The sequence below is a fragment of the Rhipicephalus sanguineus genome, chromosome 3 (assembly GCF_013339695.2).
Source record: "Rhipicephalus sanguineus isolate Rsan-2018 chromosome 3, BIME_Rsan_1.4, whole genome shotgun sequence".
NCBI lineage: Eukaryota > Metazoa > Arthropoda > Arachnida > Ixodida > Ixodidae > Rhipicephalus > Rhipicephalus sanguineus.
This window is the reverse complement of record NC_051178.1, coordinates 39,224,327-39,296,415: the sequence shown is the minus strand read 5'-3', so window position 1 is coordinate 39,296,415 and position 72,089 is coordinate 39,224,327. Positions and strand designations below refer to the sequence as shown.

The following is a 72,089-nucleotide window of genomic DNA, read 5'->3' as shown; positions in this document are numbered from 1 at the left end:
ACTAAAAGCCGAATTCTTCTGTCTCTCATTCCCCATTAGCAGCCATTGGCATGTTCCAGTAGGAAACGTTAGTAGAAGTAGAAGTGTAAGTGTTAGCTAAAAGCCGACTTCTTCTGTCTCTCATTCCCATTAGCAGCCATTGTTTACCTCCAAGGTAGTGCCTGGTGAGATTTCTCCTGTGCGTGATTAAACAATAAAAATTTTGTTCAAAACGCCGTTGATTGATGAAATAAACCAACGAAAGACGCCAGATGTTTTCTGAAAGCAAAACGAAAAGACGCCAGATGTTTCTAAAGCAAAACGAAAAGACGCCAGCTGCTTAACGAAAGATGCCAGATGTTTTCTAAAGCTGATGATGATGATGATATGTGGGTTTTAATGGCGCAAGGGCCATGCGCGGCCAAAGAGCGCCATGAAAAATGATAAAAGTGTAGCAATGGTCGGTGGTTTACAATGGTATGTAAGGGATGTGAGCTATGATGGTGTTACGTGGCTGTATGGGCCTAAAATTCCGCGCCCTAGGGCGGGTAAAACGTATAAGCATTAAAATCATGAGCGTGACGTGACGTGTGTTTGTAGTGAGAATTAATGTCGGGTTGTTGTAATAATAAAACTAAGGGTATATGGCACGAGCACAAATGCCTCGTCAGCGCCCTTGAGACCAAGGGCTGCGAGGCAGGTGCTTAGTTTAAGTGTAACTACCGCAGCAGCAGCCTCTGTTAGGAGGCCGTGCTACGGAATGCCTGGGTAATAACGTGAAAGTCATGCACATCTTTTAAAAACGCGAAAAGTGACTGATGTTTAAAAACAGGTTCCCTACCGATGAACATTGATGGGTGAAATGGTAACTGTTCTCGGTAGGGTAATATAAAATGTTGTTTTCTAAGCGTGTCTAGATCATTACACTGGATTAGAATGTGAAGCACGCTAAGTGCTTCACCACATCGATCACACAATGGTGGGTCGCCGCCAGAGAGAAGGTGTGAGTGTGTACTGTATGTGTGTCCTGTTCTTAGCCTTGTGAGTATTACTTCTGTGTGGCGTGACTTTGACACTGGTGGCCAGTTACCAAGATGAGGCTTGATAACGTGTACTTTGTTATGTGTTTGTCTATCCCATGTGCTCTGCCAATGAGCCCTGAGCTTTCTTTTAAGGAGGGGTTTTAGGTAGGGGTGTGCGAATATTCGATAGTTTCGAATATTCGTCGAATATTACATTCGAAATATTCGTATTCGATTCGAAAATCGTGTATTCGAAAAGTTTCGAATATGCGATAACTTCGAATATTCGAGAAATTTGAATATGCGATTCGATTATCATGCATAATCCACATTTCTGCTGCGTTCGTATCGCTAAAAGCGTTGCCAAGAGGAGCGATAAAGATCGTAAGTACACGGAGGCACGATATCTCCCTGCGACGAGCACCCCAATGCGTATGATTTATTGCTGGTGCATCTCCAACGTGCAGCGCTGTTGGCGATCATGTAACCGTGCATTTGCAATATTATGCGGCCGTAACGTGCCGCACTACCACTCGTTGACTATGCGGGACCACTCCTGAAGAAAGACGGTGACCTACGTGACTGGTGGCGGACTGTAGGCACCTGCAGATACCCCACTCTGGCAAAGCTTTGACCCATGTACCTCCCTATACCAGCCACTTCTGTTCCAAGCGAGCGTGCCTTTTCAGTGGCAGGGGGGGGGGGGGTTGTCTCTGTTTGAAGGGAGCGCCTGCTGCCTGATCATGTGGAGCAACTCATATTTCTTCATGATAACATGTAGTCATTACTTTCATTGTGCCGTGAAATTTGCTTGTGTTGTGATGTGCATTGTGCTAGCCTGGACATTGTGTTCTGGAGATAGCAGTGTATGTTGTGTTGCCAGTCAGGCTGTTAATGTCTTTTTTTTTTTCAAATAGCTACATGTTAAATAAAATATTGTTACTGTGGAGGCATTTTTCCTTTGATATTCGATATTCGATTCGATATTCGAAGGTGGATATTCGTATTCGATTCGTATTCGAAAAATTTGATATTCGCACACCCCTAGTTTTAGGTCAAGGGCAGGAACGGAAATGAGTGCACTGGCGGCAGCATTTTCGTGGGCGGATGCAGCTAGCTGGTCCGCCAACACGTTTCCTTGTATCTCTCGGTGCCCTGGCACCCAGCACACCACGACATGCTGTTTGAGTGTTTGGACCGTACACAGGAGTGAATAGAGTGACACAAGGACAGGGTTTTTATGCTTTTTGAGAGATCTCAGGGCTTTTACTACACTTAGAGAATCAGTGTATATCACAGCACTTTCTAGTTTTAATTCTTTGATGTGTTTGACAGCCGCAAGTATGGCGTAGGCCTCTGCTGTGAAGATGCTTGTATTCGGGTGTAGTATGCCGGCATTGGAAAAGGATGGAGCAATAGCTGCGTAAGACACAGAAGTACTGGACTTTGAGGCGTCTGTAAAGAATTCTGGACAAGTGTATTTGCGCTGTAGTTCGAGGAAGTATGTACGGATATGTGCAATAGGTGCGTGTTTTGTAACTTCCACGAAAGGTATATCGCAGTCTATAAGCTGCCACTGCCATGGCGGGAGACGAGCAGCGGGGGCCATTAGACTGTGTTCAAGAAGTGGAACACTCATTTCCTCTGCCAAGCCTCTCACACGAAGCGAGTAAGGCTCTCGCACCGAAGGACGGTTGTGAAAAAAGGCAGACGTGGACAAATCATTGATTGTGGCGTGTGAGGGGTGTTCCTTGTTTGCGTTCACTTTGAGAAAATATACAAATGATAAGTAGGATCTCTGTAGATGAAGCGACCACTCGTTTGATTCGACGTAGAGGCTTTCTACGGGGCTCGTGCGAAAAGCACCCGTTGAAAGACGAATACCTAAATGGTGGACAGGGTCCAGCATTTTCAAGGCGCTTGGTGTCGCGGACTGGTAGATTATTGCCCCGTAATCTAGGCGCGTGCGTATGAGGCTTTTATAGAGGTTCATCAGGCACTTCTTGTCACTACCCCACGTAGTGCGTGACAACACTTTGATGATATTCATAGTTTTTATACACTTGTTTTTTATGTACTTGATGTGTGATATGAACGTTAACTTCGTGTCGAAAATGAGGCCAAGGAATTTATGCTCCGTCTTTAGAGACAGACGGTGGCCACCCAGTTCAATGTCAGGATCGGGATGAAGGCCTCTCTTTCTAGAGAATAATACGCACGTGCTTTTTTGTGGGTTAAGGCTGAACCCGTTCTCGTCTGCCCACTTGGTTACCTTGTTCAACCCAAGCTGTACCTGCTGCTCACACAATGCAAGGTTGCACGACTTATAACCGATCTGCACGTCATCAACGTATGCGCAATAAAACACATTGCGTGGGATGCATAGATGCAGCGAATTCATTTTTACAATAAAAAGTGTGCAGCTGAGGACACCACCTTGTGGCACCCCAGTTTCTTGAACAAACTGTCGTGAGAGAATGTTTCCCAATCGGACACGGAATGTACGATCCGTAAGGTAACTCTCTATTATGTCCAACATTTTACCTCGTACACCTAAATGGGACAGGTCTCTCAGTATTCCGAACCGCCATGTTGTATCGTAGGCTTTTTCCATGTCCAGGAATACCGAGAGAAAAAATTGCCGATAGACAAATGCTTCACGAATTTGTGCTTCAATCCGTATTAAGTGGTCGGTTGTAGATCGCCCCTCTCGAAATCCGCACTGGTACGGGTCAAGTAACTTGTTTGTTTCGAGGAAATGAATTAGCCTGCAGTTTATCATTTTTTCGAAGAGTTTGCACAGGCAACTCGTTAGCGCGATAGGCCTGTAGCTAGTAACAGCGGTTGGATCCTTGCCCTGTTTCAAAACAGGGATCACTATAGCCTCTTTCCAGGAACTAGGCATCTCGCCGGAAACCATATGACATTGTAAAGAGAGAGCAGTGTTTCTTGTGTTTCAGAAGGTAGCTGTTTCAACATTTCATATAATACCCGGTCAGAACCTGGGGCGAAATTATTACAGCAATCTAGCGTTGTCTGAAGCTCAGCTAAGGAAAAAAGTTGGTTGTAGGCTTCGTATTTTGTGCATTTGCGTTCTAATTTCTGTTTTTCTATTCTCGTGCTGTACCTCTGGAAAGCCTCGGAGTATTGCGACGAGCTGGACACCTGTTCGAAGTGTGCGCCTAGGAAGTTCGCCTGGTCTTCCAAGCTGTCGCCTTGTGTATTTACTAGAGGGAGTGAATATGTTGGTCGTCCTGCTACCCTACTAACCCTGTTCCAGACTTTAGCCTCCTGTGTATATGAGTTGATGCCCGATAAAAACTTAACCCAGCTCTCCCTTCTTGCCTGTCGGCGCGTTCTCCTGCCTTGTGACTTTACGTTCTTAAAATTTGTAAGATTTTCCGCGGTCAGAGAGTCCCGAAGTAACCTCCACGCTTTGTTTTGTCTTTTCCGCGCATCTCGACATTCGGTGTTCCACCATGGGACACGTCGTTTGCCAGACAGTCCACTTGTTTGAGGGATGCATTTGGTGGCAGCATTAATCAGAAAAGCTGTAAAGTACTCTACGGCTGCATCTATGCTTAAATTACACATCTCCGACCAACTTAAAAGTGTAATTTTCTTAAACTGTTCCCAATCGGCCCTTTCAATCTGCCATTTAGGAATCTGTGGATGAAAGTCATTTCCTGTTGGTGCGCTTAGAACTATTGGAAAATGGTCGCTTCCGTAAGGATTACCGATAACTTTCCAATTAAGCAGGGGAAGAAGGGATGGAGATGTAATGCTGAGGTCTATGGACGAGTAGGATTTGTTCGCTAGGCTATAATATGTTGGCTCTTTCCGATTCAATAGACACGCACCGGAAGAGAAAAGGAATTGTTCGATCACACGACCTCGTGCATCGCAGCGAGAATCACCCCACAGACTGCTATGTGCATTAAAGTCCCCAAGGACGAGATATGGTTCTGGGAGTTCATCTATTAAAGATTGAAATTGATGTTTTTGCAGTTGGTATTGTGGGGGTATGTAAAGAGAGCAAATGGTGACGAGTTTGTTCATAAGAACCACTAGAACAGCCACTGCCTCAAGGGACGTTTGGAGAGGTAAGTGTGTACATGCAATTCCTTGATTAACGACAACCGCTACACCACCGGATGACGCCACAGCGTCATCCCGGTCCTTCCGGAAAATAATATAACTGCGTAGAAAGTTGGTGTGTTTGGTTTTTAAGTGTTTCTTGTACACACAGCACTTTTAGTGAATGTTTATGTAAAAGTTCTTGGATATCGTCGAGGTTTCTGAGGAGTCCTCTGACGTTCCATTGCAGAATTTGTGCTTCCATATTGGAAGTTAAGTAGTGCTGTGTGTACGTACGGGAATTAGTTGTTGTTCAGACAGAAAGTTGGAACTTATGTAACAGAGCCGTCGGCGGCCCCTGTTATAGGCTTTTTCGTTTTCTTAGCGCGCTCCAAGGAGCTACGCCGCTCTTTCGGCACCAGGGGTACCGAAGTCGTGTCCATTGCCTCGTGTGAGGCACTGGACGCCCGCGTACGCGAGCTGTTGGCTTGTTTTTCCGACCTCGCCTGGCGAGGCGTGGTCGTGAGACCCGACGACCCTGGAGTAGCCGGGATCTCTGGCTGGGCAGGTGGAGCAGACTTAACTGCTGCCACCACGGGGGCAGCCGCCACGGCCGGTGGCTCACCTTGTGTGAGCCGGGGCTGTGGCGGTGGCCGATGCGACGCTGCCCCCTGACGCGCCGCATCAGCATAAGTTGGACCGTAAAATGGCGAACACCTTCTTCGTGATTCTTTAAATGAAATGTTTTCGCGTACTTTCAGTGAAATGACATCTTTTTCTTTTTTCCAGTTTGGACAAGAACGAGAATACGCGGCGTGGTCGCCGTCGCAGTTAACACAGTGTAGGGCTTCGTGGCAGGTGTCCGAGGCATGGCCTTGGACACCGCATTTTGCGCAGGTGGGTCGACCACGGCAGCTCTGGGAGCCATGGCCAAATCTTTGGCACAGAAAGCATCGGCGAGGGTTTGGGATGTAAGGCCTGATGGTTGTCTTTGTGTATCCAGTTTCTATGTTCTGTGGAAATTCACTAGTGGAAAAGGTCAATATCAAGTGTTTAGTTGGGATTTCCTGATTGTTTCTCCTTATTACAATTCGCTTCACATCGCTTACGTACTGGTCCTTCCAGCCTTCGAGGAGTTCACTTTCTGATAGTTCAAGCAGATCTGAGTCTGATACTACTCCGCGTGCGGAGTTCAAGGATCGGTGTGGTGTAACGCTAATAGGAATGTCGCCAAAAGTTCGGAGGTTCTTTAGTTTAACAAATTGTATTTTGTCACTTAGTTGGAGAAGCAGGTCACCACTGGCCATTTTTGTAACTTTATAGCCAGCACCTAAGGTGGCTGTCAGTGTTCTGGATACAACAAATGGGGACACGGTTCTAGCTGTTTTGTCAGTCTTGTCACAGTGCACTACGTGATAGTGAGGGAATACTTCTTTGGTTCGAGTGAGAAAGGCGAGTTCATCGGTGCGTACGCGCTTTGAAGCGGTACGATCATGTAGCAACGGGAATGCTCTATGCATAGTAAATGAATCTGATTCGGCAGCGATGGCAGCCACCCACCACGGAGCCCAACATGGGGACGCTACAAGATTCATGGAATTGAAAGCATGCAGACGCCAGCCGTACACCGCTACTATAACCAAATGCGCATAGAACAAGGTTGCCTATTTGCACAAGGTTAACCCTCGCCGCCAAGAAAAACAGGAAGTAAATGGAAGAGAGGAGAGGACAGGAAAGATTAAAAGTGAGAGAGACAGACGAAGACGTGGGGGAGAGAGAGACAGGTAAAGGCGACTGCCGATTTCCCCTGGGTGGGTCAGTCCAGGGGTGCCGTCTACGTGAAGCCGGGGCCAAAGGGGTGTGTTGCCTCTGGCGGGGGGCCTTAAAGGTCCAAACACCCGGCGTCGGCTCAACCCCCAGGATCCCCTTTTCCCCGGACACGGCACAGCCACGCACGGCTAGGCGTGGGAGGGGTCGAAGCCCCCCATTAGCTCGGGTCCGTGGTGTCGCTACACACCAAACGCCTGCTTCCACAGACGCCCCTGCGGGGGATGTTTTCTAAAGCAATGGTTTTCTAAACAATGAAAATTCACAGCGTACATGTAAAATTAAAGTGAGCTGCAAGTCGTCATAACTCTCATCGAACCTTTAGTATAAACGCGCCCGATCTCACGTCGGTGATGATGTACTGGGCAGAATTCACGGAAGATTCACGGTTTACCGATGAACCTCCGCAGCTTCGCCCACTCATCATCATTCACTCCGTGGATACGCTGTGATTTTTTTTTTTCGCCGTCGCAGACTAGTTGCTTAGCATGGTCATTAACGGACGCCATATGGAAGCTACTGTACTATTCCGAACTATTTAAATCCCATTCCCCTTTCCTACACAGAGCAGCACGCCGCAGTAGATGTATAAACGCCGGCAAGTCTGTGTTTTTCCAATACAGAGCCTGTCTCTCTACTGTCTTTAATAAATAACTCGCTGCTTACATTTAAGTACTTCTTGTCGCCTTGAAAAGGAGTTTTTTGCCCTAATATATTACCAGTCCAAAGTCGTCTAAGCACATTGTACTGTAACAGAAAACATCAAAAATTACATTCCAGAGCTGCCAGTATAGTGTTTAACTGTTCGCTTCATCAGCACGGTGAATGTATGTACGAGTGCGTGCCGTGTGCTAGCTAATAACAAAGAGCACCCATTCCATTTTTCTTTTTCTTGTATAGTAGTAAGGCTAAAACATGGGCCTCTTGGTCCCCCTTCTCGTTGAAGTCGCATAGGGACACAGTTTGTATCAGTTGTAATTATTTCATCTGTATTTTCAGAATCTGTTAACGAAGAAGGTTCGCACATGGTACATGCTTTTTATTCACCGCAAAGCGTTACCTTTATGAAAGAGGCTATTCCAGAATATTGTGCTTAACACTCTGTGTAGCAAATGCAATCGGATTGACTCGATCGATCTTTCAGTGTGGGCCACTCTGTTCATTGCAGCGATTTTCCTTCACTTCACAATGAAGTGAATTAATGATCAGCGCCCCATATAGAGTTGCTGCAGTTATCTATCTTCACATGGATGAATTCATTAGCAGATGTATTGGCGTATGCGTTAATTTCTGATTATTTCAGGGAATACCCTTTCTAAGCCCGGTCAGCTCTTCCTGGTTGCTCTATAACCACCGATACCACTACAATGATCCAAGAAGTGCAGCGTGCCTTATGAGCGCTTGCGCGTAGCAGATGTGCCGGTTGACTGTTTAGCTAAGGAGAATACGCAGCGTAGAATACGAACGCACGACAAGAGGGCACTGCTCTGTTCAGTGTCAAAAGGCACAGTGCTAAGTATTCGCACTGTAATGAATATACGCATCCAAGCCTCTGTCCGTTACTTAAAGCAGAAAGCTTGCTACGAAAGTTCTGTCGTTTTTCTTACGGAAAGAGTCATTGTCATTGGTTATTTCTTCATACTTTTCAGAGACGGCAATTGTGACGACTCCGGACATGAAGCCTGAAAGCTGCACAACGTCAGCGACAATTGGGGATCATGGTAGTTAAAAATACATCTTGCGAAAACAAACAAGGTCAAATAAATAAAATCGCGCATAGATTGCTGCAGTAAAGATGAATTGACGAATATGAGTTGTTTGGCACAGTAGGTCACTAAATATTCCACCTTTACTGTCAAAGAAGTTATGGTGAATAATACGCCTCATATAATGAAAAAGCGACTTCTTTAAGGCTCGCTGTAAAGTATGAAACCGTGAAGATGCAGATTTTTTCATACAATTCAGAGAACATTGCCACACACGCTCCTTTGTTTCTATGTTTTCTGTTACCGGCCCATAGTACGTGTAGCTGCTGCCTTCCGCAAAGTGCGCCAGAATGTCTGGGAAGATTCCAGATTGTAGTAGATCATTTTGTCAAGATTGCGCACATGACGCGAATAGTCAAGATTATTCCAGAGCTTACGCGACCACCAGTGATCAGGCTAGAACGTTCGATGCGTGATGTATAAAAGACGGCGCATCCCAGCGATGTTCAGTATATCGACGGCCGATGCTGTGTTCGCCGTTATCAGCGTAGAGTGTATTGCTGTAGTTGGACTTCCCTTTTCCCGGTCACAAGTTCGGCCAAATAAAAAGTTTCATCTTGGACACGCCGACTGCTCCCTTCGTCGACGTCACGAGCTTGTGACATCTCGTGGAGGTGCTGCTTCTTTCATGACCCGGACGCCCCCGCAATGCCCTGACCCAAGCCCAAGCCGCGACGAAGAAGACAGCAAAAAAACCCGGATCGTAGAACAAGCCCCAGGCAGAAGGGACTGCTGCCAGACTACGGGCTCCTTCATGAACAAACCAGCAGCCTCAGATCCCAACACCGACCGCAGCGACGATGACCGACCCTGTGCAGCCTGTGCCGATCCTTCTCCGGCAGCCCAAGGAGCCACCAGCCTTCCGCGGATCGCCATTTGAAGACCCGGAAAGCTGGCTCGAAACCTACGACCAAGTCGCCCTTTTCAATGCCTGGACCAGCGAAGACAAGCCACGACATGTGTACTTTGCCTTGGAAGACGCCGCTCGTACCTGGTTCGATAACCAAGAGCGAACCCTCACAATGTGGGACATTCTTCGCACGAGGTTCCACGCGACATTCACGAGCGTCTTCCGCAGAGAGAGCTGAGGCTCTGCTCGAGATCCGCGTGCAGATGCCGAACGAAAGCGTGGCGCTCTTCACGGAAGAGATGACGAGGCTTTTCCGTCATGCAGACCCTGTCATGCCGAAGACAAGAAAGTTCGTTTTCTTATGCGAGGAGTCAAGCAGGATCTCTTCGCCGGACTGATGCGGAACCCCCAGCGACAGTCGAAGAATTCGTCTCAGAAGCAACGACCATCGAGAAGACGCTAGAAATCCGAACGCGCCAGTACGATCGCCGATCAATTCCAGACAGCCCAGGTGTTCATTCCCTTGGCTCCGGCGACCTGCGCGAAACGATCCGTGCGATCGTGCGGAAGGAACTGCGCAAGCTGTCACCATCACCACAGTCTCAAGGGGACTCGATCGAAGACATCGAGCAGAAATCCAGCAGTCCTTGGGCACCCTCGAACCGCAAGCTTATGGCTTGCGGTTCGAGGGTGCCCAGGAACTGCCGGATTTCTGGACTGCTGAAACCGCAGCCGCAAGCCAATGAGCTACGCTGCTGTAGCCCGCAGCGACGCACCCACTCAGCGCCGCACAGCCGCACTACTGTCGCCAGACGCCGCCGCCGCCGCCACCATCGACGCCATACCGTCCTCCTGTTGGCCAGCGCTACGCACCAAAGAACATAGACGTTTGGCGTACCCCCGACAACCGCCTGCTCTGTTACCACTGCGGGGAAGCCAGCCACACCTACCGTAGCTGCCAGTACCGTCAGATGGGCCTACGCGGCTTCGCCTTCAACGCACCGCGTCCACAGCGCGGTGAGCGACCACGTGACATCGCCTACTACTTGGCCACCACTGAATGGACACCTCGACATCCGTCGCGTTCGCCGTCGCCTAGGCGCTACCGGTCCCCTCAGCGAAGACGCTAGTACACTGGCCCAACCCGGGGCCGGTCGCCTAGCCCGTATCCGGTAAACTAAGGGCAGCAACCAATGGAATGTGCGGTTGCTGTACACGAAGATCCTCCGACGACGACCCCGCGACGAAATATACAGAACACGCCGCAAGCCGAACGGAGCCCTGACGTCGAAAGTTCGCGGCCCGAAGAAAAGCTCACGACGCAACGTGGAGGCAGCGGAGCAAACCGACGTAACCGTGATCCGACGCCGCGACCTAACCGGAACTCAAGACGACGCACTAGCGACCTCAACGCACTATTCGACGGCCACAGCACCACCGCTCCCATCGTTACTGGAGCCGACTATTCTTTCGTCAGTGGACCGTTCGCCAGGAAGTGGAAGAAAGTTAGGACTGCTTGTCAAGACCCCGAAATGCGGACCGCTGGAGACCACCTAATAACGCCGGCTGGAGTAAGCACCGCAAGAGTCACTATCAATAACCGGACTTATTCTGCGAGTGTTGTAATCTTAAAACATTGCTCCAGAGATGTGATACTTGCTATGGACGTCCTAAGCCACCACGGCTCCTTCATCGATCTGAGGTCCGAGTCACTAACACTAACTTCAGAAAAAGACCTGCCGCCCCACACGACGCGAGGGAACCACGCATTGAATGTGATAGAAGAGCACGTCACCTGTTCCGCCTCTCTCCAGCGTCATGATTTCCGTCCGCACCGAACAACCCACACACCTTGAAGACGTCATCGAGGGCGATCAGCACCTGCTTCTGGACCGTCATATTGGCGTCGCAAGAGGCATAGCCGAGCTGCGTGATGGCAAAACAACGGTAGTGCTGACAAACTTCAGCCACGAATATAGACACCTCAACATTGGCACGACGGGTCGCCTACATCGACGAACTCGTGGATGCCAGCAATGCTTTCGCCCTCTTCGATGCTACTCAACCTGCTTCGACGGATCGAGGTCTCCAAACAGATTTCTATGTCAACCCGAGCCTCCCGAAGTACAAGCAAGACCAGTTCAAAGGCCTGCTTTTGCACATGACGCGAATAGTCAAGATTATTCCAGAGCTTGCGCGACCACCAGTGATAACGCTAGAAAGTTCGATGCGTGATTTATAAAAGACGGCGCATCCGAGCGATGTTCAGTTTATCGACGGCCGACGCTCTGTTCACCGCGATCAGTGCAGAGTGTATTGCTGCAGTTTGACTTTCCTTTTCCCGGCCACAAGTTCGGCCAAATAAAGAGTTCCATCTTGGACATGCCGACTGCTCCCTTCGGCGACGTCACGACCCCGTGACAATATGAGGTGCCTGCTGAACCCGAGCACCTTGAGCATATATTTTTAACACAGGGGACATGATGTTTGTTCGAAGCTCACTGTTTAATACACTTCGTCTTCCTCCTTCCCCCCTACTGCACCGAACCGTTCTCGTGTGCTTTGTCACATATATATAATGGCAAAGCATAACTCTAAAAACACCAATCATTTGCAGAACCACCGAAGGAACAATGTCCTGCCGTGTCGCAGCTCCCAGAATGCTCTGCTAGCTGTACTGGACGAGCAGAAGCTTGTGAGTGCATTACATGCTGTATATTGCTAAGCATTGCAAATCGGTTCTCGGGAAACCTACAAGCTGGCAGAGAAGCAAAAAATTTAGTGACACTGGGTACATGCTGTGGCACCTCTGTGTTAGCAGCGATGTAGAAAAATCACTTCGCGTCTGCTACTGAACGCTGGCTTGCTTAAAAAAAACTTTACATACATTGCGATGGCACGCTGTCGCAACGCGCGTTATAAAAAATTGACGGCCCCGTTGACGCTCACAATTGTATACCTTCCTCGGGCAGAAATACCGAAAATAACGCGTGCGAGTACTGTGGTTGGTGTTCATTTGTTTTACGGACGCTTTTCTTTTACAGCCGCACTCCCAAGGCCTCCTGCACTCGATATATATATTGTATGTATATTCACTGTTTGCACCTCGATATATATATTCACTCAGTTTATACGACACAACCATCGGAACTCAAGTAAGACGATGGCTGGCACTACCAGATGATGTGCCAATTGGGTTCTTTTATGCCCCAGTAGGAGAAGGAAGTCTGGGTATCCAGCGTCTAAGGACAACAGTGCCGGGCCAACGCCTACATCGTCTACAAAGACTGCAGCAATCCACTTGCCCAGCAGTGGTGAAAGCCGGAGGTATGCGTCTGGTGACGACCTCACTGACGCAGGCTGAAAACATGTGCTCGTTCAAGAACACTCGCATAGCCTCCACAAAAGAGCCTTCGGGTTTCTGGGCAGGTCACCTGCACAACTCATTTGACGGCAGACCCCTGGTGGGATGCAGCAATGCCAAAGGCTCGACATGGTGGCTAAGAGAAGGGACCAGTTTCCTCAGAGGACGTGAATTCATTGAACTAGTCCACTTCCACATCGCTGCGATGACCAACCTCACAAGGTTGAAGAGGGGCAAGAACGTCGACAAAAAGTGCAGAGCAGGCTGTGACTCTGATGAATCACTCGGCCACATATTACAAAAATGTCACAGGACATACGACACTCGTATTTCCAGGCATGATAACATCGTCACACACCTCGATATATATATTGTATACTGCGATTCTTTTTAATAAACTTGAAACAGAAGATGGCACAACGACGGGTCGATGTCACCAGGCGCCTTCAAGTTAAATTTTCAAAATACAGAAAAATCATAAAGCGTCTGAACAAGCAGCAACAGCAGATGCCCCGAACCGTGTCGGATGCCCTCAAGATGCTGTGATCTTTTGTGACATACGACGTATATAGTTTAATAGCCACACATGTGAACTCAAATCCTAAGAGAAAGGGCAGACGTGTTCCTTATGGCTCAAGAAATTCGCGTTACATCTAAATTTCCATGGTCCGAATGCATATCGCTTCTTATCAACGCATATCACTTTGCCCTCTCAGCGATCTTTACGAAGGTGGCTGTCAAGCGTTAAAATGATTCCAGGGATAATGCCTGGCGCAATGCAGGCCATTGCATTGAAACCAAAGTCTTGGAATAGACGAGATCGCGTGCACACGCTCATCTTCGACGAAAGCATGCTTTAAAAAACCTGTCTTATGATGCTGCCCAGGATATTGTACACGGGTTTACCGATGACGGCAGCGAACGAAATTCTTCAATTGGCCTCGAGATCTTGGAGTGGCGCCCTCTCGCGTGTGACGTCAGAGCGGGGACTCTGCTCTCAACCGCGCTGCAGCAGCCGCTGCTGCTGTATGCGGATCGTCTGCTTCAGGTGGAAACTTTGTCGAACGAACAGCCTCGCGATGGTCAACTAACGCCTGCAACGAATATTTTCGAGTGTAATCTTGAACTTCTTTTAGTTGCGGCCCAATCGACAGGGCGAGGAAATCCCCCTGATGGCCGACGAGTGCGCCGATGCCACCGACCGCATTGCTGGTAAGAAAATGAAACTATGTGTGAGTGTTCTCGCTCGTTATCTTGTTTCCGCCGTACTATACCATTTAGTGTGGGTGTTCCTTTCGATATTTCAGTAAACGTGCCGTTCTCCAGCATCTACAAGTATGTAGATAACGGTTGTGAAAGGTCGCGGTGCCCCATCGAAGGCGAGGCGGCGTACGACGCAGGCCACGTTGTTGAATGCGCGGTCGAGGCCGTCAACGGAGATCGCATCACCGTCGCAGCTCTCGTCCTGCAAACAAGTGCACAAGTGTAGCCTTGTTGCACACCCCCCTGCCGATGCCCATGATCGCAGTTTGTGTGGTAATGTTGGTTCAGTGAGAACGATATTACGTCGTAGTTCATATTACCACCACACTGGGCCGTCGCATGGGTATTAGAATATAAAAAATAGTTAATCGCTGATTATACCACGCACAGGGCCACATAGATTAACGTGGCAAAGGCAAGCTGGGCCGAGTTTCACGCCACGCAGCCTAACGAAAAGCTGTAAGAGCTCCGCTTTTAAAAAAGTGTCTGCACTGCCTCAGGTGAAAACTTTTAGAGAATGTGCACACAATAGGTTTCGCTTATGAATTTATGATGAGCAGTCCGCTAGGCGCGCGCTTGGCTGCATAAGTAAAATACGTATGTACACCATCCAAATGCAGCCGTAGTCTCAGATATCCTGCGCCGCTCAGCTGAGCTCACGAGGCGCGCTTTCCTGCGAGGCGATTTGGAGGCCGCGTCGTCGGCTCCTTGTCTAGGGGCCTTCGCGGCAGGTTGTGGGACGGCACCCCACCTGGTGTAAGTCGCCTATGCTCATAGCCTGCGTGCAATAAACGGTTTAAGTATTGGCGAGGCGCTTAAACGCGGTCACAAGCTTACCTAAGAGTGGCGCGTACAGTGGGCAGCAGAAGTCACTGTCCGCGAAGTGCTCGCGAAGTGCACACTGTCGATGAAAGCCTGGGGCGCTTTCCCATTCTGAGCTTGACTATCCACTTTTTCTCAGCTTCGCGTCCTTAGGATAGTTGTGAAAGCTAACGCCTTTTTCACGAACGGACGAAGTACACTGAGGCACACGGCAGTACTTCACCATTTCGCAGCACTCGCCGCGGAGACAAGCGGCCGCAGTTCTAAGAAACGAAGAGCTGTAGTTCTAAATGAACGTTAAAAGCAGACCTACGGTTGTTCGAACAGAGCTCAGCTCTCTGTTATTCTAAGCTTCTGTAAGTTGTTCACAGCTTTTATGAAACAATTGACATCACCGTATGTCCTCAAAATCAAAGCTTTTATAGTCGTACTTAGTGATGCTAAGAAACGAGTTTTCATTTTTGTATAAACTACGTTCTTAACAGGAAGTTTGAAGTGCAGATATTTGACTGAGCTGAGGTACGAGCAGCGTGTGCCTCTTGTTTTACCATATTTGGCCCCATATGAACGTTTTACCGTTTGCAGAAAGCATACATGACAAGTAAGTTATGAGCAAACAAAAATGAGCTACTTTCTTTATTGCCCAACGCAATTAGTACCAAGATGAAAAAATGCTCCTCACACTTCAAAACTTGCAGATCAGAAGAAAACTTTTGTTAACATGCATGGTCATGAATTTATATTTCTTCTTGGATTATTCGCACATATTTTGATGCGCAGTGCCGATGTACACTTTGTCTTGCGACTGAGTTAATTACTGCATAATAGCTTTACTGTAGGCATAAAACCATTGTAATGTCTTTAAACAGCGATATCCTGCAAAGCACATTATCACTTAGTGCTTGACTTAAGTGATATTGTGCAAGAGAATTAACTTGAGACAGTTGGCTGAATATTCAGATACTCAAAAACTAGTGGAGAGAGCAGGACTACCAGTGTTGTCTTCTCATAGTCCTGTTGTACGTGCTGCTCGTTCAGTTTGTCGAGATATAATGCACATTATATTAAGTCGACGCAGATTGTAGAAACGTTGTGGAGGGCAATGCTTGTGAGTATTCAAAGTAACAACTTGAAATTTAACACATAGGAAATAGCTTATAATATATTCAGCTTAGTATTTTGCAGTATCTTGAAGCTGAAATTTATCACATACAATTTTTTAAACAAGTTTGCATAATTTTAACATGAACTCTCAAACATGCAAGAGCTCCGATGTGGCAGTTACATTTGTGTGAAAATTTAAAGTAGCTGCAAGTAATTAATGACATGAAAGGAGCATTCTTAAAGCACACTATTGCACTGCTTGCAGTAAGTAGTCACCGCATAGGACACAAAGGTCTCTGTGACATTGTAAAAGTTTGTCAAATGTGACAGCAACCTAAGGTAGGTGGAGCAAACAACACAAGTCAAAGTGTGCTACTTTTGCTTTTGTGGTTGTTCCCTTTATTAGGGTACATTTATAATGTAGCTTGACACGAATAGTGAAAAACCTTGGACCCATCTTTCTTTTAGTTGCAGCAGACGTGCCATTGGCGACGGTACATCCCACCTCCAAGCCCCCTGAAGATACTTTAGACGTCCAGGCACAATCATCTGAATATGAGATTCAGCAGAGCTTGGGCACATCCGCCTTCAGTAACCACCAAGATGTTAACAATGAAGATAGCCTGCAAGGTTAGTTTGATGGTCCTATTTCTACCTGGCTCATGCTCGATTTTTCGCATAACAGTTTTAACAGTCTTGTGCTTCAGATGTTCCAGCTGCAGCGCTCGCCTTCACAAGAGAAACAGGAATTCAAGTTAACATCTTTGACGCTGAGAGACATCAACCACTCAACATAGCGCATGTTAAAACTCAAAAAGACCTAAGTGTAATCGCTGGTCTTCCATGCTACCAGCTATTTTATATTCGGTGTGATGTGTACACTGACAGCCGCATGCTTATGCAGGCAAAAAGCTTTTGCCTATGCAACGAAGATGCGATGCTAATGACTATGATGAAGTTCCACCACAACGTGCCATTTTCACTAATTGGGGGGTGCTTTTAAATGCGAATGCATTTCTTAGTCGGGCTATGTCAGGCGTCAGTCGGTGTCCGCTCGCCTCTCCGCTCTCACTCCCTCTCCTATAGCAACAGCTACGGGCGCGCGCGCTTATCCTCGCCCCTAGCAACCGGAGCAGGTGGTGCGGGCGGAGTAGCGGAGAGTGAGTGGAGAGGAGGAGCGCGCTCTGGCGTGTGAGGGCGCTCGCATTGCGGGAGCTCGGCGGAGCTCCCGCGTGTGTGGAGAGAGTAGGTGCAGTGCTTCGCCGCTCCTTCTCTCGCCGTTCGCTCTCTCTCTTCTCTGCGCCACCGCCTCAATGCAGTGCGTTTGAAACGTGTTTGTAGCGTTTGTGCTGCCTTGGCACAGCCTGAAAACAGCGCGTTCTAAACGCGTTTGTGCTGCATTTAAGGCGGTGGCAACATCCCTGAGATGATTACGAAAGCACGTAGGAAGCGTTCGTTGAAAGAGGCGCCCAAAAGGGAGACACTTGAGCGCGTCGATGTGTCCAGCTTTACGCCATTAAAATTACTACGCCGTGAACTCTCGGCGCAAGAAATGCATTCGCATTTCCTCACGATTCCCTTCGGGGAGGGGGGAGGCATTTTTTTAGCATTCATCGCACTACAGCAGCAGATATATTCAAAGCAACAATTGCAGCACTAGCAGAAATACTGCCAACCGCAGAGTTAAGTTCGCCAAGCCGAACGTTAGCTCGAGTGAGCCCTCGGGCAGTGCGCAGAACACGTGCTCCGATTGTTAGAGGATTAGTGGCAGCCGACCCCGCGCCACTGTTCACTTGGTCCGATAGTTTGCTGCTTTGCGGTAAAAGAACCATTAATTTCAAAGACTTGCGGCCGTTCCGCCGTGTCATCTGTAGGGGCACGAGAGTGGACAAAGAGCCTCCCCGACGGCGTGCGCCGTTTACGGCTTCGGGGGAGAGCGCGAGCCGGGCATCGGCCGCCACTGGATAGTCATGTATGTTGATCCGATCTGATCTTGCCTTTCTGCTTTTAATAAACAGTTTTGTTTTGGAGGTTGCCTCCCTGGTTGCAAGGTGTCTCCGGACGATAAGGAAAATGCATCCCTAGTAGCGGGAAACGCCTAGCCTCCTACCAGCCTGGGACAGATCTTAACTGGTGCCGTGACCAGGATCGTCTGACTGACTTGCTGCATCAGGGCAGGCGACATCTAGTGATGCTTGGAAGCTGTTCCTGGAGCCAAGGCTCAATTTTGTGTGGCGTCATCAAAGGTAGAGGCTCCGACCAGCTTCCTGCGACAACACCGAAGCATAGTCGTCGGGCAAGGAATCGGCGACTGAAAGGTGCGGGTCCTGGGGTATCGACTAGCGGCGGTGTCGCTACTACGACGGTGAAGGACCACGAACCGCGGTGAAAGACCCGGTGGATCGACTGAGCGACTTCTCGGCTCCCGGCGTTGGAGGATTTCGACAGGCGTCACCTGCGGACGGCTCGCTAAGTGGCTGCGGCGCATGAGCTCAGGTAGGCCCTGCCCTATTTCTCCGGGAGCCCCATGTCGGTTAAAACGCGGGCACAGACGCAGCGTGAAACAGGAGAGATAACCGCTGAACCGGCGTTGACGGAGACAGATGTCGTGAGCGTAGAGGCTTCGGAAGTGCATAGGAGTGCTTTAGACTCGAAAGATCCGGATGCTGTCATACGGCTCAGGGAGAAGGAGCTGGATCTAGAAATGCTTAGGATGCAAATTCAGCTTCAGACGTTAAGGCTGCCAGAACAGGGTATTCATGAGAGCGAAGGTGGATGGAGGGCAAAAATGAGTAGCTATGCCAAGGACTTAAGGGCAGTACTTCCCACAATGCCTGGATCAGATGACCTAGCGCCAGCGTGGTTGAAAAGTGCGGAAAGTATGCTTAGGAGCTGTGACATTCCACAGGATGCTGCAGGCGCTATCATTGTACCCTTCCTTAATGAGAAAAGTAGGACCCTCTTTGCAAACAAATCCGAGGATAGAGTTTGTCATACAATGAAATCCGCGAGCTAGTGCTCTCGGAATTGAAACTGACGCCCGAGGAGTATAAGCGCAGAATTTACGCCTGCCGGAAAGGCAAAGAGAGCTGGGGACAGTTCGTCACACAATTAGACATAACCCTTGACTATTATTTGCGGAGCCGGAACGTAAGGACTTTGGAAGAGCTTCGCGCTCTCATGATCTCTGACCGTGTGATAGAGATGTCGCATGAGGTATGTGCCTATGTGCTCCAGCATGAAACAGGCGAATGGTTTAGGCCGAGGAACGTAGCTGAACTTTGCCGAAAAGTTTGAAGAAAGTAGAGCTGGGCGCTGTCAGACAGGAGCCACCGGGATTACAATTACGGCAGAACCGAAGCCACGAAGAGCGGCAAGCGAAAGCGTGAATAGAATTCGGGAGAATGAGCAGCTCCCTCAGCCGAAATGTTACCAATGCGGGAAATTCGGTCATGTGCAGTAGAACTGTCCTCAGGCTAAGCCGAAGGCAGCGACCGTATGCCAGAATGGTAAGGAACCGCAGCAGACGAAGTTCGCTGGAAGGGCTATTTTCGACTTCAATGGCGGGAAATTGAGGGCCAGAGACTCCGCTTCGGAATCTAGACTAGCTTCGGTAGACGTGTGCGGCGGACGGTTGTTTGAGGCGTGGCTGGACTCAGGGGCCGACATAACCATACTGAGAAAGAGCTTACTACCGGAGGGATTCAAAGGAGAACGCAGTAGAAAGGTACGCTTGCGAGGAGCGTTTGGGCAGACGGTCATAGTAGACCTCGTGCGGGTACCTCTCAGTTTACCCTCAACAAATGGTGGTATGAACCTGCAACGGATGACACTGTGTGCTGTTACCGATGAGTTAGCGCAAGATATTGATGCCTTACTAACTGTCAATGCTTTCGAAAAACTCAAACATGAAGGGAAATTTGCTGTCGAACACGCGAAGATGGTAGCACAAGTAAAGGATGAAACACAACGCAAGGAGGGCAACAACGGAACTTTAGTTGGGACAACAACGGGTGTTTGTAGTTGGGTCAACCGAGGGTGCAGGGCAAGATAAGACGAAGGAACTAAGGAAAGAGGAGTCTCCGTTGAAATCTACAGAGCAAGGTACGGCCGAGCCATTGTTTGCGAAGCGACAAGGAGATGTAGGGAAGGTGGAGTTGGCTGGCGTAGACAACATCCTAGATCCTTCTACTGAGGTTACTGTGCACTCTGATAAGAAAGGGGATGAACTCCTGGAGTATGTAGATGAGGGGCTGTGCGCTGTTAAAGATGTTAGGATTACGGTCAAACCTTCTAATGGTAACATTGCACAGCGAAGTGTGAAAAAATTGGGTGATGTAGCGCAATCAGGGACGAATTCGCCGGACCTAGGGCGCGTTCAAGATATTGAGCAGCTTAAAGCACCAGTGACGAAGAAATAACTTCATAACGCACCTGGTGTGCTTAAGTCTGTAAGGACTACATTTCGTCATACTTCGAAGTAGTGCGCCTTCCGACTGATCTTACTTATTACAGACGCCATGGATGGTCTGTCTCGTCAACCCAAACTTAGCGTTGGCATCTGGGAGTGTGACGTGGTGAGCGAAGCAATGTATAGGGTGGTGGCCTGACCTGCAGACCCCTTTGATGTGTTGGTGTTGTGTGGTGCGGAACAAACGTTCTTGTACACTATTCATTTCATGTTATTTCGTGATTACAGTGCCGTTAGTGCTCATTTATTCAATGTTAAAGTGTCATGGTGTATTACATGTTCTGATAATGTGTTGTGTGTACAACAAGTGTACCACAACATTCTCGGTGGGGAGGAGTTAAGTTCGCCAAGCCGAACGTTAGCTCCAGTGAGCCCTCTGGCAGTGCGCAGAACACGTACTTCGATTGTTAGAGGATTAGTGGCACCGACCCCGCGCCACTGTTCACTTGGTCCGATAGTTTGCTCCTTTGCGGTAAAAGAACCATTAGTTTCAAAGACGCGCGGCCGTTCCGCCGTGTCATCTGGAGGGGCACGAGAGTGGACAAAAAGCCTTGTATGTTGATCCGATCTGATCTTGCCTTTCTGCTTTTAATAAACAGCTTTGTTTTGGAAGTTGGCCTAACTGGTTGCAAGGTGTCTCCGGACGATAAGGAAGAGGCATCCCTAGTAGCGGGAAACGCCTAGCCTCCTGCCAGCCTGGGACAGATCTTAACTCGCAGTGTTCTGGCCAAGCAAAGGGGCGGTTGTCGGCAACCTCCCCGTCCATTTTAAGGAATACCCAAATGTGCGTGCAGTTTTGGACTGCACGGAAATCCCACTGCAAAGACCAAAGGATCTGGAGTCACAGTTACTGACGTACAGCTGGTACACGGGTACCTATACAGCTAAGGTTTTAGTCTGTGAAACACCTGGAGGCCATATTAGCTTTCTGAGCGAGGCATATGGTGGAAGGGCATCGAATTCCTTCATAACGAAGGAAAGTAAAATTCTTGAGAAGTGTTTGCCTTCTATAGATAGTATAATGGTTGACAAGAGCTTTCTGATTGATGAACTTTGCCTTTAGCACCATCATAACTATGGTTCGCCCTCCATTTTTACGTAAAAGAAACATCTTACAAAGCGTGAAGCTCAACAAAACCAAAGCATTGCAGCTGCCCGCGTTCGTGCGGAGCGCGCCATTCATTGTATGAAAACTTTCAAAATTCTCTCGGGAAAGCTTCACACTGAGCTTATCCCGTACATTGATGATATTTTAACCGTCATTGCAGGAATTGTCCATTTGTCGAAACCGAGTTTCAGTGCCGAGAAGTTCTTGCATCAGTGAAATCGCTTCGTGACATGCCTAAAAGGGGCATTACATCTCCATCGGTGTCAGGGTGCCACCAGTTCACTAGAAAGGCCAGTAATGCAGCAACATGTCATGCATGCACCGAAAACAGTTTCAGTGTGTTTTGCATTGTTTCTCAACCCTGCCCAATATGCTTTAGAAGAGCTACAGCTGGAATATAATTTTTCCTGCTTTACTTTTAATGGCGAGTTCTTGTCTGTATTTCTTGTTTTTCAGTATTGTTTATACAAATATACTTCACATGTAACTGAATATCTGGTTTGATTAGATGTGCATATTTTTTCTTTATGTTTGTTGTGTTCCTAGATTTTTCTTTCACTCTTGCTGATTTTTTACGTATATACACGTATTATTTCACTGCTTGCTGATTTGTGTTTTCTTACCAGCCATTAACCTATACTACTTTGCTTCTCATGTTAAGTAAAGTTGACATTATTGCATTAGGTTTCTCTTGTGACTAGCGAAAGTTATTCGTCTCGCATTTTATAGAACTCCGTCTCATTTACATGATATTGTTGCATTTGTTTTCTAATAATATTAGTTTTCAGGGTTTGACATGCCCAAGGGTCGAAACCCCCCCCGTTAGCTCGGGTCCGTGGTGTCGCTACGCACCAAACGCCTGCTTGCGCAGACGCCCCTGCAGGGGCCGCTAAAAACTGAAAAATCACACAGCGGCGGAACCGAACGTAGACACAAATATTTATCTGCGCATTCCCGCGTAAGAGGCCATACCTATCAATCAAGTGCGAGTAGTGGTCTACATGTCCGTGTTTCCACGTCACGTCTTCTTAACATGAATACCTACCAACTACCTCAGCTATATTCTAAGTTTTCCATTCTCTTTACTTCTCTATTTATTTATCGATTTACTCGAGTAAGAATGAAAGGAAAAAGTGTATTAACGCACCGATATATTATATATATATTGCCACGCCCACTTCTTGTCTTGTTTTGATGTATTCGGGTTTGACCGGCAGGGACGGTTATCAACGCTCGACGCTGTCCGCGAAGCATTGTTCGAGAAGCTTCACGTCTATAGTAGATCGTTCTGTTAAGATTGCGCCCCGCACGCGAACGTTCCAGCTTTGTCTAGAGATAACGCCGCCACCAGCGATATTGCTGGAAAGTTCGATACCGCCTGTATAAAAGCCGACGCGATTGACCGCTTGTCAGTTGATCGACGGACGACGCCCTGTTCGCCGCTATATTTGTACAGCGTGTATTGCTGTAGTTATAGTTCTCATTTTCCGGCCACAAGTTCGGCCAAATAAACAGTTTCATCCTGCAAACACCGACTGCTGTCTTCATCGACGTCACGACCACGTGACATCTGGTGGAGGTGCTGGGTAAGAGCTTGCGTAGTTCTTCCCGCACGATCGCTCGGATCGTTTCGCGCAGGTCGTCGGAGCCGACAGCATGAACAACTGGGTTGTCTTGAATCGATCGGCGATTATACTGCCGGTTGCGCATTTCCACCGACGTCACTCGTTACGTGAAGACCTGCCGGGACTGTCAGCGACGCAAGACACCGCCCACTAGGCCAGCCGGACTTCTGCAGCCTATCGAGCCACCTCGACGGCCGTTCCAGCAAATCGGGATGGACTTACTGGGTCCGTTCCCGACGTCCAATACCGGAAACAAATGGATCGTCGTAGCTACAGACTACCTCACCCGCTACGCCGAGACGAGGGCCCTGCCTAGAGGCAGTGCCGCCGAGGTAGCGAAGTTCTTCGTTGAGAACATCGTCCTGCGTCATGGCGCCCCAGAAGTTCTCATCACCGACAGAGGTACGGCGTTTACTGCTGACCTAACTCAGGCAATTCTGAGATACAGCCAAACAAGCCACCGCCGGACCACAGCGTACCACCCACAGACAAATGGCCTGACCGAGCGGCTAAACAAGACCATCGCCGACATGTTGGCCATGTATGTCGACGTCGAACACAAGACGTGGGATGCCATCCTTCCGTATGTGACCTTCGCATACAACACGGCCGTCCAAGAAACGACGCAGATGACTCCGTACAAGTTGGTCTACGGAAGGAGCCCGGCGACGACGCTCGACGCCATGCTACCCAACGCCACCGACGAAGAAAACCTCGATGCCGCCGCTTACTTACAACGTGCCGAAGAAGCTCGACAGCTCGCCCGCCTGCGCATCAAGACCCAGCAGCACACCGACAGCCGTCGCTACAATCTTCGACGACGCTTCGCGGAATACCAGCCCGGCGACCGTGTTTGGGTCTGGACGCCGATACGCCGACGTGGGCTTAGCGAAAAACTCCTTCGGCGATACTTCGGGCCATACAAGGTTCTTCGACGCCTCGGCGCTCTTGACTACGAGGTGATCCCGGACGGCATTACGAACTCCCAGCGACGCCGCGCACGACCTGAAGTCGTCCATGTCGTGCGCCTTAAGCCGTTTTTTTTGCGCGTTAGCGAACCTGGGGACTCTATTTTTCTTCCTTTGTTATTGTAATTTATTTTTGTATGCACTTGTTTTTTTTTCTCTCTTCTATGTTCTTTCACAAACATCGGGACGATGCTTTTTCAGAGGGGGGCAATGCCACGCCCACTTCTTGTCTTGTTTTGATGTATTCGGGTTTGACCGGCAGGGACGGTTATCAACGCTCGACGCTGTCCGCGAAGCATTGTTCGAGAAGCTTCACGTCTATAGTAGATCGTTCTGTTAAGATTGCGCCCCGCACGCGAACGTTCCAGCTTTGTCTAGAGATAACGCCGCCACCAGCGATATTGCTGGAAAGTTCGATACCGCCTGTATAAAAGCCGACGCGATTGACCGCTTGTCAGTTGATCGACGGACGACGCCCTGTTCGCCGCTATATTTGTACAGCGTGTATTGCTGTAGTTATAGTTCTCATTTTCCGGCCACAAGTTCGGCCAAATAAACAGTTTCATCCTGCAAACACCGACTGCTGTCTTCATCGACGTCACGACCACGTGACAATATATATATATATATATATATATATATATATATATATATATATATATATATATATATATATATATTGTGGGGATAGGTTTGCACTAGGCTTACCTACGAGCGCGACCGTGCAGGGACGCGACGTTCTCCACTGCCGCTGCGTGCGACGACGCTGCGGCCGGGTTCGTCGTTTTCTCCGACACGGCGCAGAAACCACGCACGAGGCAGGGTAACAAGAACAACGGGTTTATTAACCCAAGATGCAGCACAGTACGACAGTCACAGGCTTGCAGGCCGTAAGGGGAACTCCGCAAGACCGATCGAGTACGCTTGCCAGCGGCGCTAAGACTACCACACAAAGAGGAGCGGTCGAGCACACGAACGAGAAGCCGCCTGCTAGAGCAGCGCGTCAACCTCTCGTGCTAGCCTGAGAGCATCTCCCGCCGCGAGCGAATCGTCGGGCGCATCTTAGCTCGTAGGAGAGGAGGATGTCACCAGCGGCCCAATGGGGAATGGCGCTGCGTTGTGACGTAGGCCCGCGCAGCACGCCAGCGTAGCGTGTCCGGACATGCCAGCGCGGGACGGAGCCGACGCTTGGCTCGCCCAGACAAAGAGGCGCCCTGGCCGCCATCTTGGCGATTGCCGGTGCCTAAGTGCGCCCGGGCTACGCGGCCGGCACGCGCGCGGCAGCTGGGGAACGAGGCGCCAGGTAGGAGGACGCTCTCGATCCCCACATTCCCCCCTCCTAAAGACCGAGGCCAGCCTGTGAAAGAGGCTGTCCGAGGCCCAGTGGCAAGGTCAGCTCAGCCGCAAGGGGGCTGGCCAACGGGGCAAAGTCCAACAGGGGGGTGTCGTCTTCCTGAAGGTACAAGTCCATAGGTCGGCCATGGCCACGCAAAAGTTCAACCGAAAGTTTCACCACAAGTTCCACCACCGGGGAGAGCCCACCACCGGGAAGAAGGTTCACAGCCCAGGAGGCACGGGGGCAAGACTGCCCAAGAGCGGGCAGCCAGCCCGCTTGAAGTTCGCCGGACTGGAGAGGTTGACAGCCGGGAACGCACGAGGCGTGGCTGCAAGTTGCGTGCGGCAGCCAACCGCCGGAAGTCGCTGGGACGGGGGCCTCACAGGAACGGCAGGCCGGAACAGCAGGAAGCCAGGAACGGAAGCCGGAGCGACCACGCTCGGGCCTGGGCCAAAGCTTGAGTGGGCGGACCAGCCACCGAGGGCGGCTGCCGAGGCTGTCAGGTGGGCAAGGCAGGATGGAGGTGGCCGCAAGGCAGAAGGTAGGCAGCAGGCCACAGCTGGGACGACCAGGGAACAGCAGGCCACAGGTTCAGCAACAGGCTGGCGGCACGGTTGAGCCAGGCGAAGGGAGACGACTGGACGATGCAGGAGTGGACAGAAATGCCCCCGGCATAGCCGGCTTGCCAAAAAGGGTGCCTGCCTGACAGTGCTGCCCAACGAAAGGGGGCGCTTGCCAGGTTAGGGCTTGGGCAACACGTCAGAGGGTATTTTTGGCCAAGAGGGCCTTCTACCACTTCCAGACGTCTGCCGCCGCACCTTAGCGGTTATCTCCATTCACTGTCAAGGTATGGAATAAAGTCCAGCTACCTGTCAGTGGGAGAAAGGTTGCTTAGGTGCGTTTCCGCAGGTTGTACCGATGGCGTGGCTTGGAGCCAACCTTCTCAGGGTTTTCCTGCGGTTCGGTGACCGCCTCCCCCCCTCCCAAGTCGTTGCTGCGGGCAACGAAAGGTTTGAGGTCGGAGACGTTAACTGGACTGCCGACTTGTCTCCCTTGGGAGTCAGCCAGCTTGTACACCAGAGGCGCAATTTTGGTCTGCACTCGGTATGGGCCCAACCACTTGGCCGACAGGGAGGCAGAGATGCCTTTGGCGGCGTCACTCAAGACGTGATTGCGCCTGAGGACGAGATCGCCGACATCGTAGTGCACTTCCCGATGCGACCGGTCGTATTGAGCCTTCTGTCCAGCTCGCGCTTTTGCCAGGTTGGAACACGCCAGGTCGAGGGCTGCGTCCATCCGTGAGCGCAGTTCCGCCGCGTAGCCAGACGGGCCGGCTTTCGTGGCGGACGCCCCGCTACCGCCCCGCAGAACGCGGTCCATGTGGTTAGGCAGCTCTCTCCCGAAGTTGAGGAAAGCGGGCGTGTACCCGGTTGAACGGTTCACCGTGGACCGCAAGGAGAAGCCTATCTCGTTAAGACAGGCATCCCAATCCCTGTGTTGCTGTGCAAAGGCTGTCAGCAAGGGCTTGAGGTTCCGGTTTATCCGCTCAGTCGGGTTGGCCTGTGGGTGATACGTGGTTGTTTTGCGGTGCTTAATGCCAAAGGCAGCACACGCATCCACAAACACCTTGGCTGTGAAATAGGACGCATTGTCCGTGATCAACTCCGCCGGAAAGCCAAAGCGGGTAAAGACCTCAGTCAATTTGTCCCAGATTGCGCGTGCCGTTAGCTTCCGAAGGGGAAACAGCTCGACCCACTTCGTGAAGTGATCTGTGACAGCCAGGAGAAAAACATGGCCTCTCCGGCTTCTTGGGAAAGGTCCCATAATGTCACAGGCCGCGACTTGCCAGGGGTGTTGGCTGTCGATCGGCTGCATGAGGCCGGGAGGCTTGCCCCCACGAGGCTTCACGCATTGGCACACGCGGCATGAGCGGGCGTAGTGAAGGGCATCATGCTTCATGCCAGGCCAGGTAGCAGAGCGGCACAACTTTTGAAAAGTCTTAAAGGGGCCCTGCAGCACCTTTCTTTGTTATATTGGAATAGTCCCATTATTGACGTATGACTCTTCACGAGCCATATGCCGCAAAAATTTTTCGAATCCGTCAAGTCTAAGTGGTGTTACCAAATTATAGAGATCACGTTCCGCAGCTTTCTGTCTCAACACAACGCAGCGAGCGCGCGGAAAGCTGCGCGCGGCGTGAGGGGAGGGAGGGAGGGCGGAGGTGCGAGGAGGCGACGGCAGCGCCGGCGGCATTTTTTTTCATTTTTTTCTCTCTGGCGTCTCGGCGCAACCACGTGGTCTGTGCCGCCACTTCCGGTCGGCTTGCGTCGTTCTCGTCGAGCGGAGTCGATCGCGCTGTGTATCGCGCGTGCCTGAAAACTGCGCGTCGGTTTGGCAATGTTGGGTGTGCACCTCGAACGCCGTAGTGTTTTCATCGCTCTGCCAACCATGGAAGCAAACGTGCGCGCTCGTTTGGAACGAATGACAGCTGAGATCGGTTTCGGCCCATACTCCGATACACCGCCTCGTAAGACGGCACTGGCAGACGACCCCGAAGCGCCGCCATTACCGGACGCCAGCATTGTTATCGGAGACACGCTGCGCCCGTGCCTCGGTCGGTCGTGAGAACGTGCCGACGATGCAGTTCTCAGCTGACGAGGCAACACTCGAACGGCTGCCACTCTCAACGGCAACCGGCGATGGTCAAAAGCACAGAAATATTCACGTTTTCAGCACTGCGCATGGCGAAGAAAGCGGAACCACGCAACTACGAGCAGACGAGCTGTCGGTGAGACCGGAAGTGCTAATATTAATGTTTGTTCGGTGTTTTTAACGCGATAACATAATATAAACGTACATATTATCTACTTATTGAACTCAAAATTAACAACGAAAGTAATAATGAGGGTGTTATCGTGATTATAACATCAGCCAATGGTGGAACTGGCGACAATCGCGTCATATTTTGCGGACTAATACATCATTTGTCGAGAGAAGAGGGAGCGATTTTCAGCGGACTTTGAGAATTTATTGTAAATTCCAGGCCGTGCGCATCGCTATAATATTTGGCTGGCGTGTTCTCGGGAGCCTCGACTACCGATCGGCAGCGCTTTTTGAGCATGCTCGAAAAGTGTTGCAGGGCCCCTTTAAGGCCACTCGCATGTCCGGCCAACCGCGAGTCGTGGAAATAGCCGAGGGTGGCTTTCCTTAGACTGCGGGGTATCACCACCTTGAAACACTCCTGGGGAGCTTCTTCAGATGGGACATAGCGCAGGAGAACGCCATCAGCATCAAGCAGATACGAATCCAACGTGCCCGCAGCAATACTAGTCTGCGTCCGGCACTCGGCGCCGACAGCAATACCAGCTGCCCGTTTGCGCCCGGCGGCTTGACCGCCCAGCTCCTCTTGGGAGCTCAGCTCTTTGAGCCCGTCAACAATTTGCTGACAAAACGGATCGTCCTGCTGTGCCTTAAGTAGGTCCTCTCTGCTGAAGACGATACCGGCGGACGTGACAGGGTCTACCAGGTATGCGTCCTCACCCGAGGCGGTCGACTCGAAAGCCACTGCGCCGTCGGGGTTCGCGCCTTTCGACCCATTGGAGCCAGGGGCCCCTGAGTCTACTTGGTGCGACTGCTCTTGGGAGTGGCGGACACAAGTGTCAGATGCCAGAACGAGGGCACGCGACAAGGCGTCGGCCACGACGTTCAAACTCCCTTTCCGGTAGCGCACAACAAAGTTGTACCGCTGCAAGGTCAACGCCCAGCGCGCGAGGCGGCCCGAGGGCTCGCGCAAGCGCTTAAGCCAGGTGAGTGCCATGTGGTCCGTCTCCACCACGAATGGCACACCGTCGACGTAGCAGTCGAACTTCCGAAGAGCAAAGACTATAGCGAGACATTCCCGTTCAGTCACGCTGTAGTTGCGCTCGGCGGCGTTAAGTGACCGGCTCGCAAAGGCGACTGGCCGGAGGACGCCGTCATGCTCCTGAAGCAGTACCGCTCCGAGACCCAGGTCGCTCGCGTCCGCTTGGACAACGAACTCCCTGTTGAGATCGGGCAGCTTCAGATCGGCTGTGGCCACTAGAGCTTGAGATAGAGCCTTGAAGGCTCGCTCTTGCTCTGGCCCCCAGCTCCATCGTGCCGACTTTTTCAACAGTGCGGTCAAGGGCGCTTGGAGGTCCGCGCAGTTTGGGATGAACTGCCGGTAGTAGTTCACCATGCCCAAAAAGCGCCTCAGGCCCTGAATGTTCGCCGGCGTCGGGTGCTCCACAATGGCACGTACCTTCTGCTCGCACGGCAGAACGCGACCGCTCTCGATGGTAAAGCCCAATAGTGAAATGCGAGTCTCAGCTATTTGAGCCTTCTTCGGGTTCAAGGTCAACCCGGCGGCACGCAACCTCTCGAGGACATCCTCCAAGTGGCGGAGGTGCTCCTCGAACGTTCGAGATAAGATGACGATGTCGTCGAGGTACGCCATGGCGTGTTGCCATTTAGCGTCCCCGAGAACGCGGTCTATCAGTCTCTGGAACGTAGCTGCAGCTCCAGAACAGCCAAACGGCATGCGGGTAAACTCGTACAAACCTCTGTGGGAGGTGAACGCAGTTTTCTCCGCGTCAGCCGGCTCCATCTGAACCTGCAGGTAACCGCGGCTAGCATCCAAGGTGCTGAAGTAGCAGGCACCGCCTAGAGCAGCCACGATCGAGTCAACGTTAGGCATAGGACAAGCATCCTTTCTCGTGACCTCGTTCAGCCGGCGGTAGTCCACACAGAGCCGGTGAGAGCCGTCTCTTTTGGGGACCATTACCACCGGTGAACCCCAGGGACTGTTTGAGCGTTGGACAACTCCGGTCTCAATCAACTCATCCAACGCCTGGTCAATTGCTTTCCTCTTTGCCGCACTGACGGGGCGAGGATTGCATTTCCACGGTTGTGCGTCGCCTGTGTCAATCCGGTGTTTCACCAGAGGTGCAACCCGGGCGTTCCGTGAACATGTCACTGAAACGTGTCAACAGCGACGACAGGCGTGCCTTCTCATGTGTCGACAAGCTGTCCGGCAAAGGTGGCAGCGAGCGATCCGAGCTGCTGCTTACCGGGGTGGTCACCGGCGTAGCCGAGACCTCGTCCACCACGGTAGCGCTATGCTCGAGAGAAAGCGGTAGGCACGGACCGTTTTCCGCCGCGCCGGCCAAAGGGCCAGGCTTGGCGCCGGAGTGAGAGACACGGGCCGAGGGGGCCACGCTTTGTCTCCTCTCCTCCTGCTCTCTCGTGGCGCCCGGCGACTTACGGGCAGCCGAGACCATGGGAGGTGTAGCGAATGGCCGTAGGGCGCCGGAAGGGCCGTCCCTGTAGCCTCCGCTCGCGACGTCTATCACGATACCCGTGTGCGCGAGAAAGTCGCGACCGAGAATCGCGGGCACGGAAAGACCCTGGAGATGCACGAAGCGCTGTCGGCGCGCGCGATTCTCCCAGCGCACAACCAACCGCGCAGCGCCGCACGAGGTGGCGGTACCGCTGGCGAGATGGAAGGCAGTGTGCAGTGTCGCAAGCTCGAATGCGGACAGAGCGGTCGCGCAAATGAGCCATAACCTCTTCGCCGAACAGCGAGATCGAAGCCCCGCTATCCAGCAACGCCTCAAACTCACGACCAGCGATCGTAAGGGCGATGAACGGCGCCGGCGTGGCTGGAAAGTCGTGTCCAGCGCGACACGCCATCGGTGCCATGCTCTCGTACTGCTGTAGCCGCTGGCGAGAGGGAGCTCACCGACGGCTCACCCCGTTTCCCGACGGGCGAGCAGGCCCTTGCATCGGGTGGGGCGCGTTGCATGATCGCGCGGTGTGGCCACGCTCATGACAACGGTAGCAGACGACGCCTTTTCCCCCATCAGTGAGGGATTTCGGCGACCCCTGAGAGCTAGGAGGCCTCCGTTCGCTAGCCGCAGGGGGGGCTCCGCGATCGGATCGCTTCTCGTGCATTGGGGCACGGGGGTTCCGTTCTCGTTCGCCCTGCAGTGCAAAGGGGCACGCCCGGGCGTACGAGTACGGGTCGAGAGCGCGGTCCGAAACGTCCGGCGCGTCTCGTTGCTCTCTCACGGTCGAGGCCACCTCGTGATTAGGGGGATTACGGGGTGACGAGTCACCACCAGCCCACGCACAACGAGGCTCGAGAGAAGCGGACGGCGGTGGCGGCGGGCGGTAGGCTCTCGCCGTCAGTATGTCGCCTTGAATGCGCTTCGCATCGGAGGCCAGCTCGTTTAGGTTACGATAACGGGCGCTCCGAAGGTAAGCGGCGAAGGTTGGATGAGCCTGGCGAATGGCTCGCTCTACCTTCTCAGCGTCTGATGCCGTAGGGTCGGCAAGGAGGTAGAGTTCCTGCAAAGCCCGGACGTACTCTAGAAGAGATTCGTCGGGATGCTGTGTTCGGAGCTCTAGCTCGCGACGCATGCGGCGCTCGTAGTCAGGAGGAAGGAATTCGCTACGGAAGAGCGCCCTAAACTCCTCCATCGAACGAGCTTGGTGGCCGACAAGTCGGTACCACCGCGCCGCTTGGGCTGTCAGCGATACAGGCAATACGCTACCGAGCATAACGCTGTGGCTCAGCCCCATCGCCCGCTGATAGCGGTGCAGCGCCTCGAGGTACTCTGTGGCACTCATGCGGTCCGAATAACCGCTGTACTCAGGCAGAGGAACCTTTAGGCTACTCGGTGCGCTTGGCTGAGGGGACTCGAGGTCCCCCTTTAAAGCACAAGGCTGCGAGCGCGCCGCTTCCAACAGGACGTTTAGGAGCTGCACCACAGTTGCGTGCAGCGGCGATTGCTCCGACGCAGGCGCGGCGGTAACAGGGTCGCGCGCCTGTTCTCCGGCATGCACGTCAGACCGAAAAGGGCCAGTACACGGCATGGAGGAGGGTAGGGTTTGCGCTCCGACTGGTGCTTGAGGCCTCACGCGACTGGCAAACGGGTCGACAGCGGAGCACGGTGGCCCACGTCCGTCGAAAACGTCGCCTACGCGAGTGTCCGGCCAGCGAGCGTCGGTGAACGCGGGCGACGTTGTCGGTTAAGCGAGCAGCCTCGCGAACGACACCGTCAACCCTCTGCGCTCGCGACCACGGCGGGTCAGTAAGCGCGTTCCCGCCAACACCTGAGTGCCCCCGGTAGGTAGGATCGGGTGCGGCGATTTGAGCTGTCAACCGTGCTGCTGACGGGGAAAGGCCAGCGAGCGGAGACTGCGCCGGGGACGGGCCCGTAAGCGCGTGAGTCTCGAAGAGCTGATACAGCCCGTTACTGGCTTGGCTAGGACTGTGGCCCTCGTTCAAGCGGCTCGCATCACTGTAGGGGGCCCCGAAAAAGGGGTCTCTCCCGGTGAACGAAAGCAGAGGGTCGCCGAGAGGGCCGTACCCCGTGCTGTCGCAGCCGTCCGCCTCGAACGAGATCAAGTCCGTCGCCACAGGATCGAACAGGAACGAGCGCCTCGACGGGGTCTGCTCTGAAGCCATGCCGAAACCAAGTTGGGCGCCAGTTATGTGGAGATAGGTTTGCACTAGGCTTACCTACGAGCGCGACCGTGCAGGGACGCGACGTTCTCCACTGCCGCTGCGTACGACGACGCTGCAGCCGGGTTCGTCGTTTTCTCCGACACGGCGCAGAAACCACGCACGAGGCAGGGTAACAACAACAACGGGTTTATTAACCCAAGATGCAGCACAGTACGACAGTCACAGGCTTGCAAGCCGTAAGGGGAACTCCGCAAGACCGATCGAGTACGCTTGCCAGCGGCGCTAAGACTACCACACAAAGGGCAGCGGTCGAGCACACGAACGAGAAGCCGCCTGCTAGAGCAGCGCGTCAACCTCTCGTGCTAGCCTGAGAGCATCTCCCGCCGCGAGCGAATCGTCGGGCGCATATTAGCTCGTAGGAGAGGAGGATGTCACCAGCGGCCCAATGGGGAATGGCGCTGCGTTGTGACGTAGGCCCGCGCAGCACGCCAGCGTAGCGTGTCCGGACATGCCAGCGCGGGACGGAGCCGACGCTTGGCTCGCCCAGACAAAGAGGCGCCCTGGCCGCCATCTTGGCGATTGCCGGTGCCTAAGTGCGCCCGGGCTACGCGACCGGCACGCGCGCGGCAGCTGGGGAACGAGGCGCCAGGTAGGAGGACGCTCTCGATCCCCACAATATATATATATATATATGTGTGTGTGTGTGTGTGTGTGTGTGTGTGTGTGTGTGTGTGTGTGTGTGTGTGTGTGTGTGTGTGTGTGTGTTACTTATCTATTTTCTTGATTTATGCACGGTAAAGTAGGTCCAAGACTGGAAGAATATGCTATCCAGCGAGCTGGGTCGTCGCCCTTTAATACTGCGTTAAGGTCAGCCCAGGGGTGCCGTCTACGTGAAGCCGGGGCCAAAGTGGTGTGTTGCCCTTGATGGTTTGATTATCAAGCTATAATATGGCTTGACTATCAAGCTATAGCTATCAAGCTATATTATGGCTTGATGGCTTGATTAGCAGTGCTCCGTCAATTTCCTTGTTGCAGCACATATAAAGTGTAACAAATAAAACTGAAAAGTAAAAACACCATGCCACATAACAGCCTAAAAACAATTGCAAGGACATTATTTTTAAGAAATATACACATAAACTGAAGCTAAGTATCATCTCTCTTTTTTCAGTTGAGGAAAGGAGTCGGAATAACTGAAGAAAACATGCTCAAGAGGCTGCTCCATGTATTGCCTCATGTGTGTTCGGCACTGCGCCATAGAGAAGGCAGTAAGCATGCATACGATGAAGCTCGTAGCTGTGTGTGATGGTGATGAAGGTTACTGCATGATTATTTGGATTTACTTAGTCTTTAAGCAACCACGTTTTTGCCAAGGCTTTTGAGTAATTATGTTTGTGTATTCAATAATAAATAAGATAGAAAAAGGCGAAAGGCGATCAAGATCATGACATGTACAGTTACGTTCAACATACATTCACAGGCTCAAACGTAGAAGAATTCACTTCCATAACCACACAACAAGCAGATTCACTGCACTGGATGCTGTACAGAAGAGGGATGGTGACAGCCAGCATTGCATATTCTGTTTACACAAGGGTGCACACATTAAGGACAAAAATAAGGCCTCAAGATGTGCGGCCTCTTTTGAAGTCTACAATGAGAGAGCACAATGTTCAAATTTCTGCAATGTCAAGAGGGATTTTGCTAGAAAAGACAGCAAAAGAGGTCTACACAGCCATTGGGTCGCATACAAGTCTCCTAGTTAGAGACACTGGCCTCCTAATTTCAAAGGAGCACCCCTGTATTGATGCATCCCCAGATGGGCTTGTCACTTGTGATTGCTGCCCGCAGCGGATTCTAGAGGTGAGATGTTTAGTTAGCCTAGAGAAATTCAGGCAGAAGGAGATCGCAGTGCCCAAGAATGAAAACGTGTACCTTAAAAAAACCAGGAAGTATTTATTTATTTATTTATTTATTTATTTATTTATTTATTTATTTACATACTGCCGGCCTTCTAGGAAGGCCTTAGGCAGGAGTGGGGCAGAAATACACAACGCAGCAACACAGCACAAGCTCGAAGTATTGAATAACGTTGCACATTAGGAAGAAAAAAAATACATGAGGTAACATTCTGTGAAGCAATGACATTGGTAGAATATGCAATACAACGAAAGGGAACAAATTACATGGCAGTCAGACTCGCATAGCACAAGGTACTCACATTTGAAGTATTTACATAGCACAAATTACTCACAGGTACTGACATTGTACTAACATAGCACAAAAAGTCCAAGAAAAAAAAAGAAAAAGAAGGTTTTACCATTTATTTGAACGCAGCAAAGTGAAAGCGATAGCAAGTAGGTACTACATGACGTTACGTGACGCTTCAAGCGTAGTGGCGCTTACGCAGCTTCATTTCTGATAGCCTGCAGAAAGGAATCAATGTTGGGACGTTCTACCACATGAGCAGATAAGGCGTTCCACTCGACGACTGTCCGAGGAAAGAAAGAATACGTAAAGGTGTTTGTTCTGCACTTCAGCTCGGCCACCTTTTTTGCGTGAAGAGACCGAGTAAAGCGGCTAATGGCAGGTGCTATGAATGCGGATGAATCAACTCGTAATTTTTTGTGATAGAACAAATAAAATAGCTTTACCGTGTCATGACAACGCCTTGTTTCGAGTTTCTCTAGTCCTGCTTTCTGTAGGAGGTGCGACGGGAATATTTTCCAACTGTAACTATTATAAATGAACCTAGCAGATTTTCTTTGGATACTTTCCAGTTTCAGTTTATTAGAGGCTGACCAGGGATCCCAGGCCGCAGCTGCCAAGTTCAGATTCAAATGATGCTTGCAAAAGTTCACAAGAGTGACTTTTTTGTGTTTCAAGACGCTGAACACTTTCTTTTATTTTGTGCTGATTTTGATGAAGTTTTTTGCAATTCTGTTGTAGAAAGGGCCATGTACTTCTTAAATCTTATGTTTCGCCACATATAACACAGTAAAATATTACAAGATTCCTAATAGCTGTTGTTTAAGCTGCAGGCACATCTTAATAACACACTAGTTCACATGCCAACTAGATAACATAAACAGTGCAATAGAAAATGTGGGGTTTCGTAACAAAATCCTGGTGTTTGTTTACTTGTGCAACAACGTGCTCTGCGATGAGATGCTGTACTGGTGTTTATAACACTTAGGTGTTTTTAATGGGTGTGTTCAGATAAGATCGAACAGGAGGTCCCGGTCACCATTCCCGATTTTGGATGAAATTTGCTGTAGGCCTAGACAGTCACACCCAAAACAACGGTTTCGAAGTTAGTATCGCGAAAAAAAAGTTTTGTTCGCCTGAAAAAAAATACAAATTTTGGCCGCAAAAAACACTTTTCCGCCAATTTCGCGATTTCTGAATGTGAGCGCGCCTAGGGAAGAAACGGTGCACTTCTCGGTCACAATATTTATTTCCCTCAAAGAACAAGTTAAATAAAATCTTATGAGTCTATTATTTCCCTTGCTTGTCAAAGTACTTTTGAAGAAAAAAATCACAAGCTTGGCAAATTGCATAAAATACATACATTTGAGGAATTTATTGCTGCAAAAAAGGTCAAGTGAGGATAATAAAAATCAGTACATGTTAACTTTGGTACATTCGCTCTCTTTTAAAATAATTTTCGTGGTTTTATCGCGCTCCATTTTACTCGATAATGGGGATGAAACGGAAGTGATTCACCAAAAATGCCGGACTTTGAAAACAGTTTTTTCAAAAAGGCGATTTTTCATTTTTGTTTAAATCCTTGTGATTGAAGTCAAGGACGTCATCTATCATACTGCATAAAAAAACGTTGCATTATTTTGGTTGCTAACAAGTTATAATGCGTGAAATGTGACCAAGTCAGCCAAGCCGTCGCGTCGTTCGTTATGTGCTGAAACTCGGATATAAGCTGTTCAAAATACTTGTACGTGACATAATCACAAATCAGCAGCTCCACACCAACAAATGCGCAGCCAGGTGTCATGGTTCAGCACGCTTTGTCTTGCGATCAGCCGCTTCACAAACCATTAGTAGCGGCCGCGCGATGCTGCGGGCGATCACATTACATGAGTGCCGCTTCGACTGCGGATGAGCTCCGTTTGCGCGCCAAACTATGCTCAGAGGACGAACGAGAGAAGGAATGCATCCCTGTGAAATATAAAGGCTGTTAAGTGCCAACAAATGTCATAATATGCAATGAAAACACTGCCGGCAATTTCGCAGTGCGCGCCTTCAATACAGCATGCATGTATTTTTTTCCCTCCTGGTATGCCCGCAGCCGCAAGATATCGTGAAAAACGCTCGGCTTGCGTTGAAAATATCTGCGGACGCACAACAATACAGTATTGTACAAGCGGTGCTTTAATGAAGCAAACGACTTGCACTCCTTTTCACAGCCGGCTGCCACAAGTGTTCTGGCACGAGATATAGAACAACTGCAATTTGAATTCTTCGACCATCAGAAGCACGTGTGAGACATTTCTTTAGATGTCAATGGCTTGCTATTGTGTCATATATTACTGATAGAGTGAACCTAATTATCTTTAGGCCATGAGACGAGAGAAAGCAACGCATGAGCGCACTACTGGAGGCGCTCACTGCAAATTGCTGGCAGAGTTTTCGTTGTATAATATGGCTTTTGTTGGCACTTAACTGCCTTTAACTTTCACAGTGATGTATTCCTTCTTTCTTTCGTCATCTGAGCGTAGTTTGGCGCGCAAACAGAGCTCATCCGCAGTCGAAGCGGCACTCATGTAATGTGAGCGCCTGCAGCATCGAGCGGCCACTACTAATGGTTTGTGAAGCGGCTGATCGCAAGACAAAGCGTGCTGAACCATGACACCTGGCTGCGCATTTGCTGGTGTGGAGCTGCTGATTTGTGATTATGTCACGTACAAGTATTTTGAACAGCTTATATCCGAGTTTCAGCACATAACGAACGACGCGGACGCTTGGCTGACTTGGTCACATTTGACGCATTATAACTTGCTAGCAACCAAAATAATGCAACGTTTTTTATGCAGAAAGATAGATGACGTCCCGTCCTTGACTTCAATCAGAGGGATTTTTTAAAAAAATTAAAAATGGCCTTTTTGAGAAAACTGTTTTCAAAGTTCGGCGTTTTTGGTAAATCACTCACGTTTCAGCCCAATTATCGAGTAAAATGGAGCGTGATAAAACCACGAAAATTATTTTCAAAGAGAGCGAAAGTACCAAAGTTAACATTTACTGAATTTTATTCGCCTCACTTGAACTTGTTTGCAGCAATAAATTCCTCAAATACACGTATTTTATGCGATTTGCCAAGTTTGTGATTTTTTTCTTCAAGAGTACATTGACAAGCAAGGAAAATAATAGACTGCATAAGATTGTATTTAACTTGTTCTCTGAGGGGAATAAATATTATGACCGAGAAGTGCACCATTTCTTCCCTAGGCGCGCTCGAAATTCAGAAATCGCGAAATTGGCGGAAAAGTGTTTTTCGTGGCCAAAATTTGTATATTTTTTTCAGGCGAACAAAATTTTTTTTCGCGAAACTAAGAAACCGTTATTCTGGGTGTAATATCTAGGCCTACAGCAAATTTCATCAAAATCGGGAATGGTGACCGGGACCTCGTGTTCGATCTTATCTGGACACACGCTAATGTCACCCACCTGTGTGAGTAATTCAGAGAGCTGCATATCAATGGTGTTGAATTTCCTGGTGCCACACTGCATTGAGGGGTGCTGTATTTGGGGACTACAGTTATATTGATCAATAGTGTTTTTAATGCGCAATAAATAAATACTTTTGCATTGTATCAATAAAACCGACTAGTGGGCTAGTTGGTACTGCATTTCTTATGTTTCAGCGCAAGGAGACACAAACACGAGCAAGAAGGGACGAGGACACGGCGCTACTAACAACTGACGTTTATTGCTCACGATAACAGAATAAATACCGATCGCAAGAAACAGGGGAACACGTGTCAACATCACCTTCACACCAACAAACTCCTTAACGGCCACAGCGCCATCGCTACCGCGACAGGAATGCTATCTCTTTTTGAGTCAGCGAAATAGACGGGCAGCTTACACAATCTTTGCTTTTGTTAATCTCGAAAGCCTCTACAATCTCCCTGGTCATCTGGTCTGAACTTCTCGCGATCACTTTGGTTTCGTTAAAAATGGGCTTACAGCCACAGCGCATGCAGTGTGCTGCCGGATGACCAGTCGTCGCCAGTTTGGTTACATTGTAAGAATGTTCTCTTAGGCGGTCATTCAGGCATCTGCCCGTCTGCCCAACGTACTTCTTGCCACATGACAGGGTGATAGAGTAAACAACATCTTCTGCGCATGGCACAAAGTGATCGCGATGCTTCTTGCTGCAGTTATAACGACCCAAGCATCCTCATCTCCCTGGCGGCCGCCACTATATGCCGCTCCCGGGCGCTATCCTTCTGTAACCGCCACGGTCTACTCTCGCGTGAAGTGCTCATGCTTTTTGGCGGGTTCATGCCTTCGTTTGCCCATGGAAGAAGAGTGACGAAGATTTTGAAGTCACAGTTGCTGCGACAAACACGGGTGTACAAGGAGGCTCTCTTCATTCAGGGTCACTACGCTGGGGGACCAAGTCGAAGCCGCATGAAGCGTACAGGATGGTCACGGATTCTGGACAGTACGACGGAGTGGTTATGGCAGCTAACGCTGCAACAACTTCGGGCGTGTCTTCCAAAGAAGACACCTGTGGCCCGGACCATCGTCCACACGGTTGGCAACGTTCAGATCTCGGACAAGGTCAGCAAGGTTCTCAGCCAGGTACCGAAATTTACTGTACAACCTAAGAAGTCTGCGCTAGATCAACTAGCCATGGTGAAGAAGTTTGGGAGCTACGCGCCTGACACCGAAACGGACCGCTGCGTGTCTGAGGGAGTGGACGTGCTTGAAAGGACAGCTGCGCCAGTCGATACGTTCGACTTGAACGGTACTGTTACATACCTCAGGAACAACTCCTTGTTTTTAGTTCCTGCCGATTAAGAAGGCGGTTTTACTGTGCTTGAAAAAGGAGCGTATAATTCTAAGGCATTAGCTGGGATAAGTTCTGTCTTTGCAAAACGAAACGACGTATGCCCTGAAAAAGTCAAGAGAGAGGCGCGTAGGTTGTGTAGGAGTCTTGATCTAGAAACAGTTTGTCGCGATCTGGACAAGACCAAGGGTCTCTGTTTGCGGATGTTTTTTTCTGCAAAGACACATAAAGAGGATTGCCCGTTCCGTGTAATTATTTCAGAGAAGGGCTGTTGGCAGGAAACAGTTGCCCGGTTTCTACAGGCAAAACTCAAGGTTATAACCGTTGACGACCCTTTCATGATTAGCAGCTCTGACAATGTGATTGATTTTTTAAAAGAGAACACTCTTGCAAACTTCTCTGTCTTCTCTCTGGACATTAAGGATCTGTTTCATTCTTTACCTCATAAGGAACGTTTTATGTGCGTGGAAGACGCTATTGACAACCACGGCACTGTGGGCTTCCAGAACGAAGTCGGTCTATCCACTAGCCAGTTTTTAGAGCTTTTAAAGTTTTATTTGTCTTCCACGTTCGCCGATTACGGTGGCCAAACGTTTTTGCAGAGAGAAGGCGTCTGTATTGGTTCCTGTCTCGCCCCCTTTTTAAGCGACCTTTATCTCGCGCACTACGACAGGGCTCTGCGGACATCTGCGGACTCGCTTGGAAGCAACGATGGTTGCTAAGGTTTTTCGATACGTCGATGACTATTTGGTGTTCGTACAGTGTGACAGTGAATCCGTAGCGCTTGCTACATCGACCATTTGCTCTGTTTTCCGCGAATTCCTGGAACCTTTAGTAATAACTTGTGAAGAGCCAGTTAATGGACGCATTAGATTCTTATACCTCACCCTTCATATTTTAGACAGTCACACGTGTTGGTGCTACGAGCCTCGAAGAAAGAAGCCCCTCCTACCGTACGCATCTGCGCATTCGAAATTAGTCAAACGGGGCACCAAATCTGTGTTTTAGAAATGCTCTCCTAAAAACGTGCGGGCATCGCACGCAGGAAAGTTTTGACAACCAAGTTTCGCGCCTCTGCGCGGCAGGCTACCCCATGCAGCTGCTTACGGCGGTGGCTGGCAGCATGTTAAAGAAATGCAATACTGGAAATCGTGAGGTCACATTGCAGACCCCCAGAAAAAAAAGTCGTTGTGGTGCCTTATATGCATAACCTGAGCCACAATCTAAAAAAGATTGGCAAAAGAGTTGGTGTGGATGTTGTTTTTTCCGCCCCATTAAAACTTTCTGGTTTGTGCGCACGTGTGAATAATTCGACGCAAAAGCGTTATAACTGCAGCAAGAAGCATCGCGATCACTTTGTGCCATGCGCAGACGGTGTTGTTTACTCTATCACCCTGTCATGTGGCAGAAAGTACGTTGGGCAGACGGGCAGATGCCTGAATGACCGCCTAAGAGAACATTCTTACAATGTAACCAAACTGGCGACGACTGGTCATCTGGCAGCACACTGCATGCGCTGTGGCTGTAAGCCCATTTTTAACGAAATCAAAGTGATCGCGAGAAGTTCAGACCAGATGACCAGGGAGATTGTAGAGGCTTTCGAGATTAACAAAAGCAAAGATTGTGTAAGCTGCCCGTCTATTTCGCTGACTCAAAAAGAGATAGCATTCCTGTCGCGGTAGCGATGGCGCTGCGGCCGTTAAGCAGTTTGTTGGTGTGAAGGTGATGTTGACACGTGTTCCCCTCTTTCTTGCGATCGGTATTTATTCTGTTATCGTGAGCAATAAACGTCAGTTGTTAGTAGCGCCGTGTCGTCGTCCCTTCGTGCTCGTGTTTGCGTCTCCTTGCGCTGAAACATAAGAATTGCATTGTATCCTCTCCAGAATGTGATTACTGTGGGTAAGGAAGCAAGGTTACGCAAGGTGAATCACTATACGAAGAAACATGTTGCAATGACAAGGAGAGAACAAATGCTGCGAACACCCCCCCCCCCCCCCGGGGCTATGGCAGTGCACGTTAAAGAATCCCGGGCAGTCAAAATATCCAGAGCCCTCCACTACAACGTGCCTCCTGGCTATACTCGTGATATTTCTGGAGAAGAAAAAGATTCTGGGGAACTTCTGGGGAGCTATTCTCGATGTGTCCATCCAAAGGCAATGTCCACAGGTCATTTCGGCACAGCGCATTCAGTGATTCGAAAAAGCGGTGAGTCGTGATGTCATTTCGCTCTTGACCACGTCGCCGCACCGAAACAGCCAGCACATTCCTAGCATAGGAAGAGAGAGGACGAAATCCACAGAAACAGGAACTTTTCAAGTCTGAATTTGCATATGAATGTGTCCCAGATGTTTGAGAACGATGCAGGGAATGCGTACCGACCTTACAGCTGCGTTAGACGAGCGGTCGCATTAAACCTAAATCGATGGGTAACACGATCAAAAGACATTTACACCGAAAATCGGATCTCTGAGGGATGCGTTCGTTGGATTGAAGTGCATTCCGTCCCTATCATTTGTGTCGAGATTGTTTGAAAGCTTCGTGATGTCATGATGGCGCTGGAGAACAAGAACCAGAAACAGGGGGCGCGCTTCTCCCCGAGCTCTCGCTATTCAGCGGCCGCTGAAATGGACTGTTCATTACATGGACACATCGAGAAGACCTCCTATATTTTATTTTATGCTATATTTTATTTCCAGATTCCCCATTCTAATTAAAAGAAAAGTCTAACGGCGGCGCGCCGCAATTATTGCGCGGCGGCGGCGTGATCTCTCTTGGAACTTCGGCGGCGGCGCGAGCGGCGTGAGAAAAACAGGCGGCGGCGCACACCTCTATTTCCAAGACGAGGGGACCTCGCCGGAAAACCAGATGGCATTGTGCAAGGAAAGTAAGGATTTTTGCGTTTCGGCAGGTAGATTTTTCAGCATGTCATATAGCACACGGTCGGAGCCTGGGCGGAATTACTGCAGCAGTTTAGCGATGCCTGCAGCTCAGCTAAGGAGAAAGCTGTTGTACGCATCGTGTTTTGTGGATTTGCGGTCTAATTTCTGTTTTTCTGTTGTTGTCTTGTAGCGTTGGAAAGCCTCGGAATAGTGCGACGAGCTGGACACTTGTTCGAAATGTGCGCCTAGGCAGTTTGTTTGTGTTCTAAGCTGTCGCACTGTGTGTTTACTAGAGGCAGTGAGTGTGTTTGTCGTCCTTCTACCCAACTAATCATCTTCCAGAGTTTGCCTTCTTGTGTGTATGAATTGATGCCTGATAGATTTTTCTGCCAACTCTCCCTTCTAGCCTGTCGGCGCGTTCTCCTGCCTTGAGACTTGATATTCTTAAAATTTGTAAGATTCTCCGCTGTGGGAGAGTCGCGAAGCAACTTCCATGCTTTGTTTCTTCCGCGCATTTCTGCACTGATTGTTCCACCATGGAACTTGTCGTTTTCCAGTGTCCACTTGTGTGTGGAATACATTTGGTTGCAGCATCAATCAGAAATGATGTAAAGTATTCTACAGCTGCGTCTATGCTTAAGGCAGACATGTCCGTCCAACTTAACAGTGTAACTTTCCGAAACTGTTCCCAATCGGCCTTCTCAATCTGCATTTTGGTACCTGAGGGGGACATTCATTTGTAATTGGTGTGTTCATAAGTATTGGAAAGTGGTCACTTCCGTAAGGATTATTGATAACTTTCCATTTAATTAGGGGCAGATGTGATGGAGACGCTATGCTGAGATCTATGGACGAGAATGTTCTGTTTGCAAGGCAATAATATGTTGGTTGCTTTTCATTCAAGAAACATGCGCCAGAAGAGAAAAGGAACTGTTCAATCAGACGACCTCGCGCATCGCAGCGAGAGTCACCCCATTGACTGTTGTGTGCATTTAAGTCTCCAAGGACCAGAAATGGTTCTGGAAGTTGATCTATTAAGGACTCGAATTCACGTTTTTCGAGCTGGCAGTGCGGGGGTATGTAAAGTAAGCAGATTGTGATCAATTTCTTGAAGAGAACGGCTCGTACAGCCACTGCCTCAAGGGACGTTTGGAGTGGTAAGTGAGGACATGCAATTCCTTCGGTAACTATAACGGCTACGCCACCAGATGACGCCACAGCATCATCCCGGTCCTTTTTGAATATGACATATTGGCGTAGAAAATTCGTGTTTTTTGGTTAGTTAGTTAAATTGGGTTTAATGGCGCAAAAGCAACTGAGGCTAAGCTGCGCCAGACACAGGGTGTTTTGTAGTAATCAGGACATTATATGTAATTCTAAAGCCTATGTAAGAAGCCGCTGTCTTTTAGGAAATCGATGACATTTGACAGGGGAACCAGTGCATCATCTCCTAGAATTAGAGTCGGGTGCATAGGTATCTGATGTTTGTATAGTTCTCTGAAGTACTTTTTTCTTTCTGTTTAGCCATATGGGCACGTGATAAGGATATGTACAACTGTTAATGGCTGCTGGCATTTTTCACATTGCGGCATGTCTTCCTTTCTAAGCAAAAAGTTGTGTGTGAGGTGAGTGTGCCCAATTCGAAGTCTGCATAGAATAACCTCAATGAACCGTTGTTGATGATGGCACGTCTTCCATTCGCCTATTGTGGGCTTCACCAGATGAAGCTTATTAGTTGTACAGGAGTCCCACTGTTGCTGCCATTTTGATAACACCGCTAAGCGGATAGCACGCTGGCTATCTTTGTAGGGAATATTTATGTTTTTAATGGCTTTTTGTGCTGCTAGAGATGCACATTCGTCTGCCTTTTCATTGCCTGGGATCCCTACGTGACTTGGGACCCAGCAAAAACGGATGGTCACGCCAATACTGTTTAAAACAATCATGTTTAAAATATCACCAATTAACGGTTCGCACTCAGATTTTAGATTTAGCGCCTGTAGTGCACTTAATGAATCAGTGTATATGACTGCTTTTTTGTGTTTACCTGTGATGATTTTTCGCACTGCTTCCCGTAGGGCGTAGACTTCGGCGCTGAAAATGCACATGATATGAGGCACTCTAACACTGATAGCGCTTTCCTCCATCACAACTCCGACTCCGACGTGGTTTTTAGTTTTCGAGCCATCCGTGTATACCTCGGTATAATCTTTGTATTTATCCTGAAGTGCGCGGAATTCCTGAGTTAGGTGCTCTTGTGCGGTGTCTTTTTTCTTCAGGCGAGCCAGTGAAAGATCACAAAGCTGCGTCACATCGGACCACGGCGGTAGCCTCGGCGGTTTCTTGGCGATATTTAGAGCATCATTAGAAATGTCATATGCGTGGCAGTGCTCTTCGAAACGTAGAATGAGTGGTTTGATGGAGTGTGGTTTGTTAGAGTAGTGTAAGCGTGAGTAGCAATTCGTGGTAATGTCATGGCATATGTGTTGAGGTAGTGACCTGATTCTTAAAACATATGAGACGGTTAAAAATACTCGACGGTGGCTTAGCGGAGGTTCATTGCAGTCTACGTATAAACTCTGCACAGGGGATGTTCTATAGGCGCCATTGGATAGACGCAGACCGAGATTGTGTACGGGGTCCAGGCGCCGAATGTATGACTCTCTTGCCGAGCCGTAAACAACGCATCCGTAATCTAGAATACTGCGTACTACCGAACGATAAATCCTCAGTAGGCATATCCGATCGGAACCCCAGTGCTTATGCGATAAGACTTTCAATATATTAAGCGCTTTGTGTGCCTTGATTTTCAGTGCATTTATGTGAGCCACAAAATTCAGTTTTTTGTCGAATGTGACGCCTAGGAATTTGTGTTCATGTTTTATCGTAATTGCAATGCTGTTTAATGTCATAACTGGGTCAGGGTTTAATCCTCTTTTTAGCGTAAACAGAACAGCGACAGTTTTCTGTGATGAGAATCGGAAACCAATTTTGTCCGCCCAGAGCACCAGTTTATTTATGGTAACTTGAAGTTGCCTCTCACAGGTTGATAGGCTCGACGCACGGGAAGCGATTTGGAGGTCGTCAACATATAGAGAATACATAACTGTGGGTGGTATGACCTCGTTAATAGTATTCATTTTAACTATAAATAGAGTTGTGCTAAGAATGCAGCCTTGAGGTACGCCGTTTTCCTGGACAAATGTGCGTGAAAGTACAGTCCCCAACCACACCTGAAATGTTCTGTTAGTCATGAAATCGGATAGGCAGTTCAGCATTTTACCTCGAACGCCCAGGTTAGCGAGGTCTTGAAGAATACCGAATCTCCACGTGGTATCATAGGCCTTCTCCAGGTCGAAAAAAACCGCCAGACAGTGTTGCTTGTATCGAAATGCCTCTCGTATTTCATGCTCTAATCTGACAAGATGATCAGTAGTTGAACAGCCTTTTCTATATCCACATTGATGTTTGTTTATCAGATCTCTTGAGTATAGGATGAAAGACAATCTGCAGTTTATGATGCTCTCATATGTTTTTGCCAAGCAGCTGGTTAGGGCAATCGGCCTGTAGTTGCTCGGCAATGTAGGGGGTTTACCAGCTTTTAGAAAGGGAACTACTATTGCATTTTTCCATCGTTCTGGCATTTTTCCATATTGCCATATCATGTTGAAAAATGTCAGTAAAGCTTCTTTGGATATTTCGGAGAGATGTGCTAGCATGGAATAGTCTATGCGATCAGGTCCCACAGCCGTTTTTTTGCCATTTGAGAGTACGATCTTTAGTTCCTGTAATGTTAGGGGTTTATTGTAAGCCTCATGTGAAGTACCAGTGAGAGGCAGTTTCTGCTTCTCTGCAGACTGTTTGTATTTCAGGAATGTATCCGAGTAGTTGGCTGAGCTGGAGATGTTGTAAAAGTGTTCTCCTAAGATGTCTGCCTGCTCTTGTATTGTTGTTTGGGTGTCCGGACTTGTAAGAATGGGTATGGTATAGGATGAATAGTCGCCTCCGAACTTTCTCAGCTGCTCCCATATTATTTTAGATGTGACTGTGCTATTGATAGAGGATATGTATTCCTGCCATGATGTTTTTTCGGCCTGCCTCCGGATATATCGGGCTTTGGCTTTAGCCTGCTTGAAGTTCAGGAGGTTGCTGTAAGTGGGGTACCTCCTCAGGATGCCCCAGGCTTTATTTTGTAGTTTCTTTGACTCGCTACATTCCCTTGTCCACCAGGCATTTCGCTTTTTTCGGACATGACCTGATGATCGCGGTACTGCTATTTCTGCGGCTGCTATTATGATTTCTGTGATTTTATCGTTTGTGTCATCAATGCTCATTTCTGGCGAAAAGATATCTTCTAGTTTTGCAATCTCCTGAAATAGGGGCCAGTCTGCAAGATTGATCAGCCAACGGCGTGGTTTCGAGGTGAGGGTGGGGAGTGTCGATGGCAATTTTATGATTGCCGGTAAATGATCGCTACCGTATGAAGACTCCAGGACTTCCCATTTAAAATCGTTAAAAATTGATGGCGAGCAAAATGCTAAATCGAGGCAACTAAACTTGCGAGTACTCGATGAAAAGTATGTTGGTGTGCCAGAGTTTAAAAGACATATGCTGTTTGACAAAATAAAATCTTGAATTATTTGTCCTTTTTGGTCTGTTTTCTCACTGCCCCATAGCGTACTGTGAGCGTTAAAATCCCCTGCTAAGACAAATGGTTTTGGTAGTTGCGCTGTTAGATCCTCGAGTTCTCGCACAGTTATATGCTCGTGCGGGGGAATATAAATAGAGCAGATGGACAAGGTTTTGTGTGCGATAATCCTAACTGCTACAGCCTCAAAAGAGGTGTTTAATGTGATGGCTCGGGTGGGAACGCCGCTTTTTACTACGATGGCGACTCCTCCCGACAGTCGGTTGGCATGTTCGCGGTCTTTTCGAAATACGCTAAAACCTTTCAGGAAATTAGTGTTTTTTGGACCCAGATTTGTTTCCTGGAGACAGAATGCTACAGGTGAGTATGTATTCATAATGTGCCTAATGTCACCTAGATTGTGGATGTGGCCTCTGTCCAGTCTGTGATAAAAGCCATAGTGATAAAAATAGGAAAAAACTAAAGCGATCAGGTTTAGATGAGCAGTTGGTGTCAATATATAAAGGTGACCTGTGTTGGTGACATATTTATTGCTAGCGAGATCGGTAACCATTTAGGTTACCGGTCCCTTTTTTTGTGTGTTCAGGATGATTTTTTTCTTTTTTAGTGCGCTCCGAAGAACGCTGGTCTTTCGGCGTCGATGACGCCATGGTTTTTCCATCGACCTCCATAGCCTTCTCAGAGGCACTGGAGGATCGAGGGCTTGGCCCGGAGACGCGCGTCTCGGGCCTTGGTGTCCGGTTAAGTCGCGGGCCCTGTGCAGACAGCGTCTGTAGGCTCGCCTTTGATGATGATGGAGCAGCACTGGCTGCTACCACCACGGGGGCAGGTGGAGCTGCTACGGGCCCACGGGTGGTGACCGCTGCATGCTCCTGAAGTTGTTGTGGTGCTGCCCCCTGCCGCACCACGCTGGCAAAACTTCTCCGAGGTAAGACTCCAAGCCTCTTCCTTGCATCAAAAAATGAAATTTTCTCTTTCACAGTCAGGGCAATTACGTCTTTTTCTCTTTTCCAAAAAGGGCATGATCTAGAACCATCTAGGCTGGATGGTCGCCTTTGCAGTTCACGCAGCAGGGGGATTCCTGACACTTATCAGCTGAGTGGCCATTGGCGCTGCACTTGGCGCATGCCTCCTTGCCTCTACATGATTGTGATGCATGGCCGAACCTTTGGCACTTGAAGCAGCGCCTCGGGATCGGTATGTATGGTCTGACATTGATCTTAAGATATCCTGCGTCCAGAGAGCTGGGGAGAGTGCTTGTTCCAAATGTTAGGATGATGTGTTTAGTTGGGAGTTGTTCATTGTTTCGTCTCATTGTTATTCTTTGAACCTTTATGACATTTTGGTTTTGGAAACCTCAAGGAGTTCCTCGTCACTGAGGTTCAGGAAGTCTTCTTCGGAGATAACGCCCCTACAGGTGTTCAGCGAGCGATGGGCGGTAATTGTGATATCAGTGTTGCCGATGCTGACTAGATCATATAGCTTTTGTATTTGTTCTTTCTTTTTCAGTTCAATTAGAAGATCTCCGCTGCTCATTTTGGATGCTTTGTATTCTTTACCAATAGCTTCTCCAAGAGATTTCGCCACCAGGAATGGGGACAGTTTACGCATGCTTGATGTTCCTTCGCTGTGCAAGACGTGGAAACGAGGAAAGTTGTCATAGTTGGTACGGAGTTCAAAGTGGAAAGGTGCTTCGGTGCGACCTCTTTTTACAGGCCGATCTGGAAGATGAGGGAAAGCGTCTGCCATAGGATGGTTTCGAAATTCGGCGACGGTGGTAGCCACCCACCACCGAGCCCAACATGGGGGCGCTACAGGTTTCGAGAACATGCAGACGCCAGCTATACACCGTCGCTATAACCAAATATTCATACCCAAGACTGGATATGATACACAAGGTTAACCCTCGCCGCCTGGAAAATTGGAAGTGAATAGAAGTGAGGAGAAGACAGGAAGGATGAAAAGTGGGAGAAAAGACGAAGATGTGAGGGGAGAGAGAGACAGGAAAAGGCGACTGCCGATTTCCCCTGGGTGGGTCAGCCCAGGGGTGCCGTCTGCGTGAAGCCGGGGCCAAAGGGGTGTGTTGCCTCTGCCGGGGGGCCTTAAAGGTCCAATCACCCGGCGTCGGCTCAACCCCCAGGATCCCCTTTTCCCCGGACACGGCAACGCCACGCACGGCGAGGCGTGGGAGGGGGTCGAAACCCCCCCCGTTAGCTCAGGTCCGTGGTGTCGCTACACACCAAACGCCTGCTTGCGCAGACGCCCCTGCGGGGCGTGTTTTTTGGGTTTTACATGTGTCTCTTGTACACACAGCACTTTTGGTGAGTGTTCATGTAGCAGCTCTTAGATATCGTCGAGGTTTCTTAGTAGACCTCTGACGTTCCATTGTATAATTTGCGTATCCATTTTGAGTGCAAATTAGTGCTGTGTGTACTGAAAGAACTATTACCTTAAGTTACAGAGCCCTTTCCAGGCCCTATGATGCGGGCTTTTTCTTTTTTAGCGCGCTCCGACGAGCTGCGCCGTTCCTTCGGCGCCTGAGACGCCGTTGGGCTTGCCGTTGTGTCCATCACCTCGGCAGAGGCGCTGGACGCCCGGTCGCGGCTTACGCGGACGGGTGTCAGTGTTTTGAGGCTTTCTGCCTGAACAGAAGGCCCTGGGCGTGCAGATCCAGCGGCCTGCATGCCCTTTGGTTGCGGAGCAGTACGGGCTGCTTCCGCTGAAGGGCAGATGGCGCTACCGCCCGTCCACTGTGCGTGGTACGTGCGGCCGCCGCGAAACCTTTGTGACACTGCCCCCTTGCGTGCCACGTCCGCGAATGAAGTTCCCTGTGGAAAAGAAAGGCGTTTTCGTGCCTTCCTAAAGGAGATGTTTTCTGTTACCTTGAGTGTTATTATTTCTTTTTCTTTTTTCCATGCGGGACAACTGCGAGAGTAGGCTGCGTGCCCACCTTCGCAGTTAGCACAACGGGGAACTTCGACACAGTCGTATGCAGGGTGATCGTGTGAACTACACTTGACACAGGTCTGACGGCCGCGGCAGCTCTGAGAGCCGTGACTGAAACGCTGGCACTTAAAGCAACGCCGCGGGTTGGGGATGTAAGGTCTGACCTTAAGCTTGGGGGCGAGGTTGAGATTGTTGGGGTTTTTGGATCTTTGACTCTACCTCAAGCAGGCACGCATCCACGTGGCGCCCCTGGGTACAGGGTGGTTAAACACCCTGTAGCTAAGTGCCTGCCGACCCGTGCTAGGGAAAAGCCGGAGTGAAATTCCTGTACAATTTAAATTTTAGGACCTCTGGCCAAATATATCCAAGGAGGATCCAACTCTCCGCGACGATACTGCTTTGCAGTTGGATGAGACAATTTAGCGGTTCTTCCGCGAGTGGCACTTGGTGTTGCGTAGTTTTTGTGACATAGCGGCCTATCCGCGAGTGGTGGATTGAGCCATTTGCGCTCTCCGCTCCGCCCCACGTTGGGACATAGCGGGTGGCACCGCGAGTGGTGGGTTGAGGAGCTCGAAAACTAGCGCTCAGCTAGTGAGGAGAGGTCATCCCCACTGCGCCTCCTTACTAGAAGGGTCCTTCCGAGGCAGGTTTCCTGCTAGTGGGCTTGAGCTGTGCTCGCCCACACGCTTTGGCACTGGGGTTTACCCTGACAGGTCGCAGGGGTTAGAGGTTAGAGGTGCACACCACCTAAAAGTGGTAGTGACCGCTCTGAACGAAGAACGGAGTTTGCTCCTTGGAGGCCACTACTCCTCCAACCACACAGTAGCGCCCGCATTCGATTGCAGAAGGGTGTTTGCACCGAAGAGGTTCACTACTTACCTCACCCAAAGCAGTGCCCACCTTTGGGTGGTAGGGAGCTTGCTCCAAAGGGGTTCCACTACTCCCCCCCTCCAACCAAAGTAGTGCCTGCACTGCAGAAGGGTGCTTGCACCGAAGAGGTTCACTACACCTCCTCCTAAGTAGTGCCCTTGGTTACAAGGAAGGGGCCTGGGCCCAAAGCGGTTCGTTGTTGCCGGACTCAACAACGCCCTGGTTGTGCCAGGCGCTCTGACTTGCCGGAGGATCCCCCCCTCTTTCATTTGTGGCATGCTTGTTGTCGGGTTGCGTAGCCTCCATTCTGTCGGTTTCAGGTGTTAGGAATAGTAGCTTCCTTCGATACCGGGCCACCCCCATTTTTTTTGCTCCGGTGGGTGCGGTCGCTCCGGTTGACGCGTGTACAGTAAAAACTCGGTGATACGAATCTCGCGAGGATACAAAAAATATTCGTATCATCCGAAATTCGTATCACCAGAAAACATGGAAAATTAGTACATGCGACAAAATCAAGTTGGTATACGTTTTGGTTTAGTGTTTCTCAGGGCCGTAGCGACGTCATGAACAGCTCTGAATAATTGCCAGTAGAGCTTTTAGACGTCAACGATCATACTTGTACTCGTAAATATACGGTGCATGCGCGCGTGTGTAATTAATGAACCAGATGTGTTGTGCCACGTGACCGCTAGTAGCCGCTTCCTAATCTTACTACGCTTTTCTGCATGACAGCAGAGTACTGCGGCGAAAGTGACTTAAGAAACGCTTTGCACATGATAGGGGCCAAGCTCCTTCGCCAAGACCGTCCGCTTCGTCTCTTGGCGTATTCGTCCACCTTTAGTGGGACCTCATGACGGACCCGCAGCCCAAGCTTCAGTCTTGTTTCATAGAACGGCTGATTGCGGGGACATGGCTTGCATCGACGTGGCAGGCACGTGTTAACACAGTACAAAGACACTGATGCCTCGAACACAGGAGCACGCGTCAACAAGTCGGAAAAAAAGCGCGACGTCAACGTCATCTGTAATCTAAACGCGAAGGCGCCTAAAAGCCTCCAAGAATCGCGCGCACTATGTTGGAGGCAACGACGCACCGCTGATGGTCGCGCAGCGCGCATGCCCGCGCGTGACTGTCGCGTCTTCCGCTACAGCGCGGGCAGCACCTCTTCGTACCTGTGCGCTAGCGTACGTTCGTATCAAACGTCGTGGGGTGCACATCGGTTCGCAACAACCGTACTCCAATACATTACAGGCTAGTGGGCCTTGGCCGGGACCACAGAAAAATTCTTATCACCCCGAAAATCGTACGAGCCGTGATCGTATCACCGAGGTTTTACTGTATTTTATTGGGTCTTTGAGATGGCAACTTTTCTAAGGGACTTTGTCACTGGCAGGTCCACTGCGTTTCGAGACAACTCGCTCATCTGCCATGTGTGTGAGACTCGAGTAACATCTCGAATCAAACTCGAGGAACACTATTCCAATGCGCATACAATACAACTTTTGTGGCGCTGTCTGTCATGTGCAAGGGAATACAATTTGTCACAGAAAATTTCCTCTCACTACTCGAAGTGTGTTAAACGCAAAACCCACAGAACACAAGTTCCCTCCTCTTCTGACACACCGAATGATGTTGCAAGGGTTCTCTCAGGTAGCGATTCCTCTTCTTCAGCAGCCCAGAATAACGCAGGCTCTCATAGTCAAGGGGATGGGTCAGTCGCTAGTGGCAGTGCTCCTCATGTGCAACTCGACGTACCGGTATCCCTGGATGTTGCGTCTCCAATACCGCAGAATGCTGCTTCTGCGGTTGCTATGCAGAGTAATTCGCACACACCAATTACTAGTCATGGGAATCTACCGCACGAATCAGACGACACAACACAGGACACAACAAGCGACCCTTATCACCCGACAAGCCAGGGTAGATGGACCGAGAATGAAATCGCCGCGTTAGCTGCTGCTGAGATTCGTCTTCCTCGTGGAACCGCTGTGTTAAGGACGCTCGCAAACCAGTTTACTTTGCGAACTGAAGCCGCAATTGAACATATTCGAAGGACAGCGCGCTATAAGTTAGCATTGGAAGCGCTACATGTAAGTGAAGATGAATGCGATGCGGCCGAGCTGCCAGTTAGCTCACAACTCCCACTTCCCACCTATTGTCACTGTCGCTGGACTGATGCCGACATTGCTGCACTGGCAATGGTTGAGGCCAGTCTTCCGGGGAGTAGGCGAATTAACGAGGATCTCGCTAAGCAATTCCGCACGAGAACGCTTCAGGCGATATCTCAGGTGCATCACACTGCACGCTATAAAGACGCTCTCGAATTGGCGAAAACGTGTACTGTTAACCCGCCGCCGAGGCGCCGGTTCGATAATGTAATGGAACTGGAGCCACTTACTCTTAACATAGAAGCTACTCGTCTCTCCCTGACACAGGCGGGGATAGCTGACGAGGGACTCGTGTCAGCTTTTACAGTAGGCTCTATGCAAGACATTAATTTTCTACTTGACTTTTACCGAATAAAGCGCTCCCCTCCTAAACAGCGCCCTGTGAGACCAACCGCCGACCTCTCTGCCTTATCACGAAAGGCTCGACGCAAGGCAATGTATGTTGAGCACCAGCGTCTTTACAGCCTTGGCCCAGCGGCCCTCGGGGACTCTCTTCTGCTTGGGGGGTCGCCTGCGGGGTGTCCGCTTTATGACCTTCACGAGATGTCCAACCAAATTTTCGGGGCACCGTCCACTGCTGTACAAGAGAGTTTGGATGGTGCGGCCCGAGCTGAGGTGTCTCAGTGCCCGTTTATTGAACGTAATGTGGCAAGGGCGTTGTACTCCTTTCCGGGCAAGTCCGCCGCTGGACCCGACGGTCTTAAAACTTCTGATCTTAAGAAAATCCCCGCGGGAATACTACTCCACATTTTTTACAATTGGTTAGCATTTGGGTTCATTCCAATTGAGATGAAGCTAGCGAGAACTGTTTTTATCCCCAAATGTGCGAATCCCTCAGGACCGGGCGACTTGCGTCCTATCACCGTCTCTCCTGCTCTGTATCGCGTCTACGCGAAGATGCTTTAAATCGTCTGACTCAACAGAACACCTTCCACAAATATCAGGCGGGTTTCCAAGACGACAAATCCACATCATCTAACATCCTGGTTTTGCAGGCGCTCATGAGGACCTTAAAGAAGAGGCGTAGGCCCTTCTATGCACTAAGTCTCGATGTCAAGAAGGCATTTGACTCGGTCTCGCATGACGCTCTCTTTATGGCCTTAACTGAGCGGGGGGGGGGGGGTTGCCTGAGCGTATTCGGTACATTTTAGAAGACATGTACCGGCACTGCACCACAACGTTTTGGTGCAATGGGCGCACCGATGGCCAAAGAGTGCCTGTAAGGCGCGGGATTAAGCAGGGGGATCCAGTCTCGCCATACTTGTTCAACTGTGTGTTGGACCCGTTACTTCAGAGACTGAATGGCTCGATGTTGTGGGTGAAACTTGGGGAGTCTCATATGTCCGCAATGGCATTTGCAGACAACCTAGTCCTCGTCTCTGATACGTACGAGGGTCTTCGTACTCTCACAGGTTAAGTGGAAATGTATCTCTCAAACGTCGGTTTGGCAATTACTTCGGGTACTTCGCAGTACTTCGGGTGGCGCCCAAATCACGGCTCAAAAGGATTTGACTATTCCATTGAGCCGATGCCTGTGGCTGGCACTGAGGTTCAACCCGCTGCGAGGGATCAGCCCATCAAATATCTTGGCCCACATTTCTACATAAACAAGGCACCTACTATACAGTCGGAAAAGGCCAATAGGCTTCTAGAGCTGATTGGCAGCGCCAAGCTTAAACCGTTTCAAAAGGTGCACTGTTGGCGGCAGCTTGTCCAGCCAGCGTATCTTTACGGTGCCTCGAACTCCTTACAAGTATACGCTGAGGCGGGTCGCCTAGACAAGTTGATGTCGAAAACAATTGACTGCGCTACACCTACCAATGGGCATTCCCAACAGTCACATTTGGATGCCTAGCCGGTGTGGTGGGCTGGGGATGCTTCAACTGCAAAGGGTAGCCCTTGTCACCCATTACAAGGCGCTCACACGATTAGTCAGTCTTGGCGATGGATTCGTGGACGAGCTGTTCACGGACATTCTGGGCGCCAGTCGGGAGCGCATCGCACAAACGTTTGGGACGACAACCGACCTAACCGAAGCAGCCCATGTGAAGGCTGCACTCAAGAAGGGGTCGATTGCCTGGTGAAGCGGCAAACGGAGCGGTACACAAACAGAGACCTTTTTGCACAAAAAGCCTAGTTCACTGCAAATTCATGTTTGGCGTATGATTGAAAGCAACTCAAAGATGGTGACTGCATAAAGGCACTGAGACTTCGCACAAACTTGTATCCCACCAGAACACTGTCCAATAAGCATGCCACCGATCCAGGTGCGCAGCAATGTCGGCGTTGTGGCACTAAGCCGGAAACCGCCTTTCACATCCTCCAAGAGTGCCCGAGTGTGCACCTCCCGAGGACGGAGCGGCAGCCAGAGGCAATAGTGCACATGGAAAAGTTACACGTCACGAGCGGCCAAGTGCGGCTCAAACCTGACCTGGTGGTGACGGAGGGAAATGAGGTCACTATTGTTGACTTTGCCGTGACCTGGGACGCCAACGAAGGCATCCTGATACAGATGTGTGCGGCTAAAAGGGCTAAGTACGCCAGCTTGAAGCACCTATACCGTGGCAAGAACGTCTCCATTTTTGGTATGGCGTTTGGAGCCAGATCAATGCTCTGCCGGGAGACGATCAAGGCTGGCGAATGCCTCGGCCTGACTAAACGAGACGTGGGATGGCTTTCCATCCGCACACTGCTAGGAAGCATTATTGTTTTAAGCGTCTGCGGTCGGCTGGTTAAACTAACCCTCCTTTTATTGATCGTTGATTTTAACATTTCGGTGTGTTAATTATTACTAAAGGTCAGCAGTGTCGATACAAATTTTAAACACCTTTTTTTCACCCAATGGGTTTTTTCCTCAGTACATAAACACCTTGTCACAACAAATGAGAGTCACTTAAGCGTCACTTAGCTACTTGGCTTTCGTACAAGGGATCTTTCTTCAACAAAGGAGGGCTTCGGCCCTACCCGCGTGCGGAAGTCAAGACCCGAGCAACAGGGGGGTACATTGGGGACACATTTTTTTACTCTACCAGCTAGAGAAAGTTCTCTTTTTAGCCTGTTTCAAGATATTCTGGAAGGGTGCTTGTGGAAAATGTGATAATCAGGTGTGTTTTGTCGGGATTTCTTTGTCGTCACGTCTGATTTTAATTCGCTGTACGTGTGTTACATGAAGTTCATTCCAGCCCTCAAGGAGCTCACACTCAGTCAAGTCTAGCAGGTCTTGGTCAGACAATACACCTCGAGAGCTGTTGAGGGATCGGTGTGGTGTAAGTGAGACAGGGGTGCTTACAAAAAAGTCAAGTTTTGAAAGTTTTTCGTACTGGGTCTTACTATGCACTTACAGAAGAAGGTCCCCACTAGCCATTCTTGTAGCCTTATAGCCTTGACCGAGGTGTCGGTGAGGCATTTCGATACAAGAAAAGGGGAGATCGTTCCTGCGTTCTTTTCGAGTGTTTCGCAGTGGATTACGGGGAAGCGTGGAAAATTTTCTGTGGGTTTGAAAAATGCATTCAAAGTCTCTTCGGTGCGCCCTCTCTTTGTGAGACGACGATCATTCAGTGGAGGAAATGAGGTTGAGGTCATAGATTATGTATAGTTTCGGCAGCCATGCTAGCCGCCCACCATGGAGCCCAACATGGGGACGCGACAACACTTATATTGCTATAAAGTATGTCTACGCCAGCTGTACACAGCTACTATAACCAAATATAATGTGCCCGAGAGAGGGCACATACACAAGGTTAACCCTCGCCGCCAATGAAAACGGAAGTAACGAAGACAGGAGAGGACAGGAAAGGCTAAAAGTTGGAGAGAAAGACGAAGACGTGCGAGAGAGAGAGACAGGAAAAGGCGACTGCCGATTTTCCCTCGGTGGGTCAGCCCAGGGGTGCCGTCTACGTGAAGCCGGGGCCAAAGGGGTGTGTTGCCTCTGCCGGGGGGCCTAAATTCACCCGGCGTCGGCTCAACCCCCAGGATCCGATTTTCCCCAGACACGGCAGCGCCAAGCACGGCAAGGCGTGGGAGGGGGTCGAAACCCCCCCGTTAGCTCGGGTCCGTGGTGTCGCTACACACCAAACGCCTGCTTGCGCAGACGCCCCTGCGGGGAAAATCTTGGAAGTGCTTGAGCCTCTTTCCCACCGACCTGCGTACAGGTACCTGGATGTCTTGACAAAAGAACGCTAGTAAAAGCTTTTAGAGGCGAAATGTACCACGAAAAAGCTGAACTCTACAAAACAAAAGTAGTGCTCAAAAAAACCCATCTGACTTGTGTCTTTTTACACCATAGGACAGGTAAACTGCTCACGGTATGTAAGTTGAGTAAACGGCAGCCAGCACATCTCATTCATTGCACGGCATCGACGACTTCGTATTAGGAGCACTAAAACGCATGCCATCCGCATAGAAAGCAACGACCAAGGAATGCAGAGAGCAGCCAGACAGCCTTGCAAGATGTCGTCGTACACAAGTGCTACGATGTACGGACATCGCAGAAGAAGGTTAACACAAGCGACCATCGGCCGGAACTAGGGCTTCTTTCTTTTCTGCGGTACTATGGCATGTTTCCCAACAACGTATAACCTTGTTTAAAAGAAACATATGCGGTGGTTATGCATGCAGTCGCAACACTGTCTTCACTAGCGGCACAGCAAGCTTGAATGGAAACGTTATCTTCATAATTTCTTTGCACTATTGTTGAGCGTGTGAAAATGTTTTACCAGGCATCAAGACAGAATATGAGAAGAGCTTCAACAAGAACTAGGAGTGCGCATTCATACCTGTCAGGTCTCCCGAATTGATGGTTTTGTACAATTGTACGACCGAAACAGAAATCTTCCGAAAACGCGGCCATGTTTGGCCAAGTCCTTCTCAGCGCCGGTGCTCTGTGAAAACTGAGGGTGTGTTCCAGTACTCACCGTAGACGGCAAAACAGACAGCTAAGTGGACAGCGGCCATCTTAAGTCCCATTCCAATTCTCGCGTAGCCGGCAAAATTGACAGCTTCGCGAAGACTGCATCGGAGACAAATACGATGCAGGCTACTTTGCTGTCTAAACAAAATGGCTGGTGACGCGGGAAGTTCGCCTGCCTCTTCTTCGCAGCTCTGTTTTCCTACTGAGGCGCCTGTGTTTAAATGCAAGTATTTTTATTGCATTTTAGACCATGCCTAACGCGTAGACTTCCCATAAATTGCTTTAGTTGTTCTTAAAGCGTAGCGAGAGTGTTGTGAACGTTTTCAGCATTCTAGGCAGCAACAATAAAATGTCTGTCCGGTGCGGAAAACTGCTTGAAGTGTAATAACACGATGAAAGCCCGGTAATACAAGCGGAAATAAATGCGTGACCTTCAAATGACGCGTCTGGATGCAGGATTGATATCTGAGAGGTGTTTATCAGTTCACGAGTCGATATAAAATTGCATAAGTTGCAATACACGGCTTCGTAGTACGTGGTTTTCGACAATGCAAATATATATATGCATGATGGCGCAAGACGACAGTTTTTTCCGTCACTGTTCTACGTTTTCTGATGTGCCTTACTGGCTTGTTGGTTCTCTCGTGTTGATAAAGCGCTGCGCAACGCGAGAGACGAGAAATTAAGCGCGCGGCTTTTCAAGACATGTATGCAATGTGTGTTTGGGGAGGAGGGAACGGTATCGTTGGACACGTGATAACTCTTCCTAATTTCTTTGTATGCGTATACGTACAGGCAAAGTGAGCGCTCCCACCCCTCAGCCTTTGCGTTTATTAGGTACGAATTAAAATACTGGTTGCATGCGTGCATCAACGCAAGAATAGTTTGTCTCTTTCACAGTTACCGAGGATCAGACCAAGCGCCTCATAATTAGGCGTCATGAATTGGAGCATCTTTTCACAGGAAAAAGAAATGCTGCAAAACAAGGCTGGCTGTTACGTTGTCGTCGCACCACAACAGTTGTTGCTGTCATGTGTATATATGATGAGATTTCCTCGAACCGGCGGCGCCGTTGGAGTCCAGTTGAGGAAGACAAGTGAATTTGTCTTCGTCAAGGCAGCAAATGATGAAAGCCATTTGTCGAAACGTTGGCTCCAGCGACACTCACGCCTCCATATCTTCTGCTATCTCTGGTGTATGGATGGATACTTGTTTCAAGAAGCGTCGGAAAAATCCGCAAAAGATAAGTTATTTCTTGTTGCCTTTATAATTACTTTCTCTATTGCAGCCGACATCTTAATTGGACAATCAGTTGCGGTAGCAATTAAATATATTAGGTTAATTTTCTTTTTAATTACTAGAGACACACGATCAAGTAGGAAAACTGAAGTCCTTCTTGTGGAGAAATCATTGCCGCTTTGAGATTTCCAAAAAGCGGCTTCTGTTAGTTATTACAGAGTAATGAAATGCATCAGCGAAACCGAAACTGAAGTGCCAGTGAGCTTATAACTGGAAGATGACCAGAATGACGTCACTGCTCATGACAACGATTATTGATATAACGACGCTCGCTCATTGCGGCCGTCTCGGAAGAATATGGCAGTTGCGCTCTTCCGCGTTTCTGTGACGGTTTCGCTCGTGAAACTGTTCAGATTTCATGACCGTACCACGGCCGCTGGATGAAAAAGCGCACGGTACAGCCTGCCGCGTCGGGCGGCTATGGGAAAGAGCGTGTCCGCCGTAGTTGCAGTTGCGGCCGCTGCGGCGTGACGGGGCGGGGACGGGGAAACGGGTGCCGGCGGCTCCGTTGGGGCAGCAGCCGCAGCAAATTAGTTGGTGGTTGTCACAACAGTGATGCCACTCAGTTATTCTAAGCGGTTTTCTCTATCTCATCTATCGCAGTCATGACATATCATGCAGTCAGTTCAGTCCGTTCGCGTAATCTGGTTAAATAACCACTTGAATTTCCGTGTACGTCCGAGCTCCTGGCATTTTTTTCCAGGACTAACTTTTTGCTTTGCGTCTGAAAGCATATTTCACAATGCGCGTAGCAACACTATAAGGCGTTGAATGTGTGAAAAAGTGGTTGTTATACTTATGAGTGCGTAATGAATGCATCGTTTGTTATTTTAACATATTTCGATTTCCGTGACAGTGCTTCACCACATTTGAGTTTTCTCTGCTGAAATGCTGGGCAACTATTTATTTGAAACATCCCACAACACACGTTCTTGTTCTTTATATACAGAAAATATATGTAAAAACATCATTTGAATCTTTTTTATGATCTCTCATACAGGATATACTGTGCCGAAAAGTAATTAAGCTTCGGACGCTTGATACTAGTGGATTCTACAGATATAATGACACACTCCTCGTAACATTGTTGAAAAGGCTGCGGAAGTATATGTCCATTAGAAGTGGCTTGCAAATTTCTTGACAGTTCTTAGCGGCGCAATGTCAACAAATTGATATAGGCCTGCCTGGCTGCCCAGGCGGCGCTGCGAAAGCAGTGCTAAAAAAACCGGCAGATCCCACGCATTGTGGGAATCGATGTAATGCGAAGCAGCCAGCAAAAGAGCTGCATACATCGTCTTGTATGTCATTGAGGAAAATGCGTGTCATGATTTTCAGGTTAACTCGTGTTTTTACGTTCGTTACACAGTCACGTCGCAAGATACAAATTTTGGTGTATATAAAGCTAGCGAGACGGCCGCCAGCGCCCCATGAGCGCGGCACGTAAGTCATGCTGTACATGACATGTGTGTCATGATTTTCATGTAAACTCTTGTTATTTATGTTCGTTACACAGTCACGTCGCCAGATACCAATTTTGGTGTATATCAAGCTAGCGAAACGGCCGCCAGGGCACCATGAGCGTGGCACGTAAATCATGCTGTACATGACATGCGCGTCATGATTTTCATGTTATGACTTGTCACTTATGTTCGTCATACAGTCATGTAACGCCATACCAATTTTGGTGCACATTCGATTAACCAAGCGACCAGGACAGCACAAAGTCGTAGGCGGCTAGATAGATAGATAGATAGATAGATACGCTCAAAGTCGCAGAAGTTCTCTAAGAAATGCTTCGCATTTAAAAGCGCCCCCTACGATAAGTTCGTTGGTTTCGAGTAGTCAGACTGGCGGCCGCATGCAGCAGTAAGCTCAGATGCGCAATGGAGCCGCTGCTGTCGGTTGTGCTGCGCTTTGGATTTCGGCCAATTTCTGGCGTGGCTGAGTTGTTCAGGCCAAGCAATCTGCGTAAAGGCAAGAAGCTCGTCAACGCCAAGTATGTTTACGATGTGTAGGAGATTGAAGGGACCTGCTGTATGACATACTGCCGCTAGTAAAAAACACACAAGAGAGACGCGAACAAGACGACAAATGGTCTCTCTTGTGTGTGTGTGTTTTACTAGCGACAGTATGTCATACAGCAAGCAATACCAACTAGGCCAAGAAGAAGTTCTCCTGAAGTATGTTGAAGGGACCTTTTCGGCGCGCTGCAACTCGCAAGTGCAGCGAATCTCATACGACGTTGAACTCGAGGTAAGTTCTACGAGGCATGCTCGCGCGATTAGCGACAGTGCATAAACTAAGGGATTGCTGTTAAGAAAGCAGAAATGGTTTGCATTACACGACGAAACGGAATCAAGAAAGGTCCAGTGACGCAGGCTAGCCGCCGGCGGCCCGAATGAGCGCATTTGCGCCGTGTGCCGTTTTCTGCCGCATTCAGTCGCAAACACACATTTGCACCATGCCCGGTCGTAATTTTCAACATTTGCTTCCAGGGAATTCGTCAAATTCTGTCAGCGTGCGGTGGCGGTCGAGGAGCGACGGCGCCCAATGTTTGTTTTGTGGCGAGGCGGGGTTATTGTCCGGAAATTAAAAGTGGCGCTCTTTTCTGCTCCCCACAGTGAGCACGGCTCACAGTACAGGAATAAAACGAGGAACTAGCGGGTTAGGAGGCGCACTACAAATAACGAGCTTCTTCCCACATTTTCGCCGCACCTAGACGAGCCCACACTGCTTCCTCCTGTGGTCACTGCATCAATTCATGGCTTGAGCTTTTTTTTATTGCTGTACAAAGGCGATTTTTTTAGCGGAAATGCCCCCTCCGCCTCATTTTACTTACCGTGGCGTGTTAACCCTGCCAAATTTAAAGATAACGCTAGTCGTTTTTTTTTTTACGTTTGAAAACGTTTGCCATGGTTCGACCACCCACACGGTAAATATTTCTGACCGAAACAAACAGCAAGAAAGGGCAACTGAAGTAAACAATGAAAAACAAAAGGAAGCAAGAAGTTATGTAATTAAAAAAACAAAGTGAAGTAATACAATGGAAATTTAAGTGTAGGTAGTGCAATGCAGCAGCCAATGTTTCATAAAAAATAAACGAAACTTCGCTTTCATTGATGCTGAATACAATGATGAATTGTTTACAAAAGCCTTCAGGACTGCACACAGGGAATATCTCGAAGAGTAATCAGCACGTTACGTAGCAGACCGCATTTTTCTCGCGTACTCACTTCACGCGTCGCACGGCACGTATCCAGCGGTTCCGTCGCTCCACTTCGTACGGCTTTCAGGGGAACCAGTAGAACCGCACATTAGGATCCTTACCCTCATGTTCGTGGCAATTAACCACGCAACAATAACGGCGGCGACCGCGCTTCGGGACCGCGCGCTGATTAGAGCCCTCGCCTGGTCCGCCTGCTTTCGGCACGGTTTCTTGAAGCAGGGATCGCTCGCCAAACATGTCAGGCTTTGCAGGCATAGCGGACAAGTTTCTGGGTACGTTTTAAGCACTTTTTGAGTCTGAAAACTACGCGCAAAATTAAATAAAACGCTCAAAGCAAGTGTGAACTGTGTATCGCTAGTCGGCGTCCATTTTTGACTACCCAACCAACTTCGGCGCACGCCACCAGGCTCTGCCACAGTACTCAAAACTCCAGCGCGTCAGCCCTATATATAAGGCCGATTACTGGAGTGACTAATATATCGAAGAATGAAGCGGACAATATTAGGCCACAGCTCAAATCTTCTTTAACTGAAGAAAAAAAAACGACGAAATGGCGGGGATCAACTGAAGCTATATATATTCATGCGTGACATTCACTTACCCAGTTTTTTTTTTTTTTCGAGACTGCCCGGTCAAGTGACAACCACGATTTCATATTCACGTAGTAGCACGCAATAACCACGGCTGCTCTAGGACAACCGAGTACATGTGCCTTCGGTGGAGCGAGCACGGGTGCCTTTGTCGACAATACATAACAGAAAAAAAAAACATGGCTGATCCCTCCGTCATAGGAATCGGTATAACACGAAAGTGAAACGTGTCTTCACAGAAGTAGTGCTTATTGTGTAGAGATATATGATAGCTTGTACAATGTCTATTCGTGTTTGGCAGCTATAGCACCGTTTGACGTGGATGCACCCATGCTGACAGCATGTCTCTATATACGACTAACGTCCATGATCATGATTAAACCGTTGTGGTAGCTGACGGTGTGAACATATATTTGGACGCAGCGAATCGTGAATCCCGCGTAAGGATGATATCAACAAGCTCATAATCAACACTGGTACCCGGTATACACTTCTTCAAAGCTTCGTCAATTAAGGAGAGAAACGGCACGGTGTGCGCTTTCTAGTCTTAGTAATGGGTAGCCGACGCCTGTACTCATGCATACACTAACACACACTGCGTTTCAGCAACACGGGAGGTAGAGGTTCGTAGCCTGAGCCGCAAACGCGTGCGTCCCGCTGGTTTCTGTCTCGCAGGCGCTGCTCTCGCTCCACCAAGGCACGACATTCGCCCGTCGAAATCGCGTCCTTTCTGCAACGCGTATTGCAGCAGTTTTGTTAGTCGGTGCTATCGCAATTGAAGCAGTCGGCGGCGGAGAAATCCCGTTGGTGCACGTGGAAGCTGCACTACTCCGATGAGCCGACGCCACCGACGCACGCTAACAAGAAGCCAAAGGCAAAGAACGTAACTGCGTGAAGGGTGTCTCGGCGACGCCAGCGCGGCCAGTCTACCTCTCTGGTATCGAGACGCTTTAACCATGACCTCCGACATCGCGTACAATCTCGGAGTAAGCGCTAGTAAGTGTCGATCGTAAAGCATTACTTATTTTCACATCTCACAGACGGCGCCACCGCCCCGCTCCGCCCGCCGCGAAAGAGAATGTGTGAAAGATATAAGGCGCGTTCGCGCCATGTCTTGCATCTTTCGAGTTAGCTTAGTGGGTAGGGCGTCGGGCGCTTTCCATCGCGGCCGCAACGTCGTGGGTTCGATTCCCAGCGGGGTATCTTTTTCTTGGTTTTTTTCTTTTTCACCCGTTGGCGTCCATTTTATCAACGTCATATCCGTGACGGATGTACTTGGTGGACCCCGGCATAAAACACTTTCGTGTTAAAATAAACAGCAATAGATGACAGAACCAGATGACGGAGACTGCCAGAAGACAAGCATGTTGGTGTGCAACGAAGTTTCGCCATTGCCTGTACAGCGGCTAACATCAAAAGACCACAACGAATGGTTTTATGGTCTGTACAGACTGGAAGTAGGCAGGGAAGGCAAAAGTTTGGCTCACAAGCTGGACGCATAACAATACAATAATAAAGAATAGCGAAAAAAAGTAAACAGAGACGAGCATAAGCAAAGCGTGTAGACCCCCGCCCTTTTTTTCTTGTCTACCATAGCTCTTTCAAAAGCGACCCGCCTTACTTTGTCCCTGTGAGTGGCTCTCAACGTGTGTTGGCTGCCATGTATATTTGTTTAAAATAAACCCTTGTCGTCGCCCACCAGCCGCTTTTCCGCACTTTTTTGTCTCCGCGTGTTTCGCTAAGGTAAGCTTGAGTCTGTTCCCTTCCGCAAATGACCGCAGACAGCCCAACTCTCTCAATGAAACGTGCTTTTCACGGCAACCAACATCAGTACCACATGGCATTACGGGGCAACGCACGACACTGCAAGGCGACAGCGTTCGGAAACAACCGGAACCAATGATAAAGGTGCCGCGGGCTGAAAGGCGGGAATTGGAAAAAGACGAGAGATAAGACAAAACGGGAAGGTGGTGTCACGGGCGCTGGATGCAACAACGTTTCCAGCCGTGGTGGTGTAAACGTAGACATATGCTTGGATGGTACGGGATGCAGCACTTTTTTGTGCTACTCCTTGGCGCGCACTTGGCCACTTGGATCTGTTCAAAAGATAGGGAACCTGACGAACCACACAGGACGGCACAGACTGAGAGCCGGCAGTGGCCGGGCGACTATGTTTTCACAGTGCAACTGTATATCTGCCGGCCGCCAACTTGTATGCGCGCTCTAGGATATTCTCCCGGAAAAATATCGCCCACGTGGCACCATGCCGCGCAACTGCTGTGCGCCGCGGTGCACGAGTAATGCGAAGAATCCTGGACCGCTACCACGAATTTCCGTCAGACGCAGGACGACGATCACAGTGGCTGCACATCACCTCACGACAAGGTTCCTGTGGTAAAGCAAGCAAGTGGGAGCCTAACGACTCATCACTGGCATGTTCCCTTCATTTTAAAGATGATTGCCGCAAGACAACTAAGTACAGGGTCTTGCTTCCAACCGCAGTTCCTTCAGTTTTTCCTGATTATCCCACGTACATGAGGAAAGACAGTACTCAAAGGTGTCGGAAAAATCCCAGAGAAGATCTGTTTCCAAAAGTGGCAGATGAAGCAAGTAAGGTTGTGACTACTGATAGTGGAGGTTGCGTCTCGGGAAATGAATCTGATTGCGTTATTCGCGGTTCCACTGTTCTCGCGACTGAAACGCCAAGTTAGCCCAGCGGCCAGAACACCCTGTTGTTGGATGTCGCATGTCAAACCGATCTAGACATTTACGGCATGACGGCGAGCTCAAAGAAAACTGTTCATAGGCTCAACAGCAAGATTTCCGCCTCAAAAAGGCGCTACAAACATTCCCAAGACAGATATGACGAAGCGCGCGAGTGTCTGAGAGCTTACGATGAGAGCAAAGAAATCCAGCAGTTTCGCACCGTCTTAGCGGCTGCCGAACAAGGTGAGAAAGCGGCTTTGTTCACTGAAAATCAAGTAGGCAATTTTCATGCAAAGAAGCCGACATATAGCGAGACTATCCTTAGGGAGTGTGTTCTCTGGAAGGCTTGCTCTAACAAAGGCTACGACCACGTCCGGTCGAGGGCTCTTTTCAAGCTACCCTGTCGCACAACGTTGCAGAAAGAAGTACGTGGGTAACTCAACAGGCGAAGTTGGTATGGCCCCGCTTATTAAAGAACGCCTGCGTATGGTAATAGAAGGCTTGGTAGTGGAGCAAGAGCGAATGTGCTCCCTTATTATTGACGAAATGTCAATACAACAAAAGGTCGTCTACGACCGTCAAGTCGATAAAATATTTGGCCTTATCGACATGGGTCCTGGCTCAGAGCAAGATGCCATGGCAGCACCTCGGGTCCCAAACCGCCTTCTGTGCTTTAACCTTAGAGGACTTTCCACCCCCTTTGTCATACCTGTTGGCTAATATTTTACTCGATGTTTGAAGGGAGGGCAACTCACTAACATGACTGCGGAGGTGATTAAAATTATTGAGGAAGTGGGTTTCCGTGTTTTGCGAGTTGTGTCCGACAACCATCAAACAAATGTCTCGCTGTTCAAGAGCCTTTCTGAGGACGGCACGCTTTCCCATGTGGTGCCCCACCCAGTGCGTGTAGGTGACCCACTTTTCCTTTCTTTTGATCAGAACCATCTGATCAAGAATCTCCGCAACAATTTTCCGGAAAGAGAGCTGTTAGACGGGGATCAGCTAATCGAAGGCGGCGTCTACATGAAGAAGCTGTTCGAAATACAGTCTCAGCTGCTAGTGAAGTCAGTAAGATTCCTTACCCGTGCTCATGTCGAGCCAAATAACTTGGAAAAACAGAAAGTTCTAAGAGCGAAGCAAATCTTCTCGGAAGTTGTTATAGCCACGTTTAAATTCCTCCAAGAAAACCCCAAGTGCCATCCTTACGCCGGAGAATTTCAAAACTGTCTCGCCGCTATTTTATTTACGGAAATGGTAGCTAAATGGTACGCAGTGCACGACATTGCATGTTTGAAGCCGCACGGTCAGCAGGAGGAGCCACTCTACGCGACAGACGACGAACGACTTTCATGGCTGGAAGTGGACTTCATAAACTACATTGGAGATTTGCAGCTTTCCGGCGCCGTTCAAAGCAGATGATCACAAATGAGACTTACGAGGCGACGTTGCTGACAACTAGGTCAACAGTGGCAGTAATAGAATACCTCCTGGATAATGATAGGTAAGTCTTCCTCGCATCAGCATTCAATTTCTTTCTGCGCCATTTGTAATTTGACTTAACCTTCTGCCTCGTCGATCATTCCCAGGTCCCGGTATGTTCTGACTCGGAGATTCAACAGTGATTCTGCGGAGTCGTTCTTCAGCTGTCTCAGACAATTTAACGGCGGCAATGACAGAGTCGATGCTCGGGCAGCCATCTTCTCCGTCGAGAAACTGTTGAACTCGTTACATTATCATGAAAACGACGTCACGGATACAGACAGAAGTTCTGAAAAGCGCAGGAGTGCAAGCAGTTGTGTTCGCGGGAGTTTCAGCCTTTTCACCACTCTTTCCGTTTCACCATTTTCATAATATACTTATTCCGTAACAGCTCGCCCAGTCAGTATTGAAGTTAGTCACTGAAATTTCAAAGTGGCTCGAATCTCCTTCTATGAGGCCGTCGCACACATGCTAAGCAATATTTCGTGGCTGTTGCATGCGATACTGTATCGTATGTGTACAATAAACATATTTGAGAAAGGAAAAACAATTATCGTATTTTGTGCTAAATAAACAGTGGCCGCTGCAGTTTTTGAGGTCACTTTTTCTAAACGAAATGATTAAATCTGAAGCGACATTTTCAGAGCCAAAATAAAGAATTTCGATACATTAGGAAAGGTGTAGCGCCTCCAGGTCAGTTAGTTGTGGTCTTCTAAGGCAATAGCAAAAAATGCACACGATTACTTCTTCCGCGAAAAGTAATCGGTGCGCGAAGTTGCATCTTGGGCACTGCAAAACTGAAAATTCACAAGAGCTGCAGGTATGTGCAAGCAAGATCGGTAATACGTGTACACGCTATATGAATTTTAACAGAAGATTTAGGGCGTCACATCAAGACGCACGCGCTCAAGCATAACTGCTGCAAGCGCGCCGCCCATGTGATCCCGCGGGCGTCCGCGAAATTCTTCCCTACCCCCCCCCCCCCCGGTGGCGCCGCGGCGGCGGTCCGGGAAACTAGACCTGTCACGCCGGTTTTGGAGCACGCGGCAGGCCGTCCCCGTGCGCTTTTTATCCAGCGACCGTGACTGTACAAACAAATACCAGCGTCCGTTTTTTGTAAATATCAAAGCGGCAGCTGTAATCGTGGCAAGATATCGAAAAGTATGTTCTAAAATCTGAAGTTATCATCAGAGGTGTCTCAGTTTCTTGGGTATATTATGGACTTACAGAAAAATAATTGAAGATGTCGGCCTTCATGACGCCAGCCTGAACAGTGCCGAAGGAAGTGGCTGAATCTGCTGAAGAAGTACAAGGTAATTAGCGCTTTCACATCAGCAGATTTGATCAGTGCCACGATTCGTTTTAGCGCAACCAGCGTTTATATAGATATTTGTGAAAGCACTTGTCGCGCTACGTTTTTAGGAGCTGGCTCGCCAGTCCGCGCCGCACGAGTAACCTTAGTTCCAGAGGCGACCGCTACAGGGGCAGCTCGCGCGAAAGAGAAGTCTTCTTCGTCTTGTTCTTCGAGCGCCTTCATGGTGATAATAACGCAGGCAAAACCACATATAGCATAACCAACTGTAGCATGCGGCGCCCGCTCTACGCCGGCGCATGCTCCTTTCTTTTTCGACAGTCGTCAGTCAGTGCGCTTCGATACTAATAACATGAACGAAGAAGACAAGGCAGCGGAGCGGAGGGCTCACAAGGCAGCAGCAACGCGGGCTCGCCGCCAAGACCCTGTGGTGAGAGCTCGCGAGGCCGCAGAGAGACGTGAGCGTCGTGCGGACCCCGAGATACAAGCCCGCGAAGCCGAAGCAGCGCGAAAGCGGCCGCAGGAGAGGTACAGGGGCGGGATGCAGTGGCCAAACGCCGAAAGCGGTCGCTACCTGAGGTTGGTGGCGCGGACGCGCGCTTCAAGCGCGATTTCCTCGACCACACGCTCGGCCACAGCGGCAAGGTGTGCGACCGCTTGTGGTTCGACAACAACCTGGCCACAATCGCTACTATGACAACGTGTCACGTCTTTATATGACAGCAGAGGAATTGCACGGAGCATTCACGGTTCACCCGATTATCTCCGAGCCAGCTCCTCAATCATCATTCACTTCGTGGATATGGCGTGATTTTTTATTTGTGCCTTCTTTCTCATCAGGATCAAAAGAACCCGCCAACTACAGTTGGGAACGAAGATGAACTCTCGTGGCCTTTCTTCGAGCTCATGGACACAGTACGGCCGATCATAACACCGCCGCGGCTGATTGCGTCAGCGCTTGCCGAAGAGAGCACGGAGACCTCAGAGGGCAGAGTGAGCACTTCAATGCTGTAATGTTGTAAATTTATTTAGCCCTTTACCGAAAGTTGCACTGCTTTACCGGATATTTTTCGTTAATTATTAAAAGCGGATCATTGCTTATGACGCCAAGTCAACAAAAAGCCCAGTAACTACCCATTTCATTAAGTATATAATTTTTAGCGTTATAGAGTACACTATTTGTGGAGCAACAATTTTTTTTTACGTTGCAGGACAAAGAAATGAAGTTTTAATGAGACATGTCAGGAAAGTTCAGCAGCGAAATATTGATTGCATGCGTATTAGATATTGTGCAGTTATTTGTGTTATAATTGAAAACGTGTGTTTAGACAGCTTCTTTCATTAACCGTTTTAAATGTAAACAAAGTTAGTTAATTCGGTCTTTGGGGCACAAAAGCAGCTTAGGCTATGCTGCGCCAGTCACAAGATATGAAATAATGGGCAGTGATAAAGTTGCAGTTTTAGAGCTTGCTTTAAAAGTCACCTTCATTAAGAAAGTTTAGCACGTCAGACAACTGTACTAGAGGACGATCTCCTGGAAGCAGAGTAGGATGTAGAGGTATGTGTTGTTTGTATAATTTGCTGAAGTATTTTTGTCTCTGCGTTTCAACGTCGGGGCATGAGATTATGATGTGTATGCGTGTTAACGGTTGTTGGCGTTTTTCTAATGTTGGTTGTTCTTTTTTTGTGAGTAGAAAGTTGTGTGTCAGGTGTGTGTGCCCCAATTCGGAGTCTGCATAAAATAACCTTAACAAAGCGTCCTTGGTGACGACAGGCCTTCCATTCTCCAAGTACAGGCTTTACCAGATGGAGCTTGTTATATGTGCATGAGTCCCACTGTAGCTGCCATTTTCCTAACAGTGGTTGACTAATTGTTCCTTGGCTGTCTTTCAGCGGGATTTTTATTTCTGTGAGTGCTCTGTGGTACTGCCAAAGAGGCGTATTCATCTGCTTTTTCGTAGCCCGGTAACCCAACATGGCTTGGTTCCCAGCAGAAACGGACAGAAATTCCTTCGCTATTAAAAAACACCACGTTTAAAATGTTGCCAAGTAATGGCTCACACTCGGACTTGACATGCAGGGCTTTCAGTGCACTTAACGAGTCCTTGTATATGATTGCTTTCTTGTATTTGCCAGCAATGATTTTCCGAACCGCTTCATATAAGCCGTAAAGTTCAGCTGTAAAAATGGAAATACACTGAGGTACTCTCACACTAAGGGCACTTTCCCCAGTCACGATCCCAATACCCACATGGTTTTTTGTTTTCGAGCCATCTGTGTAAAATTCGGCGTAATCCCTATATTTATCCTGAAGTGCACGAAATTCTTGTATGAGGTGTTCTGATGGGGTGTCTTTTCTTTAGATGGCTTAATGACAAATAGCAGAGCTGCGCCATGTTGAACCATGGCGGTAGTCTTGGTCGTTTTTTTTGCGACATTTAGTGCCTCTTTAGGGATGACATACGCGCGGCAACACTCTTGAAAACGTAAGTGGCTTGATTAGGTTTGGTTTGTTTTTGTAGTGTAAGCGTGACTTAAACTTTGCGGCAATGTCGTAGCAGATGCGTTCAGGTGATGACCTTATTCTTAAAACATAGGACATGGTTAGTAATGCTCGTCGATCACACAATGGAGGCTCGTTGCAGTCTACGTACAGACCTCTTAAGAAAAAACTGCGCAGCAAGACGAGACACGAAGAAAGAACTGACGAAAACGAGCGCAGACTCACAACTAGTTTATTGAAAACCGTGTCAACCTTAAAAAGCCGCAGCAAAGGTGATGTGTCAGAAACAACAACAAAAAAAAAACACGTCAATCCGCGTAGCCAATAAACAACACCGGTCAAAGATTTCAAATTGACGATCACTGCCGCCTAGTCAATGATAGCACGTGGGCCGCAGATAATCGAACTCCTTGTCGGACAAACTGATAGAGGGAGCGCTGACACATCTTT

At 49.3% G+C, this 72,089-nt stretch overlaps 1 pseudogene; it reads left to right on the top strand.

The window, feature by feature from the left end:
* Positions 1-25,726: 25,726 nt before the first annotated feature.
* LOC125757809 (uncharacterized) lies at positions 25,727-58,374 on the top strand (annotated as a pseudogene).
* Positions 58,375-72,089: the final 13,715 nt, after the last annotated feature.